At 56.0% G+C, this 68,477-nt stretch overlaps 3 protein-coding genes across 11 annotated transcripts; all 3 read left to right on the top strand.

The window, feature by feature from the left end:
* The first annotated feature begins 15,991 nt into the window (after positions 1-15,991).
* Positions 15,992-17,380, top strand: ABHD16B (abhydrolase domain containing 16B). Its single transcript, XM_065893453.1, is given in 5 exon segments — positions 15,992-16,141; positions 16,143-16,933; positions 16,935-16,993; positions 16,996-17,013; positions 17,016-17,380. Coding segments are annotated over 5 exon segments (1,383 nt in total).
* Positions 17,381-19,369: 1,989 nt separating this feature from the next.
* On the top strand, positions 19,370-34,873 carry TPD52L2 (TPD52 like 2). 9 transcript variants are annotated; one of them, XM_065893639.1, is made up of 9 exons: positions 19,370-19,530; positions 21,932-22,077; positions 23,894-24,042; positions 24,888-24,947; positions 29,180-29,281; positions 32,274-32,300; positions 33,071-33,112; positions 34,128-34,176; positions 34,704-34,873. In XM_065893639.1, exons 1-9 carry the CDS (start codon positions 19,512-19,514, stop codon positions 34,797-34,799), a joined length of 690 nt encoding a protein of 229 aa, XP_065749711.1. In that variant the 5' UTR covers positions 19,370-19,511; the 3' UTR covers positions 34,800-34,873. The 9 variants fall into 9 exon arrangements, with proteins under 9 accessions (XP_065749711.1, XP_065749715.1, XP_065749712.1 ...); XM_065893640.1 differs by lacking the exon at positions 32,274-32,300 and having other exon boundaries at positions 19,512-19,530; positions 34,704-34,799; XM_065893641.1 differs by lacking the exon at positions 24,888-24,947 and having other exon boundaries at positions 19,512-19,530; positions 34,704-34,799.
* A 4,779-nt stretch (positions 34,874-39,652) lies between these two features.
* Positions 39,653-67,503, top strand: DNAJC5 (DnaJ heat shock protein family (Hsp40) member C5). Its single transcript, XM_065892695.1, has 5 exons — positions 39,653-39,863; positions 64,832-64,949; positions 65,692-65,905; positions 66,569-66,740; positions 67,151-67,503. The coding sequence occupies exons 2-5, from the start codon at positions 64,843-64,845 to the stop codon at positions 67,252-67,254; spliced, it is 597 nt and encodes a 198-aa protein (XP_065748767.1). The 5' UTR covers positions 39,653-39,863; positions 64,832-64,842; the 3' UTR covers positions 67,255-67,503.
* The last annotated feature ends 974 nt before the right edge of the window (positions 67,504-68,477 follow it).

Genomic DNA, 68,477 nt, shown 5'->3' on the forward strand with positions numbered 1-68,477 from the left:
AGGGGGCTGGGGGCCTCCGTCCCCGCAGAGGAACGCAGCTGCTCCCCGGGGCCGCAGCCACGGAGGCTCGCGTTGCAGAAGCTGGTGATAGCTGCAGACAGCCATGGTGGGTGGGGGTGGGGAGGGACACCGGGCTCTCCCCAGGGTCCTGTTCGGGAGCGGCCAGGCGGGGACACGAAGGGGGTTGCTGGGGGCTACAGTCAGCCAGAGCCTGACCGAGCTCCGTCCTGGGAGGAAAGGGCGGGACGGGGCACATTTTCTGAGCACCTACTGTGTGCCAGGAGTCTCCCCGTGGGGTTGCCTGGCCCAGCTCCTGTGCTAGGGGCTGGGAGGCGGAGGAAAAGGAGGTGATGAGGGGCCCTGTCCCACCTGGACAAGGTACAGGCCCCTCCCCTCCCATCAGAGGAGGGTGTTCTGGGGTCCCTTTGGTGGGCTTGGAGAGGCCCCAACCCTGTGCGGTGCCAGCCCACTGCCTCGGCCTCATCCATCCACCCATTCACGCACTTACTCAGCAACATTCATGGAGCACATCGAACCTGCCACATGCCACGTACGTCCCAGTACTGGAGAGCAAGACAGGACGCCTTTTATTCTGGGAAGGAGCCAGGCGGCGAGCAGGTCAGCTGAGAGGTCAGCCAGAGTGGACCCGGGAAGGGGGGTCCCTGGAGACACGGCGGGGCAGGGAAAATACAGGGGGAGCCTGTGGCAGTGCTGGTAGGACGGAAGGGCTCAGAAAGCAAAGGACAGAGGGACACGGGAGCTGATGGGAAAGGTGGCCGGAGCCGGGGCCATCTGCGCATCAGAATAACGTCCTGCTGGATGTGTCACAAAGCACGAAGTGACACAGCCGACGTAAACACAGGGCCGTGAGTCTGGCGTCCTCCAGGAGGTGGAGGCGAACACACACACTCCTTGAATGCGGAACTCCCTCTGAAGAAGAGGCTGGAAAAGGGAAAGTGAGGGGCTATAGTGGGGAGAGACCTGGCAGGCAGCCCCCTCGCCAAGTGATCAGGGACATCATGGGACATCAGGCCCCTGATATGATGTGACAGGAAGGGTCCCTCACCTCTGCTGCTGTCTTCTCCCCAGCTCATAACCCTGGTGTGATCATGAGAAAACACATCAGACAAACCCAAACTGAGGGACATGCTACAAAACACCTGACCAGCACACCTCAAAACTGTCACGGTCATGAAAACAAGTGCTGTCAGACAAACGGTCCCAGCCCAGAGGAGCCTGGGGAGACGTGAGGGCCCCTGCAATGCAGTGCCCTGGATGCGGTCTTGGAGCAGGAGAGGGACATTGATGGAAGAACGGGTGAAATGCAAGTAGGGTCGGAGCTGCACTTAAGAAGCTGCCTCAGGGTTGCAGTGGTAACTTTAGGGGAAGCTGGGCCGGGGGAGGGGCACACAGGAACTCTGGGGACTCCCAAATGTCCCCGCTTTTCCATCTACCTAAAATCAGTCCAAAGTAAAAAGACCCAACCAATCAATGGGTCAAAACCTCCTCCTTCAGGCCTGGGGCTCGTTTTCACTTTTGGATCCAAAGGCTCCCGGCGGCTCCCAGTGTGCCCACCCTCAGGGCGCAGCAGCCAGGGGTGTAAACCCCGGACCCGCGAAGGACTTGCCCCAGTGCCCTGCCGAGAGCCTTGACCCAACCTCAGCCTGGCCTCCATTTGCACCCGTCATGTCCCTAAAGGTGACTCCAGCCCCCCACACTGTCTTTTTGCTCAAAAAATCCCAATGTTGGGGCTTCCCTGGAGGTCCAGTGGTTAAGACTCCGCGCTTCCACTTCAGGGGGCACGGGTCCGATCCCTGGTCAGGGAGCTAAGATCCCTGCATGCCATGCAGCACAGGCAAAAAAGAAATCCCCGTGCTGCCAAACCCCAAAATGTGCTTTGTCCCAGTCTGTTCTCCCTTTGAACCCCCTGCATCTTTGTCTCAGCTGGAGTGGAGTCTCTCCCCGCTGCAAGAGACCGCATGAAATCCATCTCACTGCCTCGAAGCCTGTCTGGGGCTGTTTCTGTTGACAGCTGCCATGAGCCTTCGTCATGCCTGTGTGTTTGCACACGTGTTTGTGGGCTCCTCGGGTGTGTGTGTGTGTTGGTGCATGGGTGTCTCTGTGTGTCTGGGTCTGTGTGTGCTTGTTCAGAGGCGACTGCCAGGTTTGTACAAGAGTGTCTGGGAGTGTGTGTCCCGCTTTGCTCACTCCGGAGGGAACCAGGCCCAGTTCTGGACACTGGGCAGGAGGCGGTCCCGCCCAAATCTCTGGAACGAGGGCCAGACGCCCTCCGGATGAGGAGGGGGGGACGTGGCTGCGGCGGTGAACAGCGTGCAGCTTGAGCCGGGCGGGGGGAAGTCCTCGCTGGGCCGAGCCCAGGTCCTCTGGGGGGCGATGACCTCAAAGGCCACGTGGGGCCATGTGGCGACTGCCGGGCAGGAGCTTCTGGGGTTTTCCACAGGCTGTGGGTCCCGTCACAGACTTTTGAAGAGGAGACGGGCACGATCGAATGATCCAGAGATGTGTTTAGGACGAGAGCTGACGAGCCCTGGGTGGAGTGGACGCGGTCGATGAGGGAGAAGCAGGGGGAGCTGCCTATCCGCTTGGCCGCGGGGCGGCGGGTGCCTGTTCAGGGGACAGGAAACCAGAGCGGGTGTGGGCGCGGGAGACACGCGGGTCTGTGGAGTAAGGCCAGGGCTGCAGGTGCCCAGCGGGGGCGGGGAGGCCTTGAAGGAGAGGAGCTGGCTTGGGTGCCTCTGACCCTGGGGCACGCAGCCCACACCCCAGCGTGGCTGGGGTCAGGGGAGGTCATGTGGCAGAAGGGTGACCGCAGGGCACTCCTATCCCCTGCTCAATGGGGTTTCAGAGGTCGCTTGGGCAGGGGTCCCGCGCAAAGCCCTACCCTCGGGTCACCTGGGCCCTGGCAGGTTGGGGGGGCTCCCACAGCTGTTCCTGGAGGGCCGCCCTGGCTTGGACCCCCTTCTCCAACCAGCCTCAACCTCAGACCCCGTTAGTCCAGCCAGGACTCTCTCCCCAGCTCGGCTGAGGGGTGGGGCACCAGAGTCCGTGCTATGGGCCTCAGGGGCCCCCATTAAGATGGGGCAAACTGACCTCCAGTCCTGCCCAGGTGGGGCCAGCCCCCGAGGGACCCTTCCCTCACCCTGGCACAGCTCCGGGATGCAGCCAGCCCCACCACAGCTGGTGACACTCCCTCCCACGGGTGCCCCACACGGCCAGCGTCCAGGGCAGCCCAGCCCGAGGGCAGCGGGGAGCACCTGAAATGAAGTGGAATACGCCCCACCATCCACCGGACCTGCGGACAGGTGGGTCCCAGGCCCACACACCTGCTGTGGACGAGGAGAGCTGCAGGGGCACCGTGCCTGCGCTTTGGCTTTGCCTGACACCAGCCTCACACGCCAGCCCGCCAGGGCCCAGATGCGGCGGTTCTTCTGCCCCAGGGCCTTTGCACCTGCTGTTCCCTCAACCTAGAATGCCTTTCCTGCTCCTACCCACCTGGTGGTTCTCAGCCCGCCCAGACAGGGCTCCACTTTGGCCTAACGCCTGCACTTTTTGACTGTCCTTTGCCCCTCCCTGTGCTCCATGAGGGCATGGCCATGTCAGATTCCCTCTTGTGTCCTGGGTCCTGAGGGGCCAGCCTGGCCGGAACTAGGATCAACGCCCACTGTGTGATTTTGGGTAAATCACTTACTTCTCTGGGTGACAGTCTGCACCTGAAGAGCCCACCTAGCATAGCTGAGTGGGCTGAGCAAGACGGCAGCACACAAAAGCGGCCCCAAGGTGCCACCTCCCTCGCCAACATCGTTATCACGGGGGTTAACAGTCACCAGGGCCAGGTGGGCACTGAGAGCAGGCTCCCGGCTTTCTGCTGCGGTTGCCAGCCTTGGATGTCCTGGGGGCACATCTTCCTGATGGGATTGAGGCTGGGGTCACCCTTGGGCTGCTGCTGGTAACCCCAGGCAAGGCAGACAGGCCCTGGGAAGAGGCCGTGTTTGCCTGGTGTTGGGAGGTGAGTGAGAACTGCAGGGCAGTTTTCCTCCTCTGAGCCCTCAACCCCACACACCCAGGAGAGGGGCGGGGCGGGGGAAAGCCAGGGGAGGGGGCTGGAGGAACTCGGGGCCTTTGCCTTGGAAGGCCCCTGCCTGGGGGGAGCCGGGAGGAGCAGCCATCCCACCTGGTCTGACCAGCCCCGCCTCACTGCCCCCAGACCCGGCCAGGACGCTCAGAGACCATCTCTGTGGCCACGCGTGTGCCTCTGTGTTTCGGGAGGGGTCTGGGAGTGCGAGAGCCCAGTTCCCCAGTCCACGGCTGCTGCTGCTGCTGCTGCGGGCTGGGCTGTGCGGGGCTCTGCTCCCTCCTCCCCTGGGGGGTCCTGGTGCCGGGGTGGTTTGAAAACCAGAGCCTGGAGGCCTTATCAGACCACAGGTTTTCCTGAGGAAGGAAGGGTGGGTGTGGGCCGCTGGGATGGGACACCTCCTCTGGGCGTGCCCGCCTGGTGGAGGGCGCATGGGCGCTGCCCTCCTGGGGGGTGGAGGACAGCCTCGCCCAGGGAGACCCTAGCCCAAGGCCCAGCCTGGCCAAGAACAAACAGACCCCAGGCTGGAGAGGCCCGAGGCCAGGCCTCGAGTCTAGGAGCCCCCGAGTGTGCACTCGCTGAAAGCAGGAGCAAATGGTAGCATTTCTGGGAGTGTCCACGGGACCCCATAAGATCCTCAGAGAGACCTGCGAACATTCCAACCGCAGCTCCACTTCTAGGGGGCCCGAGGAAATACGTGCTCAGGTTCACAAAAACCACACGTCCCAGCATGTTCAAGGACGCCCTCTTTGCAATAGCCCCGAACTGGAAAAACCCACTGCCCACCAGCAGCAGGGTATGTAAGTGAAATGCAGCTTGTCACACAGGGACACTGGACAGCCAGGAGGACAGCCACCTGGACTCCCGGCTCCACAGTGGCCTCGCTTCCACGGCAGGCCACCTTCAGAAACGGGCGGAACAGCCAGTAGGGTCAAACAGCGATAGCCTTTGGGATGTGGGCCCAGGGGGCCTCCTGGGCTGGCCATGCCCTGTTCTCCTGTTTCGGGTGCTGGTGAGAAGTTGTGTTCGGTTTATGAAAATTCATTAACTATGTACTCAAGGTATGTGCACTTTTCAGTATGTATGTGGTACGTCAATAAACAGTTACACAAAAAAACCCCAAATCCTCCACTGACCCCTCCCTGAGGGAAGATGTTTTCCTGGGGCTGTCTGTCCTCTTCCCTCCCTGCCCCGACCTGCCTCCTACCTGGGGCTCCAGGGAAGTGGGGGCCAGGAGGGGGCAGCCCTGGAGCCCCTCCTACCTCTGGGGACTGAGGCTCTGCCAGGCTGTCTGCCCCAGGGCCTTCTCCGCTTTCTCAAGGGCAGGGCCCCAAGGAGCCCCAAGGCGGTTGGGGGGGGTCCCGCGCGGCCTCGCAGGTGGGGCCAGGAGGATGTGTGACCCACCCTGCTGGAGCCGGGCTGGCTGGCCTCGCCGTGCTGGCGTGGGCCCGGGACACCCGCCCTCTGCCTGCTGGGCCGGGGGTGCCTCCCGCCCTCCGCCCTCCGCCCTCCCCCCGCGGGTGCCTCTACCCCTTCCGCTTCCAGAGGCCCCGGGGCTATTTTTAACTCGCCAGAGCTGCTGAAGGTGGACAGAGCCTGGGGGTGGGGGGGGAGAAGGCCCAGCAGCTACCTTCCTGCCACCACCCCTCCCGGGGTCCGGGCTTCCTGGGGGGGGACTGGTCATTCTTGACCTTAGAGGAGAAACAGCACACTCCACCCCACTAGTACAGACACACAGGACGGCCACGTGGGCACCCCAAGGTGCAGACACGTGCCTGGGATACAGACTCCAGCACACACGCGTGGCCCAGGGACGCGCTCGGAAACATACCAGATGCACGGAGACTCAGACAAATACAGGGACACATAGACGGTCTCCGCCCTCCCCAGACACCTAGCCCTCCTGGAAACACACACACACGCACACACGCACGCACGCACGCACGCACGCACACGCGCGCGCAGACACACAGCATAGACGCTGGGGGTGCAGCGAGGACCCTCAGGCCACATTCTAGGCTGATGTGGGAGGGGCCTACAGGTGTGGGTGCTCAGCGCACTCTGTTCCTGCTCCCCAAGTACCAGCCAGTATTCCTGAGCTCTCAGCGCCGTACCGGCCAAGATGCCCCATCCTGGCCTCCCCCTCCCCCAGAGGAGGGGCAGGCTTGCGGCAGGAGCCACCGAGCTGACTCGAAGCCTCTTCCCCCGCACTCTGGCCACGCCCGCTCAGGACAGGAAACCGAGAGAGGGATGGGGGCGGCAGCCCATGGCGCTGTGGCCTCAGGGCCTCCCCTTCCTAGCCCTGCTCCCCACTTCCCCCTCCTCCCCTGGCCTTTGTTCCCTGGAGCAGCTCACCCCCCACCCTGCGGGGGAACCAGAGTCTATCCTGGAAAACCCCAGGTGCTGGGCTGGGGGCCTCTGTCCGCTGCATCCGGGTCGGGGAGGAGGAAGCCTGGAGGACAGACGGGGCAGGGACCCATTGGCCAGGGGGCAGCCGGTTGGCTTCCAAATCCCCTCCACCCCCCACACCCCCACCTCTGTCCCTGGAGGCCCCAGAGGGATGGAGGAGGGCGGGAGTCGGCCTGGAGGACAGGACATCCTCTTGGCAGGACACAGGACGCCAGGCCGGAGGTTCCCAGCCCCAGTCAAGGCCACAGGGGGAAAAGGCCACTGGGGCTGGGGCTCACCAGTTCCGAGATGGGCCCGGCACCGACGGCCGTGACTTCGGGAAGGACAGCAGAGCCAGCACCAAAGAAACACCCCAGTCCCTGACACTCCCCCAGGCCCCTCCTGGCCCGCCAGTGTGTGGACCCACCCCCGGTGGCACCAGGCCCAGGGCCCCTCCTCAGGGAGCCCCACAGGTCACGGGAGAGGCCAGAAGGCCAGGGGGTCACCGTCGCCTGCACCGTGGGGAGCCCCCACCCCTGCTGGGAGCCCACTCCTCCATGTGAATCCCAGGGCCCAGGGCCCAGACCTCAGGCCGGCCCAGCCCTCCCCTGCCCAGGACTAGAAACCCAGGGACAGTCAAGGTGGGGGGAAGGCCACGGGGACCCCTTGCTCCTGCACCCCCTCCCGCAGCAAAGCAGCAGCCCCCCAAGCGTGGCCCCCCAAGCTGGCACCGTCAGCCCACGGCTGACCGTCCGCTCAACGGTCTGGGAGCTGATGGTGCCAGGATATCACGGCATCCAGGCTGCCCGACCCGGGAGCAAGCCTGCGCCTGTTGGTCAGCGGTGAGTGCGACACAAGTGCCCACTAGCCGTTCACAGACGCTTCTGCCGGCCTGTTCTGGTTACCTGGGTGGGAAACGATGTCCCATCTAAAAACAGCCTATAGAAATGAGTTACATCAACGCACAGCCTGAGTCTGGGTCTGCCTCTGTTCACCCGAGTTAAAATCACCAAAGGGGAATTAACCACGGACTTAGCTCGTGACCCAAGAGGAATGACACCTCTGCCAGGAGGACAAGGCCAAACCCAGCCCTTACCGCCCCCAGCCCTCGGCTCCGTCCCCAGCGCCTCCGCACGCTTTCCTTGACTCCAGTCACAATCCTTACGTCTTTAGAAAAATGAGGCTTTATTGGAGTATAATTTATATACAATGATATTCACCAATTTGAAGCACACGATTTGATGAGCTCTGACGGTCGTGTAACCACCCCCACTATTATGACACAGAACATTCCCATGACCCCCCCCAGTCCCCTCAGCCTCTTGCTGTTCATCCTGCCCCCGGCCCTGCCCGGCCCTGCCCTGCGTTGATCCGCTCTCTGTCACGATAGTTTTGTCTTTCCCAGGATTTCACACAAACAAAGCCACGTAGAATGGGGTCTTCTGGTCCCGGCTCCTTTCCCTTAGCAGGGGTGTTCCTTCTATGCATCAGTTATCCACTCCTTTTCTTTCCAGTATGTGGATGGACCACTTACCAGCTGACAAATTCACTTCATTTCTTTGGGGTAAATTCCTGGGAGTGGGATTGCAGGATCATTCTAACGCTCGTTTTCTAAACCTTTGAATGTGTTTGTTTTCGCTCTGCCCCACTAGGCTGTAAGCTCCCCGAGGGAAGAGACATCACCTGTGTTGCTCATCGCCATGACCAGAGCCCAGTGCAATTCCATGCCAGGACTATTGCCCACAGAGTGAGTGAGTGAACGAACCAGTGATGGTGGTGCCTGGGACGGTGGATTTTGGTGATGCTGATGGGAAGAGATCATGGCGCTGAGGGCCATGGTGATGGAGGTGACTGTGGTTAGGGGACAGTCACAGGGGCTGCTGGCCGTGACAGAGGTGGTGTCTGTGATGGTGAAGACTAGAAACGCCTCCTTTGCCTTCCGTGGAGACGTCGTGAGGGCCCTCTTTGGATGTCCCCTCCACCTCCCCACCTCCAAACACCTCCAGTCCCCCACTCCAGAGTCACACCTTGGAGCAAGTTGTCACCTAAACCTCCACCCATCCTGAAGCGACTCTTCCCACCAGCTCCCGCTGTGGCCACACCCCCACTCGCCCACAGCTGTGACATCTCACCAGGAACAACCCTCCTTTCTCCCGAACACTCGGCTTTCCCCTCTCCTGGCTTCCTCCTTATCCCGTTTAGAATTCATATTTTCTCTCGAGAACACCAGAAGTGGTAGCGTATCCATCCTCTCCTGGTACCACTCTCTCCTTGCCAGCGCCTAAGCCGCTGCTCTCCGCTCGGAAAATCAACCGGGAGGCTGGTGCCACCAGAAAGCAGACCGGGAGCTGACCCTGACACCTAAGCCCCGCCCCCACCCCCAGCCCTTCCTTCACAAAGCAGTGACCGCTCTGAAATGCAAACGTGAGTCTGGAACTTTCTTGCTGAATATTTCAGTGGCTTCTGAGAAGTGGCTTCCTCTCAAACCCCTCTCCCCAGTTGACCAGGCCCCACGTGATCTGTCCCCCATTCCTGGCCTCATTCCTGTACCCCCCCTCCCAGGTTCCAGCCACACTGGCCTCGTTCTTATTCCTCCAGGATGCCGAGTTCCCTTCAACTCCAGGCCTCTCCCAGGGCCAGGCTGCGAACTCCTCGCCGCCTTCCTGGTCTCGTCTCCTGCCCTCCCCACTCCAGGCTGGCGACCACCCGGTGTTCCCTCCTGAAAAGCCCTCCTTCAGGCTAAGCCCTTACTTGTGCTCAGCAAGCACCCTGGGGCAGCCGTGGACCGTGCTGTGCTCAGCCCTGTCCCCCACCAGCAGGCCCTCCGTGAATGGTGCTTGTTGGGAAAGTGACGGGGGATTGGAGGCGGGCTGTTCAGCTCATCACCAGGCGCAGAGATGACCGAGGAGGAAGAACTAGCTCCATCCGGGCTTCCTGGGGGCCAGGAAGGCCAGGCCCAGGCAGTGGTCACTAGCTGGGATATGGGGGACCCCCCCTCCGGGATGCGAGGCCCAACCCAAGGGACCTGGGAGACTCCTGCCCCATGCGGGTCCCAGGCACTGCCTGGGACTTTCCAGGGGGCTGTGCCATCAAGGGAACCTTTGCTGCTGGGGCCAGGGCACCCGGGCATTTCCTGCCCAGCCTCACTCCCCGAGGCCAGGCCCCAGCCCTGTGGCCCCGCTCCTTCCTCCTCCGCCAGGGGGGTTTCCACCCAGCCTGAGCCCCGCTATTTTTAGCTGAGGGAGAGGGACCAACTCCTGGCCCCACTGCTTCCCCCGAGGGAGCATGGGCAAAATGGGGGCTGGGCGCCAGAGGCTGGGGAGTTGACCCCCTAACTCCCCACACCAGGGTACACCTGGGCAGCCCAGGTGGCCAGTGCATGGGCCCAGTGGGCAGGGGCTCCAGTCCTCGGGTGGGGTGGGCCCAGGGCCTGGGTGGGCTACCGCCCACTTCCTGCGGCCTCGCCCCAGCACTTCAAAGGCTGCTGGCAGCCCTGTGGTCACTCCCGGCTCCCACGCAGCTCAGCCTGAGGGGGAGGGGCGGGCCCGGCGCAGGAGCCCCCGGCAGCTTCAAAGTGGCTGGGTGGGCAACCCTGCAGTTAGATCCCCAGGGCGGGTGGGGAACAGGAAGGGGGGGATAAGGGGGCCCTCTCTGCTTCTGTGTCCTCCCCGCCCCACTGCCTTCCTGGGTGGGCTTAGGGCAAAGGCCCAGACGCTTTCCTGGCCCCCCAGATCCTGTCCCGGAGCCAGGCCGCCGGGGGTGGTGATGCCTTCATGACTGTGTGATGTGTGTGCGGTCCAAGTGGGCTCCCCCCGGAGGGCAGCCCCCTAGAGAAACCTCCGGAGCCAACGTGGGGCGCCCCTCCTGGACCCCTCAGGGCCCCGGCTGTGGCGAGGGGGCGCGGACACCTTCCCTTCCGCCCCCTCCCCCCTCCGTTCTTGCCCCACTTTTCTGCCTGAAGCGGGGCAGCCGGGAGGGGAGGAGACGGGGGAGAAGGGCCTGCCTGTCTGGGCCCTGGAGCGGCCCCGCCCACACCCTCCACGGAGGTGGGCTGGATGGGCTGCGGTGGGCTTGACCTCGCGCCAGCTCCCCAGAGACCGGCGGGGTGAGAGGGGCGGGGAGCCAGCGCCTCAGAGCAGCCGCCCCGAGCTGAGCAGACGCTGAGAACAGAGACTGTCTGTGAGCAGGCGGGGTGGGGGGGGGGGTGGAGGAAACTTCCAGGGTCCCCTGGGGTCAGCTCCAGGACAGTTGCCATTTTTAATCTGCGCAAGAGACTTAGAAGGAGCCGCGAGGGCTGTAACCTAGATCCGCTCAGGAGGTGCCGGCAGTGCAGCCCAAGGAGAGCCCCCTCCCCCAGCTGCGTACCCCGAAGGGTAGGGCAGGCCCTGTGCCAGAGACCCCAGGAGATATCGGGGACCTTGCAGGGTCCCCCCTGCTCTGGGCTGGCTCTGCCCCGCCCCCAACCTCCAGACGCTTCCCCCCTCCTCTGCTCTCTGGTGTGTGGGGGGCGGTGTCAGGAAGGAGCCCCACTCCTGAGCCTCCAGCCCTGACGCCGGGCCTAAGCGGAAGCTACCTGCAGCCCACCCACCGGGGCAGGTGGGAGAGCCACGCCCCAGGAAGGCTGGCCCTGGGGGTCTCGGCTGGAGGCCAAGGGGATCCCCACCCAGTCCTCGCCTGGGCTGTCTCCCACTCTCCAGAGGAGAGCCGAGGGCTCGCTCCTGAGACCCCTACCCACACCCCCCACCTGCTTCTTCACTCTTGGGGTGGCTGCCTGGACGCAGGGTGCTGCTGGGGGTAGGGTGGGAGCTTCCCAGTAATGGCCCCGCCTCCAAAGAGGAGTGGAATGTCAGGAGGAGGGTGGCAGGGCACCGGTGTGGGGGACTCCGGAGTCACCCTCCGGAGTTCTCCAAGGACCACTGTGTGGCTTGTCCCTTTGGAGACACCTCCCACCTTCCGCCTCAACACCAGGAGACAAATGTTGATGGTTCTGGGGCTTGGAGGAGCCAGGAGGGAAAGGCAACATCTGTGTCCCCTGGAGACCCCCACCAGTGGAGTCAGCGTCCCCAGGAGAGGCTCTGTGGGCAGGAACCAGGGCTCCAACTCGGGGGTGGGGGGAAGGGGGGGTCGCTGGGGCAAGTGGGCGAGGAGCCGCATCAGGCCCTCTGTGGTGATCCCCTTTCCCGCCATCATCACTGGTCTTCAGGGTCTCCTGCTGAAAACACGTAGCACCCCCAAACCCCAAGACCTGACTCCCAGGCCGAGGGTACCCCATCCTTTCCATCATTCCATCATCCCCGCCCCGCTTAGTCTCCCCTCTCCAGAGCCAGGGCTGGCGGAGGTCCAGGCCACAGTTTCCATCTGGCCACCACGAGAGAAGCTGGCCAGCCCAGGGGTCCCACAGGTGAGGGACCTCCAAGGGGCAGCGGGCAAAAAGCAGGACTGGATCGCCTGACTGATGGAATGGCTCCTGGTGCCTGGTCAGCGGGTCAGGATCCGTCAACATTCATTAAACTTATACACACGTAGACCAGCAAATACTAAACCACCACACTCCCTGGCCTTGCTGCAGAGACAGCTCCCCACATGACTCACAGGCCAGCACAGACTTTTGGAAAAGCAATCTGGCCACACCCTGGCACACTCTTAGGACTCGGGTGTGGAGGGGAAATCACCAAGGGGCAGGGTCCTCCGACAAGGGTGTTCGTGGCAGCCACGCTGAAGGGAAAGATCTGGAAACCTGGGTATCCACCAGCAGAGGGTACGCTGGGGCGTTGGTGTCTGCACACGGGGAGGAGTGGCCACTGGCCAGCTGCGGGCATGCGGCGATGCTCACAGGCCTGTCGGCGGGCATGTCTGTGGGCAAGTAGGGAAAGGTTAAGCCTTTTGGGTACCAGAGAGGGGCTTGGAAAGCACGGTCACCTTTCGTACACCCTGCCTGACTCACGGCAGGGAGCCTATGTGACAGTGTGTAACATAATGCAGCCATCACCTTACATCAAACCCCGCGTGGGGGCTGCAGGAGTGGAGAGGCCCGCCCTGAGGGGCTCCGCCAGCAGCGACACGGGGCTCCGAGTGTGCACCGATGCTTCCAGTCGTGCATGGGGCCCCGGGGACCACGCTAGGAGCGGGGCTGTGGCCTGCACACTGCACCAGCCAGGGGTGTCGAGCCCCCGGGGAAGTAGGCCCCCGTCCGACTGGCCTGGAGGCCTCTTGACCCCAACTCAGGCTTTACTCTGATGGGGGGGACAGTGGGAGGGGAGGCTGAGACTGACCCGCAGGAAGGCAGGAGGAGAGGGCGGGGGTGTGCACAGCTCCCCACAAACCCCGCCACCCTTGAGGGCGCCGGTAACTCTCTGTGATTCCAGATGTTCAGCAGCTGTCTTGGCCATTTCCGCCCCTTCTCTGACCCCGCATCCGCCAGGAAACGTCCCCTCCTGTCCTCGGGCTCCAAGCCACCCCCTACCTTCCCTGCACCCCATTTCCTGAGCAGAGGCGTTTGTGCAGACTCAGCTCCCCCTCCTGTGGGGCGGCTTCAGCTTTCCCAGGGCCGGTGCTGCCCCCAGAGCCTGGACACCCTCTGCCAGGGGCTCTGATCCTGCCGCCGCCCCTCCAGTCTCTGGGACTGGTTTTCCCTCTCTCCCTCCTTTTCTCCTCGGAGGCTGGCAGCCTACATCCCTACATCGGGGCCTCTGGGGAAGCTGAGCCCAACCGGCCAGGAGGGAGTCCTGCTCAGTGGGGGAGGGAGGGAGCCCTGTGGGGTGGAGGCCAGAGGTCAGAGACCCCAGCCAGCCCTGCAGGAGGGGGTGGGGGAGGGGGGACGCACGCTCAGATGTCTGCCCGGTGGACACTGGGGAGTGGCCTCTTCCATCTGAGCACCGAAAACTGAGGACACAGCCCCACCTTCCCTGAGCAGACCAGGGCCGGCGGGGGTGGGGGGGGGGCACAAGAGGTCACTGCTGCTGCAGCTGGTCCAGTGTGGGGGCTATTCTGGAGAGGGGACAGCAGGAGGAGGACTCCCTTCCTGTCATGTGCTTTCCTGTCTCAACAGAGCTGGTGGTTCTGGGGCACTTGGGCTCCTGTGGGCTGGGGGCAGGGCGGGTGGGGTCAGGGGCCAAGCCAGACACAGGGTAAGGGCTCCGGGGGGCCAGCAGCCCCAGCCCGTTGACCTCTGCCCCCCAGAATCCGGTCTCTGGCTGTTCCCCCTCCTCCAAGCTTCCTGCTCTGCCGGGGGAGCCAAGGGCAGGTGGGCCCGGCCAAAGGGAAGCCTCTATTTCCAACCAAGATGGGAGACTACCCTCAGGAGGACGCTGTTTCTCCATGCCCCACCTCTCCCCGGGGAATCAGCACAAAATGTGGTGTGTCCACCATACCGTGCAGGCGATCCTGTGGGCCGCCCCACCGCGGCTGCTGTGTCCGCCTGGATTCGGGCTGAGCACAGAACGAGGCCTCTGCTCTGCTGTTGGGGTCGCTCCTGAGGGCTTGCAAAGTGAGCCTGGAGCCTCTGGGTCTGCACGCACCCCCCACCACCACCCCCAGGATATGAGTCTATGAAAGAGGTCCCTAGGAGAGTAAACGCCCACACGCCCCCCCCCAACCTCGGGGCCGGGGCAGACTTCTCAGGTGCACCAGGACCACCAATCCCCATGGGCAGCTCTGCCCATCCCTTGACCCCAGGCATGGCACCCTGCGGGCTCCCTCCTGGGGCGGTCCCCCCACTGCCCCTGCTGCCACCCAGGACCTAGTAAAGAAGTGAAGTGCTCTCAGGGCAGAAGGAACAGGGGCGGAGCCCTCACCCAGGTGGGCCTGTGGACTCCGAGCCACTCCCTTGGGCCTCAGGACCTGACTGCTGAGTGAAGCGACCCAGTCTGGGATAGGAGCTGGATAATCAGGAAGATCAGCATCTCAGCACCTGGGGGAGGGGCGCTGGGGGTAGAGTTGCCAGATTTGGCAAAAAATAACACAGACCAAAAAGCAGGATATCCAATTACAGTTGAATTTCAGATAAATGATACTTTAATATGAGTATGTCTCATGCAATATTTAGGACATACTTATACTCAGAATAAGTATTGGTTGTTTATTTGAAATTCAAATTTAACTGGGTGTTCTGTATTTTACCTGGAAACAGGGGTTGGGGGGATGGATACTCAAACCTTTCAACTCACTCACTCTGTGCATTGACCCCTCCTGCCCACCAGCCCGGAGGACAGCAGCCGTACTCAGTTCTGTGTCCCAAGCCTGGTGGCGGTTGACTGGGCCAGCAATGCTCCCAACTCAGCTTCACAGGGCAGTAGAGCAGAGAGGACTTGTTGGGGCCTGGAGCCCCCTCCCCAGAGGGCTGGGGTCTCCAAGGCAGGCCTCTTGGGTTCCGAGGGCCCAGGTGGGTTTGCCAAACTCCCTTTCAGGTCAAGGCAACTGACCTGAAGGAGCCCCCCGGAACCTGGCTCTTCTCTGCCTCCCCCCATGGACTCTGCCCTGCTCTCTGCCCTCAGGTGGGCAGGCCCACTTTGGTGCAGGAGAGAAAGGAGAACCCACGAGAGCTCTCCAGAAAAGGAGAAGGGACATCTTGTAGGGTGGTTTCAGGGAGAGGAGAGCTCGACCAGGGGCTGAAAATGAGGAACATTGGCCAGGCACGGCCACCTGGAGAAGGTCATTGCCTCTGCAGGCATCAGTGGAAAGAGGATCCAGAACGGCTCTGGGGGGGTGGGGGTGGGGGGCAGGGGCGGGCAGTGGGGGGGGGTTTCCAGCCCGCGCTCACCCCCTTTCCTGGGAAGGAAGGTGTGGAGGGCAGGGGCACAGGCAGCGAGCAAAGAGCCCCACAGCCAGCCTCGCTGCTCCCCCTGGCCGGCCCGTTGGGGGGCCCATGGAGCCTTTGCAGACTCTCACACAGCCTGATGCCCAGGGCTGCTTCGTCCTGTCTCTGCTCCCTCTCCCACCAGGGCAGGTGCCTCGGGAGGTGGCGGGGGTTCAGGGCCGTGGGCAGCCCTGTACTTTTCCCGGTGAGACCCAGGAAGAGGTCAGCACTGTTGATTTCTGGCCTGGTGTCCACCTACAGTTCAAGGAGGAGGGGGCCAGACGCTGCTCAGGCCCGGGTGGAGGTGGCCTTGGGGGTGGGTGAGAGGCTAATGAGGCCTCGGGAGGATGCGGGCCAAAGAGGGCCTGGCGAGGGTGTGGCCGCGCCAGGGTCCTGAGGCTGTGGCCCGGGCGGGGGTGTTGTGGGAGGGCGAGGTCCACCAGGCCCGGGAACCCTTTGTGCGCCCACCACAGAGTGCCGCCTCTCCCGGGCAACGGTGACTCACAAAGCCGGCCCACGCCGGGCAGAGGACGCCTCCCCTGGGCCCCGGTGGGCCCAGGTCATAAAGGCCACGAGGGCCAAGCCCTGAGGAGGCATGTCCTGAGGTGGCCCTGACACCACCCTCCAGGCTGGACCTAGATTTCCTACTGCAAGCACCACCCGGCCCGGCGACTGGGCCTTAGGGCTCTCTGTCGGGGCCCAGCGCCTCGGCGCCCATGTGTGTGGTCTGCTTCGTGAAGGCACTGGTGCAGTTGTTCAAGATCTACCTGACGGCAAACTACACCTAAAACTTCCGCGGCTGGCCTGTGGACTTCCGCTGGGATGACGTGCACGCCGCCACCGCCGGGGGCCACAGCGGTCACCGGGGGACTGACGTGCCCGGCAGCCGCGGCGGGCATGTGGCCGCTGCGGGGCGCGGCGCTGGGCGAAGACGCGCAGGGGCGGCCATCCCGCGGGGCGCGCAGGCAGGCGCGGTGCCTCCTGCAGCAGATCCGTGAGCTGCCCGGCCAGCTCGCCAGCTACGTGCTGGCCCACTAAGTGGGCCCCTGGTTCGTGTACCCTGGCTCCATGTTCCTGATGACGCGCGCGCTGCTGCCGCTCCTGCGGCAGGGCCAGGAGTGCCTGGTGGACCGCTACCGCGGCCGGCGCGCCAAGCTGGTGGCCTGTGACGGCAACGAGATCGACACCGTGTTCATGGACCGCCGCCAGCGCCCAGGCAGCCATGGCCGCGGACTGCGCCTCGCCATCTGCTGCGAGGGCAACGCCGGCTTCTACAAGATGGGCTGTCTGTCGGCACCGCTGGAGGCCGGCTATTCGGTGTTGGGCTGGAACCACCCGGGCTTTGGGGGCAGCACGGGCGCGCCGTTCCCTCAGCACGACGCCAACGCCACGGACGTGGTGGTCAAGTACGCGCTCTACCGCCTGCACTTCCCGCCCGCGCACGTGGTGGTCTACAGCTGGTCCATTGGCGGCTTCACGGCCTCGTGGGCCACCATGACGTACCCGGCGCTGGGCGCACTGGTGCTCGATGCCGCCTTCGACGACCTCGTGCCGCTGGCGCTGAAGGTCATAACCCACAGCTGGAAGGGGCGGGTGGTGCGCACGGTGCGCGCGCACTTCAACCTCAGCGTGGCCCAGCAGTTATGCCGCTACCCCGGCCGGTGACGTGGTCAGCACCTCGGGCCCCCTGCGCCCCCTGCCGTCGGGCGACGTGGAGGGCACCGCGGCAACGAGCTGCTCCGGCGCTGCTGCAGCACCGCTACCCCGCCGTGATGGCGCGCGAGGGCCTTACTGTCGCGACCCGACGGCTGCGTGCCGGCAGCCTGGCGCGGGAGGCCGCCGTCTACGCGCGCTACCGCGTGGACGGCGACCGGTGCCTAGCCCTGCTGCGCTCCTACCGCGCGCGCTGCGAGGACCGGCAGGAGGACGAGGAGGCGTGGGGCCCGCACGGGCTCTCTTTTCCCTGGCTAGTGGGCCAGGGCCTGAGCCGGCGGCGGCGCTGGCAGCTCGCGCTGTTCCTGGCTCGCCAGCACCTCAAGAACGTGGAGGCGACCCACTGCAGTCCGCTGGAACCTGAGGACTTCTAGTTGCCCTGGAGGCTGTAGACCGTGCTTCTGCGTGTCCCTTCTCCCACCCCCCACCCCAAACCAGTAAAGCTGGCCCTGCCTGGGATCCCCACCTGGGATCCCCACCTTGTGTCTGGGGGAGGGTGGGGCAGTGCATAGGGACCTGGCACTCTCCCTCACTGGGGCATCCCCTTCCCTCCTTTCTCTTCCTCCCTCCAACATTTGTGGACGGTCCCAGTCTGCTCCCAGCTCCTAAGGGGAATGCAAAGATTAGCTTGACCCAGTTTGTGGCAACACTGTGTGATGGGTGCCTTGATCACCTAGAAAGGATGGTGTGAACATGGGCTGTGGGACACCAGGAGGCGTCCTTCACCTGGCCTGGGTTACAGGATGACTGGGAAAGATGAGTGTTGAAGGGTCTGTGCAAGTGGCCTCTAACTATGAAAGAACACTGGCTTTGGAAGGGCTGTAAAAGTCTTAGCAGCTGGACCTCCCCGAGGAGTGCGATGCTGCTGCTTCATAGGGTTCCCCCCGCCCCATTCCTGGCTTCTACAGGATGGGGTTCACCGTGGAACCACAGACTCAGAGTAAGTGGCAGGCAGTCCAGGTGGGACTACAGACACACCTGCACTGACCACTCATTGCTTTGTTCATGGCTCAGGGATGCCATACAAAATGAGAGACAAGCCCTCTGCCCACCACCATCTGTAATGCAGTCGCATCCTTACCACCTGCCCTTAATTGTATGAAGCAGGGACTATTGGCTGTCCTCAACTCCCGGGGACAGGGGCTGGCCAGGGTGGTTCCAGCTAGAAGCTCTGGAAAAGCTGAAAGAAGGCAAGTGGGGCAGGCATATAATTGACGGCACCAGAGCAGGACCTGGCCTGGATGCACCTGGGCCAGTGCAAGCAGAAGCAGGTACTTAAGGTGACCTAAAGTACCAGGAAGACCTATGGGGAGAAGGTGAGCTTTGAGCTGAGACAGTAAGAGGAGTTAGCCAGGTGAAGGAATGGGTTTCCTTCCTAGGGATCAGTACATGCAGGGTGGCTTGGCTGTTAGGGGGAATGCTGTCCAGAAGGGTCAGATCCTCAAGGGTTTGAATACCACTAAAGCAGCAGTCCCCAACCTTTTTGGCACCAGGGACTGGTTCCGTGGAAGACAACTTTTCCACGGACAGGGGGAGGGAAAGGTTCAGGCGGTAATGCGAGCGGTGGGGAGCAGATGAAGCTTCGCTCACTTGCCTGCCGCTCACCTCCTGCTGTGCAGCCCGGCACCTGCACTAACGGATTGCTTGCAGAGGCAATTTAGTAGCCGTGGAAGGGTAGTCGTGGGACTTGTTTTAGCGGGACCGGGTTGCCTAATGGCTACACACCTCTCCTTTGACAAGTTTGGCAAACCCTCCTCCGGAGTCTGCAGGAAGCAATTAGCTGAGGGATGGCCAAGTAACTCTGGCCTCAGTTTTCTCATCTGTAAAGTGGGGAGGGCCCCATCTGTCTCACCGGGTTGCTGTGAAAAGGAAGTGAGAGAACACGGGGTCGAAGGGCGCCTCCAGCCAAAAGAGAGCAACTCGTGGTCGCGCCTTTTTCTGCGCAACCCCCATACAACTTTAAAATCCCTACAAAAAGGACAGACCCAAAAAGAAAAAGAGCTCCAAAGTCAGTGGGTCAGGCCTCGGAGGGATCGCAAGCGGCCTGAGTCTGACCCGCCGAAGTACGTGAGCCGTGGCGCTCGCAGGCAGGGGCAAACACCTTGGAGACCCTCCAAGAGGCCCACCTCCGGGATCCCGTAGCGCCATGTTGCACGGTCCTCCCAGTTCCCACCTCACTCAGTGCACCTCAAGACCGTTCTACCTGTGCTTCTCGCTGGTGGACCGGACTCCCTTTCCGGCTTCGTCCGCAGCCTCGACCAATCATATTGAAGCTGATGAACCGGGACTAGGCCAGAACACCTCCCTCATTGGGCACCGCTCGTGGGGGCGGGACGGGGGGCGGAGCGCGCCTCAAAGCGGAAGTGGGTCGTCTCGCTGTTGATCACGTAATGCCGCGGCGCTTGAGGCGATTCAGCTGGCTGGTGCGTAAGCGGCGAGCGACACCTGGTGCGGCCCGCTCGGTTCCCACTGCGCCCGCGACCCCGGCTTGGACGCCTGCTGCGGCCCGGCCGCCGCCTAAACATGGACTCCGCCGGCCAAGGTACCCGCGGGCCCGGTGCCGCGTGGCGGCCTTTGGGCCCCTCCGCCTGCGCCCGCCCGTCCCGCGGCACCTCTTCCTCTCCCACGCGCGCGGCCTCGAAGCTCCTGGCGGGTGTTCCGCCCCCGCTGGGATCGCTCTGAGCACTGGTTCCCCAGCGCCCTCCCCTCGCCCCAGAGTCTTGGGTTTCGTCACTCCGGGTAGCTCCCACTCTGCCCCCGCCCGACTCTTGCCCGGCGGGCCGCCCTCAGTCCCTGCGCAGGGCCCTCGGGGACACCCCATCCGGCCCTGGATGCGGGCCGAGGTGCCGTGCGCGGCGCCCGGGGTGGGGAGGGGAGGCGACGCCGTCCTCGCGTTGGGCGCAGCGCCCCTTGGGTGGCAACGCAGCTCGGAGCCCAGCCTACTGCAGAGTTGTCTGGAGGGGGAAGGGTGCAGTGAGTCAGGGGCACACCCAGCATACCAGGCCTGTTTCCGGAACTGACGTCCCAGACTAGTTTGAGGTGGCCGCTGGCGGGTGTGGAGCGGGCCCAGAAGCTTAAGATCTTGAGGAGGTGGTAGGAGTCTGTCTTCCATCCTGGGGCTCTAGAGGGAGTGCTAATACTACGTTGATGTAACTACACTGGATGATTTCAGGGTGCTTTTCTATCGTTTGATCTGTATCAGCATATTAATTAAACGTTAGAATTCTTCACAAGTCTGGGGTTCCGGTCATGAGAACGACAGAAAACATTTACTGAGCACCTACTATGTGCCAGACACCATTCCAAGCCTGTTTCTCAGATCTTTTTCCACTTTCGGAATAACCTTTTTATAATGGCCCAGAAACCCCCGTTTTGCAGATGATTATACAGGCTGAGCTGAGATTCACCCAGGTGAGGGGCTCTGGCCCCCTCGTGTTGCCTACTGCAGCAGCCCGCGCTAATTCTCTCTGTAGGTCCTTTGGTGAGGACCTTGGTCACCTCTGAGTCAGGGTGTGAATAGCATCTGCCTGCAGGGGGTACCGAGCTTGGTCTCACCCAGTGACTGGGCAGCGCACAGCATGTCGGGTGAGCACACAGTTTTATAAGCAGACAGTGGCTGAGGGCCTTTATCTGTTTTTGAAGAATAGAAAAGTTGTAGGGATCTTGAGGACTTACTGAATTCGAGTAGGTTCAACACAGCAGGTACAAACGATGAAGTAAAACCACGTGGCTTGATCTCGGTTAAATATTGAAATCTGTTGACTAAAAAGAAAAGCTTCATTTAGTGAACATCTCTAGAGCACCACAGAAGTGCATGGCTCCAGCTGTGGGACATGTGAAGGGAATGACACGGCCAGCTAAACAGAGTGTCTTTGGTTTTAAGGGCATTTCGCCTATTTTTAGCAGATTCTAGGGTTTCTAGAGTAGACAAACATACCTGCAGTTAAAGACACTTTTACTGTTTTGCAACCTTTATGCCTTTAATTTACTTTTCTTTCTTTTTTTTTTTTTTTTGGCCACACCGCGCTTGGCTTGTGGGATCTTAGTTCCCTGAGCAGGGATTGAACGCGGGCACTCGGCAGTGAAGGCGCAGAGCCCTAACCACTGACCATCAGGGAATTCCCTTTAATTTACTTTTAAACGTGCCAAACCCCATACGGAGCCCGTCTCTTCACAGAACGTGCTGATCAAAAGGGAAGATGTTTTCAGTGCTGATTGTATAACGTACCAAACGACGACGGCCTTGCATTTGGAATTGGAAAGAACTGGCGTAGACCTGTTTTTCTTGTAAACTTCTAGTGCATACAGGAAAGTGCGTTTAACGTGGAGAACAAACGTGACGCAGGGGTTCGAACCTGGTCTGGGTATAGCAGAGGTGTGAGGAGGCAGTGCCCTCTGCACACCGCCGCAGCCTTCTTGCTGTGGGGTGAGGGTCGAGGAGGAACTGAACGGATTTTGTTTTGCTGACTCCCCACAGGGGCTGGATGACTGTGTTCCTCGTGTGTAATCTTAGCCTGTGCCCTGGCGGAGCAGCTGATTGGAAAGTGGTGCTGGTTGTGTTTACAGCTGTATTAAGTTCCTCCACGCTAAAAAATGGAAGAGCTGTTAGATCCAGCGGCTTTGTTTTTAACAAAGGTTTCCTGTCTGTGAAGATAGTATTCTTACAGGAGAAACCAGATTTAGGGAGTGGCTGCCTTGTGCCAGCATTTCTAGAACCTGAAGAAGCAACTTGGGTGGCCTGAGATGTGGCTGCTCCCAGTCTGGTGGCCGAAACCATCTTTGCAGAACCTTTCAGAGAAGAGGCATTGTCTCCACGGGTCCCCCGCCCCTTTCTCCTAAACCTGCCCTTGCACCCTTGCTTTCTCCCTCGGTGGAAACCTCTGTCCTCTATTCCTCTGTGACTTCTTATTTGATGCTCTCTGACCGCATTTTGTCTCTGGCAGATATCAACCTGAATTCTCCTAACAAAGGTCTGCTCTCCGACTCCATGACGGATGTCCCTGTCGACACAGCGGTGGCCGCCCAGGCTCCTGCTGTGGAGGGTCTGACAGATGCCGAGGCGGAGGAGCTCAGGGCTGAGCTTGCAAAGGTGTTGTGTCATGGCTGTCCATCCGGGGGTGACTGTGAGGCCCTCCCAGCCTAATGAGGGGCCAGAGTGCTGGCTGTGCTCTGGAGAAATTGCCCTGGGAGATTGTCCCTGGAGCCCCACAGAAACTGCCCTCTGCAGCCCTTGGTTGGCGTGTGTCTGGCACCTTGTAGGTGCTCCATGAGGAGAATGTCCACATGGGGCAGCTGCTCTGAGCACACCATCTGCTGGGAGTTTCTCTTTTGGAATCAACACGACATTTTCAAGACCCCCATGGATATATCTGTCCCTGGATCTTCATTTTTCTTTTAAAAATACTTCTGTAAAAAGCGTTTCGTGTGATCTTTTTAAAGTGAGAGCTCTTTAAGAGGAAATAGGAGTTAAGAACAAAAGTGTGTGCGTATAATTTTTATTCAGACTAACTGCCCAGAGTGTTTCTTTTTACGGTGTGATACAGATTCTAATAGTGACTCACTTGAGATTCCAGAATCTGGGGAAATGAACCTGTTGGCAGCAGTCAGGCAGAGGCTGGAGCACGCTTGTTGCAGTTCTCTGCTCCGCCTTCGGAAACAAGCCCGTCCTGATACGTCCTGGGTCCAGGCCTGGGTCTGAGCAGAGCTGGTCACGCGGACAAACCCAGCCCCAGGACCAGGTTTTAGACCATAGAGGAAGCCGCCCTTTCTTAATTGAACGGAGGTTAAAGGAGAAGCAGCAGGAAGTCCCAGGAGACTTATGTTTTGCCTTTTATTTCAGGACATGTTGGTTACAGAATAAAAACCACAAGGTTTTTTTCAGAGGTGAATTGCAAAATGAAGAAGCTCTTGTGTTTCTTAAAAATTTCAGCTTGCGTGTCCACGTGCCCTTAAGCCCATGTGCCCAAAGCACCATAAATGGAAAGTTCAAGTCACCGAGTGTCACTGCTGGGGTGACTGGTAATAGTTTGGCCTTCGATGATCCTGTAGTTTTGAATCGTTTCTTTTTCAGTATTTTCTAAAGCAGAATCTAGTGATATATAGGGCTTTAGGCTGTTGTTAGTGCCTTAACCCAAACAGTCATTTTTTTTAAGAAAGGGACTTTTTTTTTTAGAGTAGCTGTTCACATAGGAGCAGGAAGTATTGAGAATCTAAAGTAGGAAGGCTGTAAAGGATGCTCCTCTCTGTAGTTCACTCTTTGTTTTAAGACATGAGAAGGTTCTGATCGTTATTGTCAAGATTTTTTCTGTTGCCCAACTCAAATTACTTTAAGCAGAAAAGAGAATTTTCTTTGGGCTTCTGTAAGTGGCTTTCGCCGAGGCCGGCAGCTGACCTTGGGAACACAAATGTTGTCATAAGGGTTGTTTCTCTGTCACGTGGGTCTCTGGCCACCCATCCGTCTGTCAGCTCTGCTTCCTTCCTCCGACGTGTGGAATTCCCCCATGGTGCAGATGGGGCCTGGCTGCCAACCCGCCCACCTTCTGTTACTCACACCCAGACCCGGAGCCTGGACCGAAAGGGGCTGCTGTCTTCTAACACCCGTTCCTAGTCCCAGGGAAGAGCTCCGACAGGCCTTGCTCGTCATCCACGGGTGGGCACTGTGGTCAGTAGCTCCGCCAGAGCACTCGGCTTGGGGGGCGGGACAGTTCTCCAGAAGAAGTCGAGGTGCTGGTGCCACATACAAACAGAACCGATGCCTGCTGTAGACTGTTCCTAAGACGAGCTGTGTTTCTGTAAATGGGAAATTCTTAGGTGATTCTGAGAAGGCCTTCACTGTGACGTGTGTAAGGATGGTGGTCGCTTCCTGCCATAGTGGTGGCTGAATCCTGGTAACCGTGCTTTTGCAGGTGGAGGAGGAAGTTGTCACTCTGCGCCAGGTGCTGGCAGCCAAGGAGAGGCACTGTGGCGAGCTGAAGAGGAGGCTGGGCCTCTCTACCTTGGAGGGCCTGAAGCAGAACCTGTCCAGGGGTTGGCATGATGTACAGGTGTCAAACGCGTGAGTGTCTGCTCTACCTGCTTGATGGGCGTTGAGTCCTGGGGGTGAGGGGCCTCCTGGGAGCGGGGTCAGCAAGCGTGCCGCTTGGAAGCAGCCAGCTGGGGTCCCTGAATCCTTGCCAGCAACTGAATTTGTATTTATTGAAAGAGTGTAGAGTCTACACCTGTTTTTAAAAGGCGGCAGACACGCTAGCTAGTTGTCCAAGCAGAAATTGACAAGAAGAATATGTTTCAGGGTCTACATTGGAGGGAACACAAATTAGGTGCTTAACGAGGCTGGTTTTCCATGGTCCCCACAGGTCAGCGTCTGCCGACGTGAGTCTGTGGACGTGAGTCCTTCTCGTGAGCATGACGTGGTCAGGACCTCTGACCCGGACCCTCTGTGCCGCAGCTCTCTGAATTTGGGTAGTGCGGCTGTGTGGTTCCTCTGAAACATATCCTCCGAGGTGGGGGGATGGGAGATGCCTCCCGCTGTCTGAGAAGCCACGTTCCCACAGGAAGACCAAGTCAGTTTTCATAAATCTGCCCTAGGAAAGGCCAGTTCTCTGTCCTAGGAAACTGTAGGCCTTGAACCCCAAAGGGTGGCCGTGCTGGGGCCATGGGCTGTGCCCTCCTTGCTCCTCCCAGCTGTTCCCCAAGACACAGCTTCCGTCGCGTGAGCAGGCCCTCCGTCGCGTGAGGAGAGTGGCTGGGCCTGCAGAGCCGGTGCTGAGCGGAGGCAGGCTGAACGTTCAGTCTTCCTGCCGAGTGGTCCTTCTCTGTTTTCCCTGGAATGTCACTTGCCGGTTTGAAACTTGAGTTGAAGTAGTTTTTCTAAATCATTTACCACAGACTTTCTGTTTTTAGCTACGTGAAAACTTCTGAGAAACTTGGAGAGTGGAATGAGAAAGTGACCCAGTCGGACCTGTGAGTGCCTCTGCTGCCGGCACCTCCATCCTCTCCCCTCCTGACACCTTTGAGGGACAGGGAGGCTGTGCACACTTGGCTCAGACCTAGCTGTGGTGTTTCTTGGCTATTTTATTTTTAATATATTTTTCTCCTCTCAAACACAAAAGAAACTGTCCTTTAAATGCTTCTGGAAGAGGGTGCAGACGCTGAAGGAAGTTCACTCTGCCACCAGACCACACTGAAAACTTCCCCCAGCCTGATGTGTGTCCCTCAGATCAGAGGCCGGAGCTGAGCTTGGGCCACGTCTGGCTGGTGATGCACCTTGGGCGCCATCTGGACTGATGCTGATGGCGCTTTTCCCCCTCCTTCCCCTGCAGACCTGGCCCCAGCTGTGGTGCTCTCAGGGACTCTTGCGCTTAGGGGTGGCTCTTGAGCGGGGGGTGCAGCGTGGGCCATGCGGGTCAGATCTCGAAGGAGCTCCTTTGGCCTGAGAAGCTCCAAGCTCTCGGCCACACAGAAAATTAGTAGAGCGCAGAACCCTCATGGGTAGCTCTGTGTGTCTGACAGAGCTCTGGTCCAGAAGGACTCCCGACGTCTTATTTGAGATTCTTAAACAAGATGGTAGCGCTTCATTCGTGCTCCGTTCTGGGTATAGCCTTTGAACTGGGTGGTGCAGTATTTTATTTTATTATTATTTTTTAGATTTTATTTATTTATTTATTTTGGGGCTGCGTCGGGTCTTCCGTTGCTGCGCGCAGGCTTTCTGTAGTTGTGGCGAGTGGGGTCTACTCTTCATTGTGATGCACGGGCTTCTCATTGCAGTGGCTTCTCTTGTTGTGGAGCATGGGCTCTAGGCGCGCAGGCTTCAGTAGTTGTGGTGCACGGGCTTAGTTGCTCCATGGCATGTGGGGTCTTCCCGGACCAGGGCTCAAACCCGTGTCCCCTGCATCGGCAGGCAGATTCTTAACCACTGCGCCACCAGGGAAGCCCCTGCAGTATTTTAAAATAGTCACCTTCTGGGAGGTCTTGCTTAGAAGGAAGTGCTGTCGTGCTTGCCAGAAGGCATGGGCTGAAAGCCCTTCTGTGTTGGGATGAGAGGAAATGGTTGTGACCCACCTTGTCTTGGAGGTGCCCGGAAGCCCAGGTTGGCCAGCTGTGTGCGTGGAGCCCTTGCAGCCTGGGGTCGCGAGGGGAGCCGGGCACCAGTGGGTCTGGTGGTTGGGGTTTCGTGCTGTTTGCGTGGCTCGGTAGGGCAGGCTCACGGTGCAGACCAGAGCTGAAAACAGCCTTGGGAGATCTTAGTGCCGTTCTGTAAAGCCAGCTGACGGGAAGCTGCTGGGATACTGTTTCTGACGATCACGGTTCTGACTCCTCTGAATGGACCCTGTGGCTCTGGGCCTGCAGATGTGGCTGGTGGGATGGCCCTTTTCACGCGCTTCATCAGGCAGCGGCCACGAGGTCTTAGCCCCAAGTCTGGTGGTAGAGTTGTCAGGGCTGGAGGCGTCTCTGCAGTGATAGCCCAGGACGGTGACAGCGCGACACAGCTGCTCTGCACTCTCGGGGTCGTCTGACTGGTGCCTCCCTAGCGGTGGCTGCCGGAGACCGCTGCTGGGGTTCCGTGTCCAGAGCCTCGGAGCCACCCTGTCTTTCGCGAATTGCGATCTGTGTGCTGGTGGATCCCTTTCGGAGAGCGCCGCCCGGGGGAGGAGGCGGGCGTGTGCAGCCCGAGCACTTAGCTCTGGTGCCGCGGTCCTGTCGTGAGTGGGTTGATGCCGTTTGGGAGGGGGTCTCTTCCCGCGGCCAGCTGTTGATTCGGCAGCCGTGCTCTGTTGGTCGTGAAGTGGCCGCCTGATGGGGCCCCTTTTAGGTGGGTCATAGCTAACGTCGTGCTTCGTGTGGACACCCCTAAATCGCACGGTCACGCGTTGGCATGTCGAGTTCTTTGGTCGCAGGTGACAGAAAGCACAGGTGCAGATAGTGTCAGCCTAGGAGGGACGGGGAGGCTTCGCCTGGTGAGAAGCCCCCGCTCCAGGCCCTCTGCCCGGGGCTCCGATCAGCGCTCCCAACCTGTGTCCCTCGCCCTTCCACTCTCCCCACAGTGGCTTTGTTCTCAGGTAGCTCCTCCGTGGTCAAGGGGTGCCTGGTGGGGCTGGATGGTATCTTCCCAGCCTTGCAGACCAGCGATAAGATTGTGCTTTCACTGTGGTCCGGGAGCTGTAGCCTCTGGCCAGGCAGTCTGGGGTCACGTGCCCTACCGAGTGGCAGGTGGAGACGGCCCCCCAAGGGAGGATCCTGGAGGAGGAGCATCCAGCAGATGCCTCCCTCTGACAGCCACGCCCACTGATCCTGGGAGGAGGCCTTTGTCTTCCTAAAAGGTGAAGGGAATTCCCAAAGGGGCAGCGGCCAGGGCCACACAGCCTGGTGCTCTCAGGCACAGGTGGGGCTGAGTTACCAGGACACAGACGCTGGCTCTGCCCTGGCCTCTACACCACATCTGTCCCAGAGGGGTGCTTCCCTGCAGAGTGGCCCACAGCACGCGCCTCTCCTGCTGGTGATTCAGTGCCTGGGCCCCTAGGCCACCCTCAGGATGTTCCACTTCTGTTGCCACCGACTTGAGAGACACTGAGACAGGCCATGGTGTAGGTGGCAGCTCCGGGTGAAGGCGTCTTCAAGTCAGAAGACGCCTGGGAGAATTGTGACCACAGTCTGCGTGGAAACCCTCTGAAAGGAGGGTGTGGACTTTGGGTTTTAGTACGAATCAGCTGTGGCCTAGAATGGACCTTGTCGCTCGGCCCAGGGGATCCTGTCCAGGCCCCAGCTGTCCAGATACCTGGGTCACTGGGCAGGGGATTGGACTGTGAGTTCCTGTTCACTTAAGTTCTCTGATCGTGTCAGACTATCACTGGGGGAGGAATTTCTCGTTGTCAGGGTTTTCTAAGGCCTGGGTTCAGAATGAGGCCTCTTACTAGTTTTTGAATCCAGAAAACGCAGAAGCAGATTTTTCGGCAAGGATTTTAGAAATTATTTTTTCCTTGTTATTAACAGTGTGTTCCAAAATCACTGACCTTCTGGAAACTGAGATAAACTCAGATGTCTTAGCGATTTCAAGATATTTCCAAACTCTTGCTGGGAAGCGACGTGTTTTGAGGCCCGGGCCCTGCTGTGCTGTGAGTGGCTGCAGCTGAGGGGAGGGAGGCCCCTCCAGGGTGCTTGGGGCCAGGCCGTCCCCACAGGACGGGGAGTGCAGGGCACCAGGTAGGAGGCTGGCCTGAGGGAGGTGGGTAGCAGGCGCTCACGTGGGGCCTCCCGAGGGCGACGATGTGGGGTGGATGGGAAAGGGACCTGGAAGCCCCACTGCTGGTGCCGTCCGAACCAGCCCCCTGTGACCTGGGGGGTGCCAGGAGGGCTGGAGCTGGCTGGCGTCTCCGGAGCCCTACCATCTCGAGCCATTATTGTGGGATTACCAGTTTGGCTAGAAAGGAGCTCCTGGGTTCAGGCTGCTGTGTCTTCTGTTTCTGGTGGGGGCTGGCTGGGGGGCTGGGTGGGGTGCTGGCAGCTGTAGGTGTTGGCTCTCAGCCTGGGCCTGAGGGTGTCCTTGCTGTCCCTGTGGCCCAGGCACCCTGCCCGTGCCTGTGCCACTGCCGTTGAGGTCACGAGCCATCTTGTTGTGGGTGAATGGGGCAGGAGGGTGTGGAACAGGCCGTCTCTGCCAAGACCACCCCCTTGAACCAGTTCTCAAAGGACATGGTAGATGCAGAACAGGAGGGTGGAGGGCTGGAGGGGCTGCTCGGGGTCTGAAGGCTGGCCCGGCACAGGCCGCACGGCCGGCTGCATCCCCTGTGGGTGTGGTCGAGCTGTTCTGTCCTCAGAGGACTGTCTTAGACGAGAAGAGAAAAGAGAAGCCCCAGGAGGGCCTGAGGGGCTGGTCTGCTTGGCCGCAGGCCCTGGGCTCTGTGGGCCTCTTTGCTGTAGGGGTGGGGCAAGTAAGTTTCCGCGGAGGGGAGCCTGCATCACAGGAAGAGCAGAAAACGGTGTTATTACAGGGTGGGGGGTCGTGACCTGGCAGTGCTGCGTCTGTCCCTCATGCAGTCCCCTGGGGGCCCTGAGACAGGACATGTGTCCTCTTCCTGGTGGCCAGGCTTTCTCACCGCCCTGACCGCCCCCTCTTTCTCTGGGTGCCTTGTCCTTGGTGTGGGGAGGCATGGCTACGCCTTCTGTTTGGTTGGTTTAACTGGTGTTTCTCCTTCCAGCTACAAGAAGACCCAGGAAACCCTCTCTCAGGCAGGACAGAAGACCTCAGCAGCCCTGTCCACCATGGGCTCTGCCATCAGCCGGAAGCTTGGGGACATGAGGTGAGACTCCCTGGTCTGACACCTCCACCCTGAGAGCTGGGACAGGCAGGTGGGGTTTTAGGGGGTTTAGATCCACTAGAGGGTCTGCAGGAAGCCTGCCCAAGCCTCCAGGCTCAGATGCACATGCCTCAGGGGCCCCTCCCCACCCATAGGTGTGGCCACACCAGCCCCGCACCAGGTGGTTCACAAACTCTTGTTTACCGGCTACCTCTGCCATTTATTTGTATGTTTCTTGGGGTGCGGGGTTGGGGGGGGTCACTGGTGCCTGTGGGTAACTTTGGTACTTAGGGTTGGTGGAGGCGATGCTTCTCGTTGAAGTTCCACGGAGAGAAAACGATTCGGCCTGGGGGCAGCGTCAGCCTGGGTGGCCCGCCAGCCTGGACAAGTCGAGGACAAGCGCGGTGTTTCTCGGGGTGTTTGCCAGGCCTGCCCTCAGAGAGCGTGCGGCTGCACGCTAGGGCCCCCGACTGAGCGTTCTGTCCCAGAAGTGGATGAGACCCTGCTGGCCACCCGAGTGCCTCTGGGGCCAGGGAGAGTGGGGGGCCCGGGCACTATGTGGACCACACACAGCAGCGGCCACCCCCAGCCTGATGGCCATGCCGCTCCCAAGCCAGGCTTCACCCTGAGTTTCTTGCTCTGGGCTTCGCTGCTGCCCCCGCAGGGCCTCCTTGGAGCCAGAGGCCAGGGTGTGGCTCCTGGCTGAGCTCCTTCCTTGCTGTGCCCTTATAAGGGCCTCCCTCGGGGTTGTTGGGACTAATTGGAGAGAGACAGTGGGCAGTGCGGGTCATCCCCATCGCCAGCACCCTGGACTTGGCCCCCCGGGTTCCACTGCCGGCCCTGCCCTATCTCCTCATAGCCAAGAGTCCTATGGAGTTGCTGTGGGCCTGGCCTGCTGAGCGTGGCATTGGGAGTCCCCCTGGCCCTGACCCCTCACCTCTCAGCCTTGAGTGGGCTCCTTCTTGCCTGCTTAGGGTAAGCATTTCCCTGCCTCACAGCCTGTGGCTGCCTCGTGGGCCTCAAGATAGGAGCCCTGCCCTGGCCGATTGGCCACAGGCGCGCTCACAAGCCCCAGGCCCCACCCGGCTGAGCAGAGGACAGCTGGTGCCTGGAGCCGTGCTCACGTTTTATCCGTGTTTGTTTGACATCGTTACTCCTCTCCTCTCCTTGACCCCCCCCAGCCGTTTATTTTGAAAAACTTCAAACCTTCGGAGAAGCTGAACCATCAGTAATAGGCAGTCTGTGCCTCAGGGGTGCACCCTCTACACTGGGGGACCCTGCGGGCCACGCTCGGATGCAGGCCTTGCCCACCATGGCTGTGATTCGGGCACAAGAGGGACCCCCCACCCCAGGCGGTGGCTCTGCGCTGGCAGCAGGAGGGCCTGTGGCGGTTGCTCCCCAAGGCTTCACGCTGCTCGGCTCACGTGTGACTCTGGGTGTGTTCCTGGATCGAGTCTCCCTTGACGCTCGATGGGATGCCTACTGTGACCACCTGAGCCAGGCTGATCACACGCCCCTGGCGGCCAGGCCTCACTCCCAGGGCCCGTCACAGAGCGAGGGGAGCGTCTGCTCGGGTCTGTGCTTTCCTGCAGAGGCTGGTCTGATGACAGGGCATCTGAAGCAGGTGACAGAGGTCTGCTTCGTCCTCTTCTGGGAACATTCTCTTTCATTTTTGGTGTCATGCGCTCACGTTCAGTATTCTCGCTCACTTTCGAGCATGTTCGGAGCACTCTGGGTGGAAAGCAGGCGAGAGGGCGGAGCCCCGGGCACGTGTGGAAGCGGCTGCGGGCGAGCCTGCTGGGCAGTTCCTCACGCGAACGGCTTCGATCTGGGGGAGCAGCGACGCAGCCCATGCTCCGTCTGCCCCCGCTGTCTGCTCAGAACCCGGAGTGGCCGTGTCGCTGCAGGTCCTGTGCCCGCCGTGCGTGAGTCAGCCCGGCAGAGGAACCGGCGCGCGGTCACGGTGCCTGTTGGCTGGGGTCTCATTCTGGGGCCTTGAGTGCCTGCTGCTGGTTTTGCTCTCGTGATTCCAGTGGTGCTGTGATCTCTGGGTCTCAGGGTCCTCGGTGTGTCCCCATCGCCTCACCACGTGGTCTCAGGTGGTTTCTGAGGCCAAGGCCCGTTTACCTCCGTGGTTTGGAGCGTCTCAAGAAGGAGAACCAGGGAGGACTCCCTCGCACGTTCAGGGTCAGGTGCTGCTCAGTCCTTCAGGACAGCAGCCCCGCACTGGTGTCCCGAAGGGCCCGTCCAGGAGGAGCCCGGGTCGAGAGGCCTTCTGCGTCCCCGGCGGGGGGGGGGGGGGGGGGGGGGGGGGAGCTGGATTGGGGCCAGAAACCCACTTAAAGCAGGGTCAGGCCTCCGTCCAGCTGGGTGACCTTTGATGGGACACATGCTTCCTCTCACCATTGGGCTCGTTCTCCTGCCGAGCAGAGCAGGTCCTGCCACCCACCAGAGTGGTGTGGGTGCATCAGGCCATGTGACCGTCACTTCTGAAATGACCTCCACGTTGGGGTGGCCTTGTCCCCCTCCCCAACCCCCCGCCCCCCCAGGCAGCTGCCCTTGGACACGCTCAGATTTGTCGGTCAGCTTCTGTCATCTGTGGCGATGGAGCCAGAGCATGAAGTTCTCGGCCCTGGGGGTGTCGCAAGCCCTGTCGCGGTGCAGGGGGCGCCCCAGCCCGGCTGGAGTGCAGGCTGATGGGGTCCTGGGTGAGGCATGGACCCCGGGGGCCGAAGAGCACTTCACACCCTCGCTTTGCTTGTTTTTTTTGGGCTCCTCCTCTCCAGTCTGTGGCGTAGTCAGATGCGAGGGTCCCTCGTATGTGACCGCATCCGGGAGGGTGGGGCAGAGGCTGGGGAGGGGGCACGTGCCCTCCTCTGGCAGCATGGTCACCAGCATCCCTGTGCTCTTCCGGAGCTCGAGCAGAGGGGCCGGGGCAGGACCAGGCGCCCCTCCTAACACTGCATCTCTTCTCTCCTCCTGCCGCCGCTCTCAGGGCTCGGCCCTTCTCACACTCCTTTAGGTAAGACTGACGCTGGACACGCTGGGCACGGCTGGCCCCAGGGGAGGCTGTGTGGATGAAGGTGGGGGTGGGACCAGCACAGCAAGCTGGTCACCAGCGCGTGACGGGTTCAGGGCTCCTCCCCTGATTGTGCAGCCGGCTGGGTCCTGTCGCCGCCCGTTCTGACCCGGCCTCACCAAGTAGCTATCGGCCCACCCCTGACTCTATTCCTGGAAGGGGCCCTGCCGGCCCTCAAGCCGTCGTGTCCCCACGTCCTCCTCCCCCAGAAGCGGTCCTGCCCCTCAAAGCGGAGCTGGTCTCCTCCCTGCAACGGAGCGCTCTTTCTGCCACGGGGTGCTTGGGACCGGGTCAGACAGCCTCCCGAGTGTCCTTTACCTCGTGCTGATCAAGCCGCTCCTCCGCCTTGGAGGTCTGGAACCCAAATCCAGAACAGTCTGTGACTTTAAATATTCCTACTTGCCCTGCCGGTCTCTTTGGAGCTTGCTGTTAAGTCACGTGGGGACACCTGGCGGTTCTTGGCACCAGAAGTGTCTTTAGCAGCCCAGGCCAAGGGCGTCTTAGTTTCCTTGTCCCAGCACCCTCTTCCGGCAGTGTCACGCTTCTGGGGCCATGCGAGGGGCACCGGGGTCTGGTTCTCCCCCTGAGGGCAGCCTTGCGGCTTCTCTGCTTCAGTGGTGCAGGGTGGGCGGGGCCTCAGCTTCCTGCACGGGGAGGCCGGTCCTGTCCTTGCCTTAACTCTCCTTCTCTGCTCCTACCACGCTTCCAAGCAGCAGCCACTCCATCCGCCACTCCATAAGTATGCCGGCCATGAGGTAACGGGCCCCCGCACCCGACGGCTCCCTGAGCCCTCTGGGACCCCACTGGGAGGCCGGTGGGAGGGGGTGGCTCCGGCTGGTCCGTCTCACTCCCCAAACCCCTGAACCAAGGACCACCTTCCCCCTCAGCGTCCTCTTGGCTCAGGGTTGGGAGATACCTCTTCGAGGCTGAAGAGCTGGTGGGGGTGAGGCCCCAAACTGGCCTCCACCTGGAACTTTCCAGGGCTGCCCTCGGGGCCGGGCCGGAAGGGACAGAGAGGCTTGCACACGCCAAGAGGTCTCAGGTGTCTCCAAGATTTTTATGGTGGCTCTTTATGTCCTGAGAACAGCCAGAGCCAGGACTTGTTCCTCCTCGAAGTCCGCACCTGTGCTCGCTCCTGCTCTGTGGTGCAGCCTGGGTCCCCGCAGAGCTCGTGTCCCCGTCCAGGAGAATCTGCTGCAGCTGCTGTCCCCCGGGCGTGCCAGGGGTCACTGACAGGCTGCCTCCAGAGGCCTGGGCTCAGGGAGCTGCGGAGCCAGGGAGGGGGACGGGGCTGGGTGGGACCAGGCCTGGCCTGCTTTGTCCTCTGCCTCCTCGTCACTCTCTGCTCTCTGAATGCTCCTTGGTTTTCCTCTTGCTCGCTTTCTGTGAGAGATCTGTGTGAAGAACACGTGGGACTTTCCATAACCCCAAGATGTGCATTTAGGGCGCAGCAGAAAACGTGCCCGGCATCCCCCGGCTGCCCAGTCAAGGGGTCCGCAGTTTGCCCAGATGAAGTCGGGCTCACCAGCTGGTGGCGTGCAGATCTTCTGTCCTGCAGTCGGGGGGTGTGGCTGACCTCGGTTCTGTCCTGGGGAAGCTTCTGAACATGTGTGCCCCCTCCCCTTTTTTTGGCTCGTCATGTTTTTGCAGTGAGACCTCGGGATCTCTCGGATCTCTCCAGAGGATGACCCTAACCCCGAGTTCCTTCAGGTTTAGGAGGGTGACAAAGCAACGTGCTCCTTATACTGACATCTTTCTCTCTCTTTAAAGGAATTCTGCCACCTTCAAGTCATTTGAGGACCGAGTTGGGACCATAAAGGTAACTGGATCTGGACCGCCCAGTTCTGCCGGGGTGGGACACGTCACTAGTCATTGTAGGTTCACGTGCAGTTATGGGAAATGAGACGGAGAGCTCTCGTACCTTGTGCGGTTTCCGCCGGTGGTAACATCCTGCAGGGTCACAACCAGGACGCGTGGCTGTTACAGTCACGATAGAGCACAGTTCCACCATCCCCACAAAGACTGCGGCCTGCCTACCCCCTGCTCTACACCCCTGGCAACCCCTAAGCTGCTCTCCGTTTCTGTCGTGTCAGGAACGTCACGTAAATGCAGCCACGCAGCGTGTAGTCTCTTGGGGATTGGCTCTGTTCACTGTGTGATTTCCTAGAGAGAGATCCAGCCTGTTTCCCGTGTCGGTGGTTTGTTTCTTGTCTTGCTGAGCGGCATCCATATGACATAAACTCACGTAGGGATCGGACACCTTGAATTCCCAGCACGGGCCCGGGATCTGCTAGGCGTGCGTGCTCTGTCTCATGTTCTTCTTTCTTGGTCTTTTCCCATCTGTAGTCTAAGGTTGTCAGCGGCACAGAGAGTGGCAGTGACAGCCTTCCCTCCCCGACCGGGAGTGGAGACAGACCCCTGCCCGATCACACGCCCTTCTAAGCCCGTAGCGGCTTTGCCCAGCCACGGAACAAGCACACCGTCATCGCCACAACCGCAGCTTCGAGCGGCGGGTGTTGAGAACAATCAGGCCATCCCCGTGGAGACGTGGCTGCCGCACTCGCGTGGGTCAGAGAACATGTCTCGTACACAGATGCCTCCCCTTCTGTCGGCAGATCAGCAAATGACTGCGCCGTCCTGCCTTGGAGCGGGAAGCGGGCAGGGTGGCGGGTCCCAGGGTGGCGGGTCCCAGGGTGGGAGCCAAAGCCAGGCTCCTGTTGGGAGTCTCGTTAGTGGGTCAGCATGTTGAAAGCGGGGTGGGGGGTGGGGAGAGCGCTAAGTATAAGATGTGTGGTGTTTTCTAAACTCCTTCCCTAAGTCGCAGAAGGAAGAGTCATCCAGAAAGCCCTGCCTGATCTGCAGTTTTATTTCAAAATGCCAAACAGGAAAACTACCCATTTTCTGAGAGCTTCCGGAAAGCTGATTATCAGCACATGCCTGATCGTTACACTAACGGTCTAGCTTTAAGAAAAGCGAATTCTTTATTTTTTAAAAGCGGCGGGTTTTTCAAAAAGCAAAGCAGCTTTAGCCTCACAGTTAGAAAATATTATTCCTTTGGGCTCAAGCTGAAGTGCAGCCTTACATTGCCGTGTGTTTTATTTGTTTATAGTGTTTTTATATATAAACGAGGGCTCCTTAGCGGGTTTTGAGCGCTCTGTAAAGTCCTGCATCCAGCCGAGGGGCGGCACCTCTGTGCCAGTGCTGTGTTTTATTTCACGAGTGCATTCCATCCCCTATGGAAAACTGGCTTCTCGCTCCTCTCAGTGACCGGGGCAGCTCCCCCTGGCTGGTGGGGGTGGGAGAAAGACAGACCAGCACCTGCACAGAGGGCTGGCGCTGCCCCTGTGCAGGCTGGGCCTGGCCGGCACATCACCGATCAGCGGCTCCAACCTGGGTGTGTGGCACACGCCAGGGCCAGCGAGCGACAGGCAGACCCTGCAGGGAGGTCAGGGCCAGGGCGTCGGGTCAGCTGGGACTCTGCTGTTGCCTTTTCTCAGGAGCTACAAAGATCTCTTTCTGCTCCGATGCTGCCACAGCCCAGCAGCCTCTCACCTGGGGCTCCACGTCTGGCGCACCTGGAGGGGCGCTCTGTGCCTTACAGGCTCTTAGCGGGCAGAGACCTCGCCGGCATCTGTGCACTCCTGAAGGGAAGGAGCTGTCAGCTCAGTGTCTTCTCTGGTTGACTGTGATGTGCTGTCTGGTACCTGAGTGTCTGCTGGTCACTTCAGACACACTGGGGGGTGGGGGGTGGCTGCAGTCCACACTCGTGCCTTGGGAGGAACGCTGCTCTGTGCTTTTTCCCCAGGGTTGGAATCTCTCAGATGGGGTGTGATGGGAAGGCAGGATGCAGGTGTAATAACTGATTTATCTTTTCCTTAAAGTAGATAACGGGTGATTTGTCAATAAAGCATTCCTTTGGGGGAAAACCCACTTAAGCTTGTGTGGTGTATCTTACTTCATTCAGGAAGGTGGCGAAAGAATGGCAGAGTAACCGACAGGCAGGATCCCTGCACCCTAGGGAGAGGCGGGCAGGAAATAGATGGTCCCAAATACAAATCCTAGATCTTCAGTGCCATGAGAGGGTGTGTTGGTGACAAAGCTGTGGGGTCTCTGGGGAAGGGGTATGGACCGTGGGGAGGAGCCGGCCAGGTTACAGTCGAGTCTGGGCTGAGCTGCCGGAGCCACGCAGGCGGGCACTGCAGCAAGAGGGTGTCCGGCCGGCCAGGATCCACCCCACTGAAGCGCTCGGGCCTGGCGTGAGAGCTGCTTGAACTCCTGAGGTCGTCCGGCTGCAGCTGTAACAGCTGTGGTGCAGGAACAGCACCCGTGTCTTCGGCTGGGTGGGTGGGTGGAGGGGCTCGCTGAGAGGGGGGTGGACCTTGGGAAGAAGAGGGTCCTGTTCCTTGGGCCAACGGTGTGCGGCCATCTTCCCGTCCTCGTGGCCCCGCTCTGCTGGGGCACCACGTGAAGGTGCCGACCACGGGTAGACAAGTCCTGGAGGAATGAGGCAGGGGTGGGTGAGCTCAGGTGGTGCGGAGTGGGGAGTAGGGACCTGGGGGTGGAGCGCCAGGGGTGCTGTGGGGAGGACTTCTCTGCTAAGTGTCTTAAGGTCCTCTGTGTACAGGATTCAGAAGTCAATACTGGGTGTGAGGCCCACTCAAATGCGCCTGTTCCCTGTACACCCCCCACCTGCCCTGTACGATGACTCTTCACCCTCCCAGTGCTTTCTTCATGCAAAACCGAGCAACTACGAATGTGTATTCTCATTCCCTTCCCGTTCTTACTCAAAAGATGGCTTACAACTTCTTGCACTCTGCTTTTCCTTCTTAACGCTGTGCCCTGGAGTGCTAGCCGCACCACCCCCAAAACTGTTCTGGGGAGAGCCTCGCTCTGCACTGCCCTGGTGCTTCACATGTGTCCATTCCTGCTGTATTGGGTGTGCCCAGTGGGAAGTCCCTTCACTGGGAGCATCGGACCTCCTTTGGGGTCAGAGGGCACGGCTTGCCTGAGATGCAAGAGCAGGGAAAGTTAATGGCTTCGAATTGTGTGAGACAAACGCCCCAGCCCGGCAGTGCAACACAACATGAGGCGGCGCCAAGTGGAGAAAGCACCACCGCTGCCCCCAGTCAGCATTTACTCTCATTGACGACGGAAATGGGTTCCATGCGGTCTTCACTTATTCAGTACTTAAATGCCTGTGGGTAAGAGTTTGCTAGGCTCTTGTTCTGGGGTACAAGGATGACCCTGACATGGGCCTAGCCCTCAGGTGTTCCCCCTAAATAACGGACCCGTGAGATGAGCTTTGAGAGCTTGAAGGACTGTAGTAAGTGGTGGGGCTGGCATTGGAGGGCAGCCATGGCACCTGCTTCCCTGAAGTCTCGGTTTCCTCTCAAGGTGAGGATAAAGGCATCCACCTGGCCCAACTGAAGGGTCTGCAAAGCACAGGGCCGGACTGCAGCCACTGTCCATATTTGACAGTATTCTTCCTCTTATTTTCTCCAAACAGGTTGGCTTGTTTGTTTATAGACATATTTGTAATAATGTACCTCTCTCTCTCTCTTTTTTTTTTTAACCGGTATATGCCCCTCTCACCGTCGTGGCCTCTCCCGTTGCGGAGCACAGGCTCCGGACGCGCAGGCTCAGCGGCCATGGCTCACGGGCCCAGCCGCTCGGCGGCATGTGGGATCTTCCCTGACCGGGGCACGAACCCGTGTCCCCTGCATCGGCAGGCGGACTCTCAACCACTGCGCCACCAGGGAAGCCCTGTACTTCTACTATATATCGTGCATTTTGCTCATTTTACTTTCAGGAGCTGTCACGAAAGTTTTCAGTGCTATTAGGTAACCTTTTATACATCTCATAACTGTATTTTTCCACTTATGTGCTTATTTGTGCAGTTGTGCAGGTTTCCATTTTCACTATTACAAATAACACCATCAAGAGCAGCTTGGTGCGTACAACTTTTTCTGTATTTGGGAACATTTTCTTAGAAAGAATATCCCTAAAGTGGAACTAGTAGGTCAAGGAGGGACTCACTAAGGCCTGCTTCATTCATTCTTGCAGTGCCCAACACAGCTTCATTCTGAAATTGGTACCGGGTTCATTTGGTTCTCTCACTCCTGTGATTCTGGCCCGGGATCTTTAATCCTTTTGAATCAACAGACACTAATCTGGCCCTTCTGTTTCTTGGTTTTCAAAGGCCTTTTCGTGCCTGCTTGATGTTGCACGATTTAATGGCTGCCAGGCGACTTCCTGAGCCCTCTGCCACTTACAGGCCCTGAGCCTCGGACAAACTGGGCAGTCCAAGGCCGGCGTGATGGCAGAGAGGTGTAAGAGTGCAGAGGTAGGCGGGGCTGGAGCTTGTTGGCAAAGAGTCTGGATTTTACTCAACGTGTTTAGGGAGCCTTGGATGTCATAAAGTTTCTGTGTTAAGAATACGACTCCGCTGAGGGAAAATGGCCAGTGGGCAAGCATGGAAGTGGGGAGGCTGGCCAGAAAATCTGTTGGATGGCTTCTAGGATGAAAACTGGCACATACCGGTGTACCAGCCAGAGAGCAGGCACTCAGTAAATGGTAGAACTGTTTCTGTCATAAGAAGTGATAGGGAAGGGTAACGAGCAGGTCTCCCCTCCCTCAGGGGGTCAGTGAGATGAGCAGTGGTCGTACCTGGACAGGGAGGGAAGTGAGTGGAAGTTGGTTCAACTGCCCTTTCAAGACATTGTTTGTAGATGGTTCTGGGAGGGCCCGGACAATGGCGGCGGCACTTCGGTGATTGGGCAGGAAGGCAGGAAGTCGCATCTCTGCGCTGCAGGGATGAGCAAACGTCAGTCCCAAACAGTGGCTCAGGGGCCGCCGGCCTCTTGGTCATCTCCCACCAGCTCCCTCTCCCGTTCTTTGACGAGAACAATTATGCGTTCTCAATCTTACGTAAAGCGCGGGGCAAACTCAGCTGCAAGACAAGTCCCCGCACCCCTTCTTCAGGGCGGCTGGCTGCAGCACCTTCCGGCGCACCGGAGAGCACCTGACGCTGTGGTGAACAGGCCCCACCCCCGCGCTCGGCCCCGCCCCTGCGGGGCGGTGGACGCTTCCGACTCCGCGGTGCGAGCTCCGCCCACAGCTCCTGGGGCCCCGCCCGTTGGCTGTCACTCGGGGCTCCGCCCCATTAGTGGGCGGAGCCTTCGCCCAGCCCTTTGGGCGCACGCTCGGCCTGCCCCTCCCGCGGCTCCGACCCGCCGGCGCCCACGTCCTCCCGGGAGCGCGCGCGCCGGTGCGGGTGCGTGCGTGAGCGTGCGTGAGCGTGCGTGAGCGTGCGCGCCCCCGCCGCCTCTGCCGGTGCTGCTCCCGCGCCCTCTGCCACTGCCCCCATCGCCGTCTCCGCTGCTGCCGCCGCCGCCGTCGCCGGGTCCCGAGGCGCAGCCCCTGCTGAGGAGCGCGTCGGCCGGCTGCCCAGCAGCGCCGCGCAGGGAGGAGCGGAGCCGGCGGGCGGGCGGGCGGGCAGGCGGACAGGTGAGCTCGCGGCGGGCCGGTGGCCTCGCGTCAGGCCGGGCGGGCGGGCGGGGGTTCGGGGTGACGAGAGCGGAATGAGGGGGCGGGGGCGGGGCGCGAGGTGAGGGTGACGGGGGGTGGGGTGAGGGAGTGCAGGGTGGCACGGCGCGGGGTGGCGGGGCCGCGCGCCGGGAGGCGGAAATGGCGACGACCCTCCCTCCCCCTTCCCTCCCCCCTCGGGACCGGGGGCGGCGGCGCGGCCGGAGGAGCGGCGGGAAGGCCCAGGCCGTGCGCCGCGGTCGGGCCACCGGGCCCGCGCTTGGGGGCGGCCAGAGACCCGACGTGCGGCAGCCAGGGCCCCCACCCCCCACCCCAGCGCAGCTCGCGCTCCGGGGCCGGGGTCTGCGCGGGGCGCCCCCGCCCCGGGGAGGGTCTTTGCGGTCCTGAGGGCCGAAAAGAGGGACGCCGCCGGTCCAGCAGCCACGTAACCTGTGCCTGGGTCATTACGCCTATAGCTCGCGGAATAGAGCTTTGTTCCTTGATGCGCTGTAGATTAATCTCGCGGGTGAAAATCATCTGGTTTGTAAGAAAAAAATGTTGTCTCTGCTCGCGAGGACATCTGAAGCAGTGCCTTGTGTTGTAGTCTTACCGAGAGAGGGTTAGGAACTCATTCCCGCGGGTTCGAACTTGTTTGTGTTGAGCGGCTGGATCAAGGACTCGCTTTTTCATGTGCCTAAGAGATGAGTTCTCAAAATTCGCTCTGTTTGTTGTGCTATGCAGGAAAAGAAACAAAAGTTTCTGTTTTGGTTTTCAGGTTTAGGTGTGATAGGGGTCATAGACGGGGAGGTGCTGTCCTGGACACCTTTGTCCTTAATAGTTGTCTGTTTAAAAACTACCTTGCTGACATCGACAGTTATACTGCCCCGTCTTTAATCTGGTTGCCCGAAGGCAGAACTCTAGTCAAAGCTTCTGAGATTTTGTGTTCGTCTATTTGCTTCTCTCTTGTTAAACGTGGTGCTGCGTTTCAGGATCGCGGTGCCTGTCAAACTTTGAGAGATGAAATTATGAGGCAGGACTTACGGGCTTTCAGAAACTTCCTGAGAGCGTGCAGCTCTCCTTCCACCTGTGTCAGGGTTGCGGGACTTGGGGCACCTCTGATGGCACGTGGCCAAGCCAGGGGCTGTGGCAGGTGCTTCCAGCAGCACGGGGCTCTGAGAGGCACACGTGTTGCAGGACCCCCATGCCTGGCCCCCTTGGCCCTGGTGAAGTCAGAGCAGCCAGGGGTTGTCCCGGTGAGCAGATACGAGAGAGGCACGTGGAGGAGACAAGGCCTTGCTGGGGGATCTCAGCTACGGAACCAGTGTGGCCTCAGATGGGGACCCTTGCGGGGCAGGGATGCCTGTCAGGCCACCCCCATCCTCTGTGACCAGTCTCCCTATCACTGGCTCCCTGACTCACTCTGTGGGCCCCCCGCCACAGTGGCCTCTTTGCCAGGCTCTTAACAGACTCCTGTGCTCCGTCTCTGGCTCTACCCAGATCACTGGCGCCCTCACCCTTAGGCTCCGGGAGGGCAGGACTTCCCTTACTGCTTTACCTGGAATTTCAGCTCACCACTTCCTGTTTCCTGTCTCTCTTTCCTGCTTAGTTTTCCCACGGCACTTCATTCTTCTAATGTCCTGTTTAATATATTTATTATACTTAATGTTTTACTATGAGGTGAAGGTCCGCAGGGAGTCTGTTTTGTGCAAAGAACGGTGGCTGGCACGTACTGCGTGTCCAGGAAACGCTGTTGGAATGAATGGAAGTGATGATTGTAGTAGCAGCTCTGCAATACAGTGACCTTGTCGCTCGAAAGTCATTGTGGCTGAGTACTGAGTGCTGTGGCTGGGTTCTGAGGGAGGTGTGTGGCAAGTCACCTCCCCTTTGGGAAAGGACAGCCAGTTAAGAGGAAGATCAGAAAGGTACTAGGATCTCCCTGTAAATCTTTTTGCAACTTTTAGTCTATAGTTAGTGCAAGATAAAAAGTTTTTTGTCAGATCTACCACTGGTAATAATGCTTTTAGAAATTTTGTCTTTGATTAACCCCCCAGAAAGTAAAACCCACATGCTAGTCCCAAATACTCAATGACATTTGTTTTGTTTTGTTTATAAATTTATTTATTTGTTTGTTTGTTGGCTGCATCGGGTCTCAGTTGCGGCATGCAAGCTCTTCGTTGCGGTGTTCCGTCTTCTCTCTAGTTGTGGCGCGCAGGCTCCAGAGCGCGTGGGCTCTGTAGTTGCGGCACACGCCGTCTCTGGTTGTGGCACGCAGGCTTAGTTGCCCCGCGGCACGTGGGATCTTAGTTCCCTGACCAGGGATTGAACCGGCGTCCCCTGCATTGCAAGACCGATTCTTAGCCACTGGACCACCAGGGAAGTCCCGACATTTGTCGATTAAATGGGTGAGGTGGAGTAATCTGTTAGAACCTCGTGAAAGTGAGCAGTTCTGAGGCCTGCTCTGAATCCTGATGTGTGACTGAAGGACTCAAGTCATTTCCAGAACCTTCACTCAGAGTGAATTTATGTTCTTGGTTTTTCATTGTATTAATGTGGTGCTGGGACTGAACAGATACTGCGTGTTTCTTGGCCCTTTGTGTTCTTGAGTCCCCCTCACTCGTGGAGGAAGGATGGCTCTGTGCTCAGTGCTGAGCTACCCTGGAGACGTGTGCTTTTTGCTCAGTCTCAGACCTGGAACTTGGGGCCAGGCCTCTGCACTGGTTCCTGTGCTGACCGACCTGACGCCACCAGGCAGGATCCCTAGCAGGCTGCTGCTGACCGTGCATCTCAGAGCCCAGGTGTGACGTGCTTGCCTTGGTCCTGGGCTGGAGAAGATGCTCAGTAGGTGTGGGATGGATGAATGACTAAAACTGAGGCTGGGAGGCCGGAGTAAGGAGACGAGGTGGAATTTTATTTAAGGTGGGACTTTGCTTTTAAAGTCAGGAAATAAAATGAGCATGGTTTTTTTTGTTTTTTTTTTTTTTTTTTGGCGGTACGCGGGCCTCTCACTGTTGTGGCCTCTCCCGTTGCGGAGCACAGGCTCCGGACGCGCAGGCTCAATGGCCATGGCTCAGGGGCCCAGCCACTCCACGGCATGTGGGATCTTCCCGGCCCGGGGCACGAACCCGTGTCCCCTGCATCGGCAGGCAGACTCTCAACCACTGCGCCACCAGGGAAGCCCTGAGCATGGTTTTTAAAAAACATTTTTATTGGGGTATAATTGATTTACAAATGATTCTTTTTCTTTTTTTTTTTGGCCACACTGCACAGCATGTGGGATCTTAGCTCCCCAACTAGGGATTGAACCCTGGGCTCCCTGCAGTGGAGGCCTAGAGTCTTACCCACTGGACCGCCAGGGAAGCCCCCAAATGGCGTGATAGACACGGATGTAATCACCCTTGAAAAATTCCTTAACTCTTTAATAAAGTACTTTGTACAGGGTTTGGAGCATACAGTGCTGTAGGCAAACCATATATCTCAGCCAATGAGGGCAGCCAGCTTTCCAGTAAGGAAACAGACCCTGTGTCTTCAGGGGACAGGTGTGGAGGGTGTCGGCCCGCTCTTGCCCAGGAGGTGGACAGGAGACTGTTGGCTCTTGACGGTGCTCCCCGTGCAGTAGTTAAAACTGTAGTGCTCCCCAAATGGGGCTTGTTTTATGTTCTTATTGGATGGTCAGATCAGAGCATTCTTCAGCTGCAGACTCATCTCCTGCTCTGTCACAGTCCTTCCCTGTCTGTGTGTCAGCAGAATCTGTACTAGACTTTCCTTCCTGAGAGAGGACGGGACTCGGGCTCACATGATGGGGCCCCACTGAGATGAGGGTCATGGTACCTGCCCGTACTGCCTGTTGGGGGAGTACAGGAGGTGCTAAGTGGGAAGGTGTGTCATCAACTGCTTCCTAAGTTTAGGTGACAAAGATGCTGAAAAATGACAGTAGTCATATTTTATGAAAATGCTATCCCTCATTTAAGAGAAGGAACTGTTGGGACTTCGCTGGTGCCCCAGTGGTTAAAACTCCAAGCTTCCAGTGCAGGGGGCGTGGGTTTGATCCCTGGTCGGGGGATCTAAGATCCCACATGCCGCACGGTGCGGCCAAAAAAAAAAAAAACAAAACATGAGGGAACTGTTAATGCTTTTACTGTCCTGATAGCAAGGCCAGTGCTCAGGTAGTGACATCCCCTGAAGAGGATTAACAGCAATCTGTTATTGGTCACTCGAAATTCAACCCAGAGGATTTAAGGATTAGATCACCAAACAATTCTTACTTTTGATTTTGTCTTTTTTTTTTTTTTTTTTTTTTTTTTGCGGTACGTGGGCTTCCCACTGTTGTGGCCTCTCCGTTGTGGAGCACAGGCTCCGGACGCGCAGGCTCAGCGGCCATGGCTCATGGGCCCAGCCGCTCTGCGGCATGTGGGATCTTCCCAGACCGGGACACGAACCCGTGTCCCCTGCATCGGCAGGCGGACTCTCAACCACTGCGCCACCAGGGAAGCCCTGATTTTGTCTTTCGTTGTCTTTGCATTAATTTTGTTAGAGGCCGTTGTATGGGTGAAGTGGTATGTTCTCTTGGTTATTAGTACTTGCAGACAGTTAATAGGTTTTGGTCTTTAGCAGGTAAGAGTTGTTTTAAATTCTAAGAGTTTTGCAAACATATTGGTAGCTCACATTGAAATTGCAGAAAAGAAGTACAGAATCTCATTCTCCAAAGAGAGAGTATGTAGTGAGATCATACATTCAGTGGGTGTCACTGAAAATGCTTTCGTAAGTGGTTTGCTTTTCAAAGGTTGTCCGTATACATCGAAGGTCCACTTCATTCCAAAATCATACTCCATTGTAGGTGTATCTACATCGCTGGTTTTTAGAACTTAGTTCTGTGGCAGAAACCGTAGTCTTTTTTTCCTGACATTAAACCCGACTCATATTTTCAAATTGTGTGATACGTTGTGAGTGATCAGTGAATATTTCTAGAATGTATGAGTGTAAATGAACCTTGTTCATCATCATGAGTTACTTATAATTTAATATATTTATTTTTGGCTGTATTGGGTCTTCATTGCTGTGTGCAGGCTTTCTCTGGTTGCAGTGAGCTGAGGCTACTCTTCTTTGCAGTGCGTGGGCTTCTCATTGTCATGGCTTCTCTCATTGCAGAGCACGGGCTCTAGGCGCATGGGCTTCAGTAGTCGTGAGCGCAGGCTCAGTAGTTGTGGCGCACAGGCTTAGTTGCTCCACGGCATGTGGGATCTTCCCGGGCCAGGGATCGAGCCTGTGTCCCCTGCATTGGCAGGCGGATTCTTAACCACTGCACCACCAGGGAAGCTCCGAATTACTTATAATTTTATTGTGCTTTTAATTTCTCTACACTGAACATGTAACACCAGAAAACATGGCGGTGTACGCGGTGAAATGTGTAGTCATTTGGCGTCTCCATTGCTGTGTTCTGAGGAATTCTGTGCCAGTTGGTTATGAAGTTGCAGGCCTGGAAGTCAGAGGATTGGAATGCTGACTTGCTACCCTGCCGGCTGAGCCCCGCCCTGGCTATCTCTGGGATGGCCAGCCCCTTTCTTAGAGAGCTCTCTCTGCCCTTCACCTCTGTTCTTTTCACTGGGTGGAGTGAAATGTGTTATAGTGAATCCATCAGAACTGAGTTATCCTGTACTGTCTGGCCCTGTGGTGCTTCAGAGGTAATGAATTCGGGCGCTGGGGGTCCAAGACCATAGGCTCCGCGTCACAGCCCCGGCTGAGCTGGACCGGGCTCTGCAGAGGGAGCATGTGCCACTGCCGGGCTTTTAGTTTTTTCCTTCTGTTATTGGAAGGGATTAGCAGCGTAGCAGATGTTTGGTTTGTAGTTAGGTGGTCCCAGTGAATTTTCCTTGATTGAAAAGGAGTGTCTTTAATTGTGAGAGGGTTTCTCTAAGATAAATAATGAAAAGTTCTAGGTCAGAGAATACAGACTTTATTATTTTTGCCATATATTGCTGAATTTATATTTCCTCCGGCAGTGTGTGTCTTTTCTTCTTCACCCACACAGGATTTTAACACTTTATATTTTGCTGCTAATTTAGCTACTGCTGTAGGGTTTGATAATAAAATATGAGATTTTTTCAGCCAGTTGCAATAAACTTTGCTGTGTCCTTTAAAATAAGAATTTTAAGTAAATTAAGAAATAAAGAGTGATAATTTAGTGATAAATAGGCTTTTTAAGATGCGTGAAACCAGGCCACATCTGGTTTTTTTTTTTTTTTTTAAATTAACTGAAAAAGAAGTTGTATTCTGGGTAACAATTTTTACTGGACTGTGTTTACCTGATACTTTGAACCATGGGGCTCATCACAAGTAAAGCTGAAATACGTTAACGCAGTTTAATGGCCCAGTTTCATTTTGAGATGGAACTAGAACGTCTGCAGCTTAAGGATTGGTTGTGAAGTATTTTTTCACTTGTCGAAGCATAGTTGTCGTCTGTTGGAAACAGTTTGTTTTCTTCTAAAATTCACTTAGAGGATGCCTCCCCTCCCCCTACGGCAAACCCTCTGAAGCAATCTGCTTGTGAGCGGGCCAGGGTTACTAAATACGCATCAGCCATAATCCCCAGGACAGCCTTGCAGGGTGGCTGTTATCCAATTGTATGGATAAGGAAACTGAGATTCACATATTTTCTCTAGTATGAAAGTGTGCTATTGAAGAATAAGCACAAGTAATGCTGTCGCACACCTTAAAATGACAGCGCGGAATTTACCTCTTAAAATGCTGTTTCTGTTGGTGACCGTTTTCTCTTGCATCATCCTGCCTGGTTGGGTGACCCTAACTGACTGTTACCAACAGCATCCTTCTCCCTGGTGTGTAGTATCCATGTGACTCCCACACTTGTTTCATCTGCCCCTGTCCTTCCTTTTATAAAAATTGATTCGTGACAAGGGTAACTGCAACCCATTATCTGAGGGGGCTGTCCTGGTGGCCGAGTAGGCCAGCCTGTCCAGCCAGCTCCTAACACCATCTCATCCTCACTCAGGCTGGTGGACTGCAGTGCACGTAGGCGTTAGGGGCACTCTTGGACCTGCTCTCCTCTGGGGGAGCTGTGCAAACCTTCATAAGTGTCTGTGATCTACCTTTTACTTGTGGCATTCCTTAAACTGCTCACAGAGTCACAGTGTCGTGAGGCAGACCTGTCACTTCATCAGACCCCCCTGCTGCTCCCTGGAGTGGGCAGGGGTCTTTGTCCTTTCCTCACCCCAGAATGACCATCCAGCTTACGAACAGCTCGACTCTTTGTGTGGTCACAGGGGCAGAGCGTGTTTCGGTGAATAGCAGCTCGGTACAGCCTTACCTGATTAGATGCCTGCCCCGTAAAGCCTTGAAGGCAGGTCTTTTCCTATATTTTTAAAAGGCAAACGACAATAAGGCAAATCAGTGAAGTATGGATTTTACATCCAAAATGTATGCAACAATAATTAATATTAGTGTTCAAGCTGAGAGTCAAATAAAGTATAACCTACATAACTTTTATTCACCATTATAAACTTTGTATGTGTATTTATTTTCTTTTAAAAACACAGTAAAGGGTTAATACAGTACCTTATTTAGATAAGGCTTGTAGGTTAGTACAAGAAAATAAGTTATTTGTGCTCAGGGCAGGGAAAAATTACTCCGCTTTGTGACATGGTTACCGAGAATCGGTCGAATTGTACAGCACTTGGAGTCAGGTGTGAATCTGAATCCCAGTCCTGCTGATCCCTGGCACAGTGGCCTCCAGATTACCCCGTTCCTGGGCCTTAGTCTTCTCATCTGTAAGTTGGAGGCAGTAACAGCAACGGCTCGTGTAAATCTTGTACCCGGCACTGTTCGCATTTCACACTGCTCGATCGCGGACACACTGTGGCAGGCCGTCTGCAGCCCCGCGGGACGGAGAGGGGATGAAGCTGTTGAGTACCCGCCCAGGCCACTGAGCCCAGGTGTCGCAAAGCCAGGCTCCAGCCCAGCCAGGTAGCCCAAGAGCTGCACTCATCACCCACTGGACTGGGCACCTGCCCCACAGGCGTCTTGGTCCGGAGCATGTGTGCCCCTCAGTGCCTGCACATGGTAAGCACGCCCTAGGTTGTAGGTACCATGTTGGTAAAATTACAGCAGTAATCATAAGTTCTGTCACCAGTACAACTGTGATAGCATGTGCAATGCGTGTGTCTTGACACGCTTCTGACATCAGGCGTCTCTCTACACTGGGCCCGTCCTGGGGTAATTCATGCAGCTCATACTTGATTTTGGACTAGAACGGTTGGTTTTGGTCATCGTCGCAGGGTCCATTGCTTCATCAGAGGCAGTCAGTCCAGCAGTGGGCACCCTGGGCGGCCCCCTCCCCAGGGGCTTTCGCATGGGGCAGCCCTGGCTGGGGCGTCCCAGTGCAGCGTGGTTTCTAGTGGATGCGTTTCAGGACACATTCCTGCTGGAGACACAGAAGATGTTGTGGCTGCATCTGCTGCGTTTCATGAACTTCGAGCCGCTGTGTGTATCTTAGGCTTCTGCTCATTCTGGAGTTGGAGTGTCCAGTCCCCTCCCTGGGGGCGGAGCTGCCCCCAAGGTGGTGGGTCGTTGGGTTGTCAGTGTCACACACTGCACTGCTCTGAGCCTGTGGGCTCTCCCGGGAGCGTTAAGTAGGTCTCTTAGCCTACGTGCTTCTGTGTGACCGTGACTTTGGTCACAAGTATTTTCATGTGATATTCAAAGTTGAGGATTTGAATGTCGTGATGGTCTCTAGATAGTAAGAAATCCTTCCTGGTAAACATTCACGAGAGTGGACTTGCACCTGGTTGCCAGTCAGCGTTACGCCCTTTCTGTCACGATACAGATACCTCTGGTTCTCCAGTCTATCTGCTGATCCGCAGGCCTGGTCCGCGGAGGGCCGGGGGCGGCAGGTGGCTGCCTGGGTTGAAGGGTACCTGTGACTTCAGTACCTGAGGTTGTAGGGGTTGTGAGGTTAGAACACCAACACCCGGAAAGTTCCCGTGCTCATAACTTTTATAAGAAATACTTTTGCCTTCCACTGTCTCATATTTAGCTTTCATATTTAGCTTTGAGAATATGTTAAGGTTTTCTGGAAGTGTTTGGCCATAGCACTGGTCTTCCTAGAATCTCTTTCTGCAGCCTTGTGCATAGGTGAGTCCCTGTTGGCCCCAGTGCTGTGATGATGGAAATGTCACCTGTGTCTGTCGGTCACGTTCTGGTGTCAGGGTTCCAGCTTGTTTTAGGCGCGCTTTACACAGAGGCAGTGTCGCCCTGTTGTTTGCACCTCAGGGATGCTGGGCAGGCAGGACCAGGAGCATCGGGTCGGGAGTGGGGCTCTCCCGTCCACATTGGGCCATAGGCAGCCTCCTCTCTGAGTCACAGGCTCTTGAGAATGTTCAGTGTTTTTTCTGACTCTCCTTGTATTCAGACACATAGTTAGAGTTGTTTTGCTCAACTTCTGACCTTTTCCTTTTGACTGACTGTATGTAAGCATTAGTTTATGAAAGAAAATCCTTATTTGGTTTCTGGACATAAGTCACTACTGATAAAATTAATTCCATAGACCGTACTGAATGCTTGGCCGGTACTGGGGCAGTCGCTCAGTTTATACCTCAGAAGGGCTTAGGGTGCGGCCATGCTGGGGCCTTTCAGCTGCCCCAGGGTGTCTGCTGAGCCCTTGCTGGTCAGCCTTGTGCTCCCTCTGTGAGGGCCGAGGGTTCAGTGTCTTTAGTACTGGAATACATGCTCTTTTTGTGACCAAGCATTGTGCTTGTTGTTAGGTGAAAGTGCTACTTAGTCACTGTTCTTTGGTAGGTTGGCCCGTCTGCCTGGGGTTTAGACCCATTTTCTCTCGTGCTTTGATGATTGGCGGGGAGCCCTTCTTAAAGATGGATCCGTTTGACTCTAATTCTCTCTCTTTGTCTTAAGGCTTGGCATCACTGTTGCTTTTTATTTTTCTTAGAATTAAGGAAGAAAGATGACATCTTTAGGGGTTCCTCTATTTTCCTGAAGAATTTAGGAATTCTTTACGTTTGGAATTCATTTTAAGTTAGGAGTAAAGGTAATGGACGACTGTGATACTCAGCATCGTCCCTTTTACCCCTTCCACGTTTGTTGACTCTTGCTCATAATTCTTCAGATGTGTCTGTGGAGGCCATTGGTGGCCGTTTCCTTCTACTCTGCAGTGTGTCCATCTTTTCCTTCTGGAACAGGTAGTGAGCTCGGAGTCACGCATTCAAACCGCTGGTTTTCCACCGTGTTCTGAGTGTGTCCCCAGCACCGGTACGAGTTGGCCCTCCTGAGGAGGTGAAGTGCTCCAGACCCAGCTGGTTCTTCCCCCCCCCCAATATTTATTATTTATTTATTTATTTGGGTCTTAGTTGCGGCATGCATGCGGGATCTAGTTCCCTGACCAGGGGTTGAACCCGGGTCCCCTGCATTGGGAGCGCGGAGTCTTAGCCACTGGACCACCAGGGAAGCCCCCACCCCCCCAGCTGTTTCTTGAATGTCCTTTTTCCAAGGTTCATCATGGATTTTAAATGACGCTTCCTTCAGAGGAGAGAGGTCAGCTGTCTTTGGAACACCAGTTGTACTTTGTCTTTAGTATCTTTATTTTCAGTGAAGTTTTTCTTCTGTGGGGCCAGGTCCCAAGTGTGGGAGGCTATGCAGCCGTGCCCGCACCGGGCTGCACCCCATCCCCTCCCCGAGGTGCTGGCTCACGGTCACTGAATCGCACCTCATGGCTGTGTCGCGACCCATCACCTGGCGGATCCCCTGTTCCTTCTGTCCTGACCCAACGTAGCAGCGTCTCTGTCCTCCTGTCCCAGCGTAGCTGCGCTTACCCCTCGTCCCCTGTATGACAGGACTTCGTCCTGCGCCATCAGCAGCATGCGTTGTCCTCTCGCTAACTGGAGGGGGTCGGCCTTTCTTCCTTTCTTCCCTTCTCCTCCTCTGACTTTCATTTGTCCTTTTACTTTTACACTGTCAAGAGAAATTTACATTGTGTTTCGTAAACATGAAGTTGCTTGTCTGTAAGTTTATTGCTGAAAATCCATGAATTGTTTACGTTATTCCCACTTGTGGAAACCATGTTCGTTACGGAGCCTGGACCCTGCTCTGATGACGTTTTCTTCCTAGAGGAGTGCCTCTCTCTCCCCAGGTTCCTAACAGCCTTTTTCTTACATTATTAGCCTTTTTCTTAGCTTCTGTATTTTCAGACTACCCATGATACGATGTATTATCGTTGTGGCCTGGAACTTTCTTTACTCCGGGCACTCTGTCCTCCTACCCCTGGCAACACAGCGGCTTTCAAGGCTGCCTGTCCAGCCACGTTCCTGCGATGACCAGCAGCGGGCGGGGAGGCTGGAGCACCTCCGTGGCAGCCCTGGAAACCTCTGCATCTCGGAGGGGCATCCCCAGAGACAGTGAGAGGCCCTGGTGTGGCCTTCCCACCACGGCCTGTCCCCAGGGGACACAGGGGGCAAACCTGTCTGCACAGCAGGAGGTGTGGCTCATGGGATTACCTGCTCATCGCTTTTATTTTATTTATTTTTTTATGTTTTAGTTTTATGGCCCGGAGGCGTGTGGGATCTTAGCTCCCCGACTAGGGATCGCACCCACACCCTCTGCATTGGAAGGCGAAGTCTTAACCACTGGACCGCCAGGGGAGTCTCTGTTCATTGCTTTTAAACCCACCTTGTCTTTGTAATGGATGCTTGTATTAAAATATGATTGTTTTAAGTATTATTTAATGATGTGTGCAGAAGTAACAGAACTTGTAGCTTTTGTAAAAATTTTTGAGACTGCCTCAGGTAATTTTGGAGGTTTTTGAATAAAGTACTCTGAGAATGGAACCAGATAGAGAGTCCTCACCACCACCCATAACCCTCCCCTGTGGAAGTTAGAGTGCACCTGCAGGTCCCAGGGGAAGACTGGACATGCTGTGGGGGCGTCTGGGACTTCGGGGCTGGCATTGCTCAGACGAGTGATGCTGGTCTGTGTCTCATGCTGGGCCCAGGTTAACCCCAGATGGAGCGGATGACCTGTGGGTGACAAAACTTTAGAATAAAGTGTAGGAGAATTCACTTTGGATTTTGGGATGGAGAAGGATTTATTGAACAAAAAAGAGAAAAAATACGTTCACACAGATTTGATATATTCAGTTACATTAAATCGTGAGAGGGAATTCCCTGGCAGTCCAGTGGTTAGGACTCCGCGCTTCCACTGCAGGGGGCACGGGTTCAATCCCTGGTCAGGGAACTAAGATCCCGCATGCCGTGCGGCGTGGCCAAAAAAAAAGAAAAAGTGAGAGATCTGTTGCATGGTCGTGTGCAGATAGGTAACTCTACCCAGGTGTACGCGTGGGAGTGGCTAAGGCGGCCAGTCCTGTCGTTCTTACCACAACAGAAAAACGTATGAACTTGTGCTCATGATAAGTAAAAAGAGATGGGCGGGAAATCGGGACGGCTGGGGGCGCCCATCCTTGTGGGGTGTGGTCATCTGGGTAGCGGTTGGCCTGCCCCTTCTCTGGGACCCTAAAGTTCTACTTGTAGGTACACACCCTACAACAGTTCTTCCTAGTCTGTTCGTGGTGAAGGACCAGATTTTATTTGTTTTAATTTCCATCGTGTCACAGGCTGATACTTTTGTAAACTACAATGAAAATGACTAGCTAGAAGAATAAGTTGCAAACAAAACAAAAAAATGCAAGCCCAGATTTTTTTCTTTTTACGTTTTTAAAATAAACATACAGTAAAATTGACCTTTTTTTTTTTGATGTACGGTTCTCTTGAGTTTTAATACATAGAGATTTGTGTAACCATCACCCTGCTCAGGCTGTGGAACACGCTCATCCGTACCCACCCCCCACGCCCACAGCATCCACTGTTCTGCTCTCTGTAGGTATAGCTGTCTTTTCAAGAATGTCATGTACATGGAATCATAGAGCTTCTAGCCTCTGCGGCCAGCCTCTCTCACTCAGCCCAGTGTTACTGAGCATCCTCCACGTCGTCTGATGGACGCTTCGTTCCTTTCTGCTGCCGAGTGGTGCTCCATTGTGTTCACCTTCCAATTTGTTATCCTTTCACAGGGACATATGTGTTGTTTCTGGGTTTAGCGATTATATATATTCATGTACAAGTTTTCCATGTGAACATTAATTCCCGTTCCTCTTGAATAAATGCTCAGGAGCGGGATGGCTGGGTCACATGAAAGCCTGTCTTTAACTTTATAGGAAACTTCCAACTCTCTTCCAGAGTGGCTGCCCCGTCTGGTGTGCCACCAGCAGTGTACGGGTCTAGCCACTGTTCACCCTCACGAGCACTGGGTGTTGTCTGGTTATTTTTTAAGCCATTCTGATACATATGTAGTGGTATCTCATTGTAGTTTGAAGTTGCATTTCCCAAATGGGTAGAGATGTTGAGTACCTTCTCCTGTGCTTATTTGCTATTGCTCTGACAGTTGGGTAAGTTTTGCTGTCAACTTCTGCCCTTAGCACTAACCTGAGCTGGCGGGGCATCACCCCGTGCCCGGCACTGCCCTAGAGAAACTGTAGGTGGGAATTGCTCAGAAGGTTCAGAGGACCCCAGTAATAGCAAAACCTGGGAATGACCAGCCATCTTCCAGTAGAAGAGTGGATTGACAAGTTGTGGCCTGTTCCCAAAATGGAATTTGTCCAGTACTAGGAATGAGTGAATTATAGATATATCCAGCAATTTGGGAGAATCTTAGAAATATATTGAGTTTCAAAAACAAGTCACGGGCCAAAAAAAACAAGTCCCAGAAGGCTGCATACACAGTGTTAAGACCATTTGTTTTTTAAACAAGGTCTTATTTATTTATTTACTTATGGATGCATTGGGTCTTCGTTGCTGCACATGGGCTTTCTCGAATCGTGGCGAGCGGGGGCTACTCTTTGTTGCGGTGCGCGGGCTTCTCATTGCTGTGGCTTCTCGTTGCGGAGCACAGGCTCTAGGCGCACGGGCTTCAGTAGTTGTGGCACACGGGCTCTAGAGCACAGGCTCAGTAGTTATGGCACATGGGCTTAGTTGCTCCGTGGCATGTGGGATCTTCCCGGACTAGGGCTCAAACCCGTGCATTGGCAGGCGGAGTCTTTTTTTTTTGGGCGGTACGCGGGCCTCTCACTGCTGTGGCCCCTCCCGTCACGGAGCACAGGCTCCGGATGTGCAGGTTCAGCGGCCATGGCTCACGGGCCCAGCCGCTCCGCGACATGTGGGATCTTCCCGGACCGGGGCACGAACCCGTGTCCCCTGAATCGGCAGGCAGACTCTCAACCACTGTGCCACCAGGGAAGCCCAACAGGTGGATTCTTAACCACTGTGCCACCAGGGAAGCCCAAGACAATTTTTTTAAGCTCAAAAAATTAAAACTAAGTAGTGTTTAGGGAGAAACATATGAGGTAAATTTCTTTAAGCAAGGGATTGTAATAAACATTGCTTCAGGGTAATGTATATGGGGAGAATGCAGGAAGTTTCAAAATTATTGGTAATTTTCTAGTTTTTAAATTGAAGGATGGGATCATGGTGTTTATTTTATCATGATGCATCATGACTTATATGTGCCATATCTTCCTTTCTGTGTATCAAATATTATATAAAATATTTAAAACAGAACCAAGGGACTTCCCTGGTGGCTCAGTGGATAAGACTCTGCACTCCCAGTGCAGGGGGCCCGGGTTCGCTCCCTGGTCAGGGAACTAGACCCCACATGCGTGCTGCAACTAAGAACTTGCATGCCACAAATGAGGAGCTCACGTGCTGCAACTAAGGAGCCCGCCTGCTGCAACTAAGACCTGGCGCAACCAAGAAAGGAAGGAAGGAAGGGAGGGAGGGGGATTAAAAAAAAAAACAAAAAAAACACAGAACCAAAATAGCCTTCCTTTTAAGACGTTTTCAAATCTGTTCTTCCAGAGTTGGCATATGATTTTTCCAAAGTTGACATGTGATTTTTTCCTGCAATAGTAGGTTGAATTCAACAGCAACTCTTAATAAACATTCAGTGCATGCTGATTTTACACACGGAGATACAAGAGTCAGAATACACATCTCTTTCCCCTGAAGATGTTTAAGTCTTCTAAGGAGCATAGACGTGCCCTGTGAGCACAGGGATTTTTGTCCGTTTTGTTTATTTTGTTCACTGCTAAATCCCCAGCTTTGAGAGCAGAGTGTGGCACATGGCAGGTGCTTCCTAAACATTTGTTGAACAAATAAACAACACACAGACGTGTGCTCAAGGCTCAGGATGGCTCCATAGAATGTGATGGGCTCTGCTGTACATCCATGGAGCAGGCGCCAGGACTGGCCTTCTGGCACCAGGGATGTCGCTTCACGGTCGGAGGTCTAAGTAGGGCTTCCACGTAGGAGTGGGCAGGACGTTGAGGAGACCCCAGGTGCTCAGGGTTGGCAGCAGTGCCTCTGCCTAAGAGCGAGCTGTCAGGCCGTGAGGCCCAGTGGGCGCAGTGGCAGGAAGAGGCTGGTGTCAGACAGGGTCTGTGTCCAATAGGACCTTGTAAGGCAGGCCCGGGAGCTGGGATTTGATGCTGCAGCCAGTGGGCTGTTGGGGAAGGACCTGAGTGGGGTGGTGACAGGAGTAGAGCCGTGCTTTACAGACTTGTCCTGGCGGCAGTGAGGGAGGACAGACTGCGTATGCTCCAGAAAAGCCTCCCCTTTACCGGACCCCTGCCTCTTGGGGTTGGCGAGCTTTGACTGGTTTGAAGCCCATTTTTCCCTGCTCGTGTGTGGCTTGGCTGCCCCGCAATGTGGAGGAGCCCCAGTACTCTTCCTAGCAGCACCAGGACGCACTACAGACTTGCAGAATGTGCCCATTGTTTGTTTTTAAAGGTATGTGTTACTAAAATGACGCAGCCTAAAGGTCAGGACCTAACCCTCCTGGGGCCAAGGCTGGGAGCATAGCTGGGATGGCAGTTCCTGAGTTAATAGCAGGTGTAGCTCAGGTAGATGTGGCTGCTCCCCAGGTGCTGACATGGGCCTCGGGGATGCCTTTGAAATTTAATCGAAACGGGTTTAGGAAAAACCAAAATGCTGAGGTGCTACCTCAAATAGCAGACGCGACATTTCCTGGTGGTCCAGTGGTTAGGACTTGGCGCGCTCACTGCTGTGACCCGGGTTCAATCCCTGATCGTGGAACTTAGATCCTGCAAGCCACACAGCGCAGCCAAAAAAATAGAAAACAAAACAAATAACAGGTGCTGGACTCCTGGACTCCCCAGGCAAAGACAAGTCACCAACTCAGCACAGCTGGCCTGTTCCTGGACCTTGAGGCTGGCGGCAGAGGACACCTGGTTTCCCCCGTGACACTCTAGTGGAGCCTCCTCACGGCGTTGAGCTTGGAGCTGTGTGCCTGTGGTGCCAGGTATTGGGGAGATGGGGGAAATCGAGGGAAGCAGAAGACAGGTCACAAGACAATGGGAGAAACCAACTCTGGGGAGGGGAGAGCGCTGACCAGGTGCAAAGGGGATGGTCTTCAGTTTGTCACTTGTGGGACATTATTTTTAGGATGATCTTTTTTCCCGCTTTGGAAAAATGTTTATTTCTTTTAAATCATTAAAGTATACCTGATCACTATAGAAAATTAAGAAGGATAAACAAGGTCCTACTGTATAGCACAAGGAACTATATTTGGTATCCTGTGATAAACCGTAATGGAACAGAATATGAAAAAGAATGTATGTATATGTATAGCTGAGTCACATTGCTGTACAGCAGGAATTAGCACACTGAAAATCAACTATACTTCAATGAAATAAATTGTAAAAAATAAGAATAAACCTCAAAAAAAGAAAATGAGGAAAATAAAATGCTAAGACAACTTTTGAAAAAAGTTGATTTTAATGATTTAAAAACCCCACAAAACTCGATTCTTTCTCTCTCCCCTTCACTGTCTTCCACAACCTTTCTGCTTGACAGGAGCCTCCTAGATGTATTTCCCAATATCACACGTACTAAGAATGAAGTCAGATCTGTCCGTTTGCAGTTCAGGTCGCTCTCTTAGTTACAAGACCGTGTCCCAGCTGAGCATGAAACTTCAAAGTGCGTATTTCCTGGCAGTGGGTAGTTTCTAACTAGAATGTTAAACTTTTGAAACGTGTGTGAAAATGATGTAGAAATTTACATTTAATAATTTTTATGCTTGGACAGCATTTATTTCATTTTCTGACTCAAAATTATAAAATACCAGTTTGAATCATGTTCATAGCAGCTGTTTTATTCTTAAAGGGCCAGACGTAAGTATTTTCGGCTACCTGGTGACACAGTCTCTGCTGAGAGCAGCCACAGAATGACAGACAAACGGATGTCTTTCTGTGTCTCCATGAAAGTTGTAAAAACAGGCAGCCTGCCATCACAGAGTAGAGAATTTTATGTTTCATTTGGTTCTCTCGTAGTATCTAATTCATGTTGAGAACAAATCACATTAATTACAACGGCTGCTCTGTTTACTGCAGGTAAACTTGACATACAGTGAAAGGCACAGATCTTAACTGGATTTCAGTGAGTTTTGGTGTGTATACTTGTGAGACCCCTCTTGCATTTAAATTAAGAACATTCTGTCTCCTAGGAGGTCCCCTTACCTCCCTGAAACAGTCGCTTTTCTGGTTTATATCACGACCTTGTTTTTCCTGTTCTTAATGTTTGTATAAATGGAGTCATTTTGTGTTTCTTAGCTTGTTTGCGTAACACATTTGTGCTTGAGATTTATTGATTTCATTGCTGTGTCAGTATGCTAGCCTTCTTTTATTGGTAAGTAGTGTTCTGTATAGAATAGACCAGAAATTGTCAGTCCTTCTGTTGATGACCCTTTGTGGTGTTTGCTTTTCTTAGAGCTTTTCTTAGAGCTCTGTGCTGCCTACTTCACGTAAGGCGTCCATTTCTCCCCCACCCCTGCTTCTCTGTGCGAAGCTGTCCTGTTTGTCTTACTTGCAGCACAGACCGCACAAGCCAAGGTTGATCAGTTCCTGCTTCCAGCAGTCTTGTGTATTTTTTAAAAAGAAAGAGGAAAAGATCATCTGTTACCTCCGTGCTCACCACTTCCAGTGGCCTTCATTCCTTCTAAAGACGCTGGTTTCTATCTGGTGTCATTTCCCCTCCGTCCAGGTAACTCTCATTGGTGTTTCTTGAATTTTAGGTTTTTGTGGTGGGTTCTCTTAGTCTCTGTCGGAAAATGTCTTCATTTCAGCCTTTGTTTCTGAGGGGTGTTTTTTCTGGAAATAGAATTCTGGTTTGACAGGTATTTTATCTGAGCGCGTTCAGGTTGGGCACCACTACCCTCTGGGTGCTGTGATCTCTAACGAGGAGGGTATGGCTCACACGCTCGCTCCTCCGCAACGCGTCCATTTTCTCTTGGTCTCTGGTTTTCAGCAGTGTGACTGCTGGGCCTGGGCGTGATTCTGTCCATATTCATTCCGTCTTCTGCAACCAGGTGATCCTGCAGTGGGCCTCTGCTGCTCCCATCACGGTGTTCTAGGGGAGCTATGCTCACCCTGATTTAGGGTGTCTTCCCGCCCCAACACTCCCCGGCATCAGGGGTGGTGTCTCCTGCCCAGCACCCGGCGTGTGTGTAAATGCTTTTGAACCTGTGATCCTGGGGAAGGGTAAACGCCCTTCGAGACAGACGTGTGTCCTGTGAACAGAGTCATCGTCGTTGGAGCCCCAGCAAAGCACATTGAAAGTCGTCTTTATTGCTTGGGTGTAGGGTTGCACTGTCGCTGTGCCGGAATCCCGTACCCGCCAGCGGTGACGGGAGGGGGGTGTCTTCCTCGGGGAAAGTTTGTATCTGATGCAGTCAGCGGGCTCTCCTCATCTCAGTGGAGAAACGCACAAAGTAAGGGATCTCGTTTCTCTGGTCTTTGGTATGAAGATATCATCAGGGTCATTGTTCCGTATCATATGGGAACCTAAGATTCCAGTTGGAAAAACCCTCGGAAGCCGAGCGAGTGGTGCTTAAACCATGATCTAAAGTAAGAAGAGTGACTGACGGGGGACGACAATGAGTACACTTGGATGGTTTACGTCAAAAATGCTATCACCTCGTTCGCAGCTTTTCCAGCAGCTTTTCGGGGTGGGCGCTGTTGCTGTCTGGCCTAATTGCTTCACATTGCAACAAATTTCTTTGGATTTTGCCATCTTGATTGGAAATGCATATTCACAGCATTTCTTGCCCACGTCTTCGTTTTGTATTTGTGCAAAGTTAACTTTGAGGACCGAAAAAGAGTCACAGTAACTAAGCCGGCACTTGCCCACAGCACACAAATGTAAGTGCCTGTTCACGACACCCAGCTTCCCTAAAATAATTCACAAGAGAGCCATTACTTGACCCCTGGGGCAAAGGTTGTGCCTGCTTCTGTAATTAAGTCAGGTTTATGGGTGCACAGTTGTGCCCATTCTTTTAGACATTGTGTGCTTCCATGCTTCAAAGGCAGAGCTGAGAACTTGGGACATGGAGACTGTCTGTATGGCCCACAAGACTGAAATATTACTGTCTTGCCCTTTACCAAAAGGCTTGCACACCAGCTTCTAGAATAATAATACCTTGACGAATAGCACCAAAGTAAGCCTTGGTGTTAAAGTCTGTGCTGACTTTTACTGTCCCCAGCTTGCTCTTTTCTGGTGGTCCCCAGCTTGCTCTCTCTTCTTGGCTTAGACATAATTAAATTAGGCTTGAGTTGTCCAGACCCATCGCTGTGCTGTCAGTGATTTCATTAAAATATAAGGAAGTTTATTTAGTCTCGCACTCTTCCTGTTTGTGACGTCAGAAAACTCTAATGATTGAAAGTTGGGTTGGAGGGAGTCCACGTGAGGATGTTTGCTGGTTCTTAGGAGAATTTGGCGTTGACTAGACCCTGGTTGGCTGGATCCTCCATTAAGGTCCCTTTGATTGGCTAGTAGCCAGAACAGATCCCCAAATGCACAGCTTGCTCTTGAACTCTGATGAGAAGGGATTCTGTGGGGACTGTTGGAGACTTGCCGGCTGTGAGAGGGAAGTCAGTGCACGGGAATGTGGGCCAGACTCCTGGGGCTAAAGGACCTTGTTGGCCAGGAAGGCTGGGTTCTCAGTACCCGCGACAGTCCGACATGCTAAAGTCGTGTGTCCTGGAAGTGACTTGTGACAGAGCCTCTAGGAGGGCAGACATGCGTCTGGAAGCACAAGAACGACAACTTTGTAGTTTTTATAAAAAAGATACATACATAGATTTATAAAAAGTTCATGCAATGCAGAAAAGGCTATAGAAGAAAATGATTTTAAAAATCAAGCAATAGTATGGGAATAGGTAAAGAAATGGTAGACAACAAAGAACAAGTCTTTTTTTTTGGCGGTGTGTGGGCCTCTCACTGTTGTGGCCTCTCCCATTGCGGAGCACGGGCTCTGGACGCGCAGGCTCAGCAGCCATGGCTCACGGGCCCAGCCGCTCTGCGGCATGTGGGATCTTCCCGGACCAGGGCACGAACCCGTGTCCCCTGCATCGGCAGGCGGACTCTCAACCACTGCGCCACCAGGGAAGCCCAGAATAAGTCTTTTAACCTCTACTCCCTGGTTCTTCCCAGAAACCAGATTACCAGATACTTACCTTCCGAAGATACTCACATCGTCTTTTATTTTATTACTTTTTAAATTTTATTTATTTATATTTTATTCTTTGGCTGCGTTGGGTCTTTGTTTCTGCGTGCAGGCTTTCTCTAGTTGTGGCAAGCAGGGCTTCTCTTGTGGAGCATGGGCTCTAGGCACGCGGGCTTCAGTAGTTGTGGCATGCGGGCTCAGTAGTTGTGGCGCACAGGCTTAGTTGCTCCGCGGCACGTGGGATCTTCCCAGACCAGGGCTCGAACCCGTGTCCCCTGCATTGGCAGGCAGATTCTTAACCACTGCGCCACCAGGGAAGTCCCCACATCGTCTTTTAAATAGAAGCGTTCCAGTTTCCCTCGAATTTGGCACACAGAAGATCACGGTGATACTAATAAAACTGCTGCTCCCTCACCACGGCAGGCCCACCCCCTTAACCAGGGGCGCCCGTGTGCCTGGGGCCGTGGGGCTGCACACACTTGGCCCACCTGTGTGCTGACCCACCGTGGGGGCCAGGAGGTTTGCGCGGTGGGTTTGTAGCTGGAGCTCCTGCCGCCCCTCAGTCAGGATCTTGCATTTCTGTGGGTTTGTCGCCTGACTGCAGACCTGTTGCCCCGGCTTCCATTGTTGATGACTTTCCTCTGGTTCACATCTTCACTGGCTGGATTTTATCACCAAGTCGTTTTTTCTGGAAGCTCTTGGTTCCATACGTTCTTGAATCCACATGAGCATTAACCTGTTCCTCTGTGTGGGGAGAACTTGGCCTGATGGTGTCAGTGTCCAGGCAGAATGTCCCACGTTGCTCCACCACATTCTGGCACCGAGTCGCGCCACACCTGGTGGGGGAGGGAAAGCTGCCGGGCACTAAGGACTGGGAATGCAGAACCTGCTATTTAATCCCCGGGATTGGGGAGATGTGTTTATTATTGAACAGGTATCGGCCTTTCAAGTTTGGTCATAGTTGCTGGCAGTTCACTGAAACTAAGAAAATTCATTCTGGGACTTCCCTGGTGGCGCAGTGGTTAAGAATCCGCCTGCCAATGCAGGGGACACGGGTTCGAGCCCTGGTCCGGGAAGATCCCACATGCCGCGGAGCAACTAAGCCTGTGCGCTACAACTACTGAGCCCGTGCTCTAGAGCCTGTGCTCTGCGACAAGAGAAGCCACCTCAACGAGAAGCCCGCGCGCTGCAACAAAGAGCAGCCCCCGCTCGTCACAACTAGAGAAAGCCCGCACAGCAACGAAGACCCAACGCAGCCAAAAATAAATAAATGTTTTAAAATATAACAAAATATACAAAGTATTCTTAAAACTCAGCAGTAGAAAACAACAACAGAAAACAGAAAAGAAAATTAATTCTAAGGTTTTGAAAGTCAGTGATCTGTCTGTACCTATGAACAAGCAGGTGATGAACCACAGTGACTAGCTTACCTAGTAACTAAGCCAGGTGTGTGCTGATTTTTCTTAGGGTGGTTCTGTCCTAGACTAGGAAATGTTGCCCCTTGTTGCGAGAACGTCTGTGATCTCTGGTGTAAGCGGCGCTGGAGAATCATGACTTAGATGCTAAAGTTCCACAGGGAATTCTTTTTAGTCAAATTAAGTAGCTGACTGCCTCTAGACATCTCAGGTAATCATATGGTTCTATAAGCAGATACAACAGTATTCATTGATATTTTCCTGTGGATGGGCTCTGAAAGCGCTATTTAGTAGGCACTGAGTAACTGAGAATACAAAATAATTTGTCAGAGTTGTATTTTCCATAACAGTACCTAAGGACCAAAAAAATTACTTAGCCAAGTAGTAATTAAACTCGACGAAGTCATGGTACTTCCGTTGTGGAGTAAATGGACGAAATTCCTAGTAATGGAGACTTGACGAGAATATGTTCCGTCATCAACATCACTGAGGGTCCCTGGGCTCTGTGCAGCCCTGCCATGGGGCGAGGGGTAGGGGGTGGTCCTTGTGTCCATCCAGGTGAGGAGGGAGGCTCCAAGCACTGCAGCGACTTGGCCACGCCAAGCAGCTGGGAGCTGTCAGAACTGGGCTTACGAGTCCTCACACCCTGATTCCAAAGCCCACCATCTCTGGGATTGAAGTGAGGCGTGTTTAATTTCCTGCCCTCAGCTGTACACCACCGTCTCTTATGCTTCGTGCCAAGGTGGCTGACCTGGTGTCCCTCAGCCAGGAGGCCGCACCCTGCGGTTTGGGTTCAGGTCCTGACTTCACCTCTCTGTGTATGTGTCTCTCTGTCTATGACATAACCGTCGGAGTGCCTGCGTCGTGAGGCTACAGGGGGCCAGGGCAGCCCAGCCCCTGCAGAACCCAGTCTGGAGGGAGTTCCCGTGTGTGTCCTGTGTTGTGATCAGAAGTGACCATGCCACCTGCAGGAGGGGGCATGCCTGGGCCACTCCCCCGCAGGCCGGGACACCCCTACTCCTCTTGTCACATCTTTTCCTGTTTCTTGATTTCTTTCCACATTTTGTTGAAATACTCCTCAGATCATTGTTTCATTGAAGATGCGCGAGCAGTACTTTTCCCAGACTCTTGCGTTTATACGTTCTTCTGACTTTACACTTTGTTGATAGTGGAATCCTAAGGTGAAACTCCTTTCTTCTTAGAATTCGAAACGTGTTTTGTTTGGGGAAGTTCTTAGCGCCCAGGATGCAGAAGTATGGCCTTGGTGCTCTACCTGGTGGGGCCTCAGTTTGCACACTTGTGTTTTCTTTCAGCTCTAGTTTTGTTTTCAATTGACTATTTTTTCTCAGTTGTCTGTATTCTTTGCCTTTCAAATTCCTGCCTGGCAGATTTTCTCATTTTCTGTTTTCTCTGTGCTGGTTCTGTTCAGACGCTTCCTAAATTGTGCCTTCTCTGTGCTCTGGCCTTCAGCCGTTTCAGGCATATCGTTGTACCCGTCTGCTTCGTTGACAACTTCACTGCTCAGATAGTGATTTCCAGAGACTGTCTTATCCTTCTGTGCCCCTTTTTCTTCACAGCTTAGTGTAATCTCAGTCTCTGAGGACAGCAGAACTATTGTTTAAGGCAGTTTTAGGTTTACACAGAAATTGAGGAGAATGTACAGAGAGTTCCCTTATACTCCCTGCCCGCCCCAATCTTACAGTTTATTAGCATTGGTGTGGTACATTGTTTTGAGTGATGCTCCAACATTGATACAGAGTAACTCAAGTCTGTAGTTTACATCAGGGCTCACTCTGGGTGTTGCACATTCTGTGGGGTTTTTCAAACGTATAATGACATGTATCTGCAGTTGTAGTATCAGAATAGTTTCACTGCCCTAAAAATCCTCTGTGCTCTGCCTGTTCATCCCTCCCTCTCCCAACCTCTGGCAAACACTGATCTTTTTACTGTCTCCATAGTTTTGTCTTTTCCAGAATGTCAGAGTTGGAATCATATAGTCTGTAGCTTTTTCAGATTGGCTTCTTTCACTTAAATGCATTTAAGGTTCTTCCATGTCTTTTCATGGAAAACACAAGTTTGCTGAATAGCGTTCCACTGTCCGGGTGCACCACAGTTTACTCATCCGTCACCTGCTGAAGGACATCCTGGTTGCTTCTGAGTTTTGGGTGCACCACAGTTTACTCATCCGTCACCTGCTGAAGGACATCCTGGTTGCTTCTGAGTTTTGGCAACTATGAATATATCAACTTATTTTTAAGTAGTAGTGTAATCACGTACAGATTATTAGATCAGTAATGAGTTTAGAAATTATGTCCGTCCTCTTTTCTTTGAACTGCATGTTATTTAGAAGTGTATCGTTTGATATTTAAACACCTGAGGTTTTCATAGATATTTTCCTTTTGGGTCTCTAATCTGTTAGGGTTGGGGACATACTGTGTATGATTTCAGTCCACTTAAATTTGTTAAAACTTGTTTTATGGCCCATCATGTGGTACGTCTTGGTGATTTTTAGAGTGTGAGTTCTGTGGATGTGGGTGTCGTAGAGGTGATCGGGTCATGGTGGTTGATAGCGTTCTTTAGGTTGTCGGTATTTTTCCTGATTGTGTGTGTGTGTCCTGTCAGTCTCTGAGAGGGGTGTTAAGATCTGTGTGACTGTGAACTTGTCTGCTTCTCCCCTTATCTCAGTCAGCGCTTGCTTCGTGTATTTTGAGGCTCTGTTTTTAAAGTGTCTCTCGCAGACAGTGTCTAGTTGGGTCTTGCATTTTTTTTATCCATTTTGACAAATCTCTTCCTCTTAATGGAGTTTTTAGTCTGTAGAGATTCATTTTCATTTTCCCTTCAGCTTTCTAGCTTTGCCTCCTTACGTCTTTATTTAGAGGTTGCCCAAGGGATTACAAAACACACACTTAAATTTTATCTGTAGCTGTTGATGTCTCCTCTGCGTTCTCCTTGTAGACTAGGCTGCCATGGCAGACCAGAGACAGCGCTCCCTCTCTACCTCTGGGGAATCCCTGTACCACGTTCTGGGGCTGGACAAGAATGCAACCTCGGATGACATTAAGAAGTCCTACCGGTAAGAGGCCTGGGCCCGGGGGGCGGGCCGCTCCCGCCCCTCCTGTCTTTTATCTGCGCGTGTTTCCCCGGCCTACTCGGGGTTTCACCGGTAGCCCTTCCACTGCATCTTTGTGTGTGTAATGTGTCCCCGTATAGCTTACGATTATCACCTTAATGTTTTCTTGGCAACAAAAACAAAGCAATAGCAGTGTGTGGGTCATGCACACTCCCTACCCTGGAGCAGACGGCTCGTGGGGGCAGGTCTGGATGTGCTGAGCTGTGGTGGCAGGGTCTCCACCCCCCGGGGGAGCCTTCCCACATGGCTGAGCTTGCCCTTCCCCTGCGGTGTCCCTGAGCAGCTGCCAGAGACAGACACTGTCGTTGGTGCAGACAGTTGACACAGTCGTCTGTGTTCTCAGCTTATCTCCTCATCAGTACAATAAAATTCCTGTGCTGCGTGCTCCTTGCCTGTCCCTCCATTTGGCAAATGTACAGTCAGGACTCTAGAGGGCAGCAGCGGGGTTGGCAGTTCTTGGGAGTGCCCGCAGGTCAGCTCTCACCCGAGCACTTGCTGCTCTGTGGATGGTTCAGACGGGAGGTTTGCCCTGAGACAATTGCAGAGATTTCTGTTGAGCCTGGCATTCTCTAGTTCTGTGGCCGGCTGGAAAGGGAGGTGGTGACGGGTAAACGTTCCTCTGCTGGCCCTCCATCCCGGTGGATGAGCGTGAGACGTGAGACCAACAGATGGTTTTGGTTTGCAGGAAGCTGGCCTTGAAATATCACCCTGACAAGAACCCAGATAACCCAGAGGCCGCAGACAAGTTTAAGGAGATCAACAACGCCCACGCCATCCTGACGGACTCCACGAAAAGAAACATCTACGACAAGTACGGCTCGCTGGGGCTCTACGTGGCCGAGCAGTTTGGGGAGGAGAACGTGAACACCTACTTCGTGCTCTCCAGCTGGTGGGCCAAGGTGAGGGCGCAGCTCCCACTCTCGCATCCCGCCAGGTGGATCTGGGCACGTGGCGGGCTCCTCGTCCCCGTAGATACGGGCAAAGGCCCGGTCCCAGCAGATTGTAGCTGGCCTGTGGCCTGCCTGCGTCCAGCCCGCGCGCACAGAGAGAGGTCTGTGCCGAGCGGTGACGTCCACGGCATTTTCTTTCGTGAGTCACTGTGGTAGAAATAGGAAATGAACTTTTTCATCACTTGGTGGATAGATTTATTTTTGTGATTAGGGAAAACTTGTTAGAGATATCTAGCTTGAGAAACTTCTGAAAGAAATATTATTGTTTCATATTGTAACATTAGCTGGTTTCCTGATTCTATCCAAAGCATCTGTCGTGTGAGGCCCGAGGGTGTGGCTCACTGCAGGGCGCTGAGCTGTCGGAAGCCGGTCCCGCAGCGGCCAGTCAGCCCTCCTCCCCTCTCAGGAGTTACCCTTCTTTACGCAGCTGGTCTCCTCCTTCCTGCCCTCCTGTCCCCGTGCTCAGTGCTTTCCTTATTCTCCTTGATCTGGAAAAGAGTCCACTGCTGGTGTGAGGACCCCTGCGTGACTCTGGCGGGGGTCGGGGGCGGGCGCAGGGTGAGAGCTGCTGCGTCCCGGCCTCGCCGCACAGCCGCGTCCCCTTGCCCGCAGGCCCTGTTTGTGTTCTGCGGGCTCCTCACCTGCTGCTACTGCTGCTGCTGCCTCTGCTGCTGCTTCAACTGCTGCTGCGGGAAGTGCAAGCCCAAGGCGCCAGAGGGCGAGGAGACCGAGTTCTACGTGTCCCCCGAGGACCTGGAAGCGCAGCTGCAGTCCGACGAGAGGGGTGAGTGAGCCCGCCGCCCGGGGCGCGCGTGAGGGGCGGGGCCGGAGCGGGCCCTGAACGTGTCGCCCTGTCTCGTCAAACAGGAGGGCACTGACACTGTGCGGGAGTGTTTGTGGTGGCGGCGGGACGGTTGAGGTGTGAACGTGGACGCCGGAGGTAAAGCAGGCGCGGAGGGCTGTCCCCGCCGCGGACTGTGGTAGCTGCGTAGGCGGGGAGGGCCGAGGGCCGAGGCCGCTGACGAAGGTCGTGTGGGGCGGAGGTCCTGGCAGCCTCGCCCCGCCCTGGGCGCTCGTCTTAAGACCTCCGACCCCGGTCGAGCCACCAGGTGGCCGAGCGTGTCGCCCGGAGACGGTGTCGGGGGCCGAGAGGCCCACCGGCCCGACCTGAGGCCGCGCGTCGCTTGCTTTCAGAGGCCGCAGACACGCCGATCGTCGTCCAGCCGGCGTCCGCCACGGAGACCACCCAGCTCACAGCCGACTCCCACCCCAGCTATCACACCGATGGGTTCAACTAAATTCAGGAGAAGCTGTGATTCGAGGGTCAGTCAGCGCCCAGCCACTCGACCTTAGAATCATGGACTGTAGTCCCAGAGGTGGGGCGGGAGCCGCCCTGGCCCCGAGAGGGCAGCGCCAGCCCGCCTCTGTGCCCGCCCACCCGCCGATCCCCGACACACGAAGTGCGTAGCATGCAGTGTTTAAAGCAGTTTAGCTACGGTCTTCTTCCTCTGTTGTTTCCTTTTTTAATAGCATGTGCAGGGTTACGTTCCATGTCTGTCTGTATTGTGAGCGTGTTGCGGCCAGGCCGTATTCCCCGGACGTGGGGCCGCCTCAGGGCTCTCGGGCAGGTCGACGCAGCGGTTGGACGGCCCGTGTGGTCCCTCGCGGTCAGGCGGGCTCGGGCTCCGTTCCCTGTGCCCATGGGGGCCTGAGGCAGGTGCTGTCTGGCTGGAGCCGTGGGGTCTGTTCCCTGCCCCTTGCCTGCCAACCATGTGGCCACAGGCAGGGCCTCCGGACTCACCTGCCAGGAAGGAGCTGGGCCCACTCTCCCAGCGCCGGGCCGTTTCTGTGGCTTCGTACCAGGGACAGTCTGTGCGGGACCCGTTCACCTCGTCTGCTTAGCCTGTAGCAGTTGTTTCTCACGTCTGACCTGAGGCCCCCGTGCTTCGAGTGCGTTCCCTCCCGGGGTGGGGACGTTCCCACACGTCCCCAGGCCATGAGCTGGATGGAAGGGGCCCCTTCCGCAGCCTCCACTCTCCCCTTCCCTGCATCGTCCTCCACATTCCTTCAGGCCCACCTGGCCTCTTGGTAATGCTCTTTGAATCTCTAAGAACCACAGATGGCAGCAGCGGCCCAATTAGTGGTGGTCAGTGGGGCTGGGAGTCCAGGCTGCCCGTGGCGAGCAGGCTGCACAGCCCTCCCCTCTGTGCTTCCCAGAGCTCTCACCCCCCCGCTTTCCTCCGACTGCTCCCTTTGGCTGTCGTTGATGGTTTGGGCAGAGCTAGAGATGTCGGGCTCACGGAGAAAGGACCAGCTGGACCAAAGGCACTCTCAGGGCAGAGGGTTGGGTCCCCAAGTGGCCCTGGTGCCCTTGGGCTCGTTAGCCCGCAGCCAGACCACAGAAGCCCCGCTCACCTCTGTCCATGCACCGTCTGTGGGCTGTTGGAAGCCAGTCTGTCTTGTCCGCGTCCAGACCTGTGGGTGGCCCCTGCTCTGAGGACTTGGAGACGTGGCTGTGCTG

The sequence above is a fragment of the Phocoena phocoena genome, chromosome 15 (assembly GCF_963924675.1).
Source record: "Phocoena phocoena chromosome 15, mPhoPho1.1, whole genome shotgun sequence".
NCBI classification, from domain to species: Eukaryota; Metazoa; Chordata; class Mammalia; order Artiodactyla; family Phocoenidae; genus Phocoena; species Phocoena phocoena.

Bases quoted from the DNA above. Each gene is read 5' to 3' on its own strand.
- TPD52L2 (XM_065893639.1), top strand. The intron at 24,043-24,887 runs GTGAGTGTCTGC...TTCTGTTTTTAG, and splicing joins GATGTACAGGTGTCAAACGC to CTACGTGAAAACTTCTGAGA. The intron at 29,282-32,273 runs GTGAGACTCCCT...CGCCGCTCTCAG, and splicing joins CGGAAGCTTGGGGACATGAG to GGCTCGGCCCTTCTCACACT.
- DNAJC5 (XM_065892695.1), top strand. From the start codon at position 64,843: ATGGCAGACCAGAGACAGCGCTCCCTCTCTACCTCTGGGGAATCCCTG. The intron at 65,906-66,568 runs GTGAGGGCGCAG...CCTTGCCCGCAG, and splicing joins TCTCCAGCTGGTGGGCCAAG to GCCCTGTTTGTGTTCTGCGG. The intron at 66,741-67,150 runs GTGAGTGAGCCC...GCTTGCTTTCAG, and splicing joins GCTGCAGTCCGACGAGAGGG to AGGCCGCAGACACGCCGATC.